The sequence below is a fragment of the Protomyctophum parallelum genome (assembly GCF_964188405.1).
Source record: "Protomyctophum parallelum genome assembly, chromosome: 4".
Taxonomy (NCBI): domain Eukaryota; kingdom Metazoa; phylum Chordata; class Actinopteri; order Myctophiformes; family Myctophidae; genus Protomyctophum; species Protomyctophum parallelum.
The window spans coordinates 17,581,441-17,652,265 of NC_139700.1; the positions used below are offsets into that span (position 1 = coordinate 17,581,441).

A 70,825-nucleotide genomic window follows, 5' to 3' on the forward strand; every position below is an offset into this window, starting at 1 on the left:
CTTGTTTTTCATCATTATTGACCATGGGCTATGGCCCATACCGTATGGCATACTATAGCACACAGTTTATCATCATTTTTGAGGATTTGAAAAACAAAATACAAAAAAAAAACATGGGTTATAGCCCATCGTTTTTTGAAAATTTGAAAAAAAAATTAACCTCTTTTCTCATCATTTTTGAACATGGGCTATAGCCCATACCGTACGGCATACTATAGCACGCCGTTTTTCATCATTTTTGAGGATTTGAAAAAAATGGAAAAAAAAAAAAACATGGGTTATAGCCCATCGTTTTTTGAATATTTGAATATTTTTTTATCCTCGTTTTTCATCATTTTTGACCATGGGCTATAGCCCATACCATACGGCATACTATAGCACGCAGTTTTTCATCATTTTTGAGGATTTGGAAAAAATGAATAAAAATGAAAAACATGGGTTATAGCCCATCGTTTTTTGAAAATTTGAAAAAAACATTAACCTCTTTTTTCATCATTTTTGAACATGGGTTATAGCCCATACCGCACGGCATACTATAGCACGCAGTTTTTCATCACTTTTGAGGATTTGGAAAAAATGAATAAAATAAAAAAACATGGGTTATAGCCCATCGTTTTTTGATTTTTTGAAAAAAAAATTAACCTTGTTTTTCATCATTATTGACCATGGGCTATGGCCCATACCGTGTGGCTTACTATAGCACACAGTTTATCATCATTTTTGAGGATTTGAAAAAATAAAAATAAAAAAAATAACATGGGTTATAGCCCATCGTTTTTTGAAAATTTGGAAAAAATATTACCTCTTTTTTCATCATTTTTGAACATGGGCTATAGCCCATACCGTACGGCATACTATAGTACACAGTTTATCATCATTTTTGAGGATTTGAAAAACAAAATACAAAAAAAAACATGGGTTATAGCCCATCGTTTTTTGAAAATTTGAAAAAAATATTAACCTCTTTTCTCATCATTTTTGAACATGGGCTATAGCCCATACCGTACGGCATACTATAGCACGCCGTTTTTCATCATTTTTGAGGATTTGAAAAAAATGAAAAAAAAAAAAAACATGGGTTATAGCCCATGTTTTTTTTTTTTTTTTTTTTCAAATCCTCAAAAATGATGAAAAACGGCGTGCTACAGTATGCCGTACGATATGGGCTATTAGACGAGCTTCTAATAGCTGGCCATCTAAATTCTAAAGGGATGGTTAAATATAAGTTCCCGATTGTACCTCACATGCCAGTGTGGCACACTAGATAAATCTGAGGTTTGTAATCCAAAGGTTACTGGTTCAAAACTCCATCAAAACTAATACTCAACCAATGCTGCAGTAATTTGAAATTTTCAAGGCTAGAATAAAAAAGAAAAACTCAAAAGCACCAGGAGACATGTGCTGAATGCCCAAAGGTGCCTTGGCGTAATGGTGTGGAGCGCTTGACCCGTTGCCTCTGCTACAGGCAGTTGGCAGGTTCAAGTCCCATGTCATAACATCAAGGTGCTGGAGGACCATCGGGAGACGGTGCTCTCTCCCCCTGTTTCCTGAAAAGTAACAGTAGGGGGTTATGTTTGAAAGAACCCTGTCCACCTAAGATTTTACAGATAAGAATTAGGTCAAACGTTTACAAATAAAATTGCAATGCATTTTGGCCCATCTGACAGAATTGTCTGTGTATTCGTTTTTCATCATTTTTGACCATGGGCTTTAGCCCATACCGTACGGCATACTATAGCACGCAGTTTTTCATCACTTTTGAGGATTTGAAAAAAATGAAAAAAATAAAAAACATGGGTTATAGCCCATCGTTTTTTGATTTTTTGAAAAAAAAATTAACCTTGTTTTTCATCATTATTGACCATGGGCTATGGCCCATACCGTGTGGCTTACTATAGCACACAGTTTTTCATCACTTTTGAGGATTTGAAAAAATAAAAATAAAAAAAATAACATGGGTTATAGCCCATCGTTTTTTGAAAATTTGGAAAAAATATGACCTCTTTTTTCATCATTTTTGAACATGGGCTATAGCCCATACCGTACGGCATACTATAGCACACAGTTTATCATCATTTTTGAGGATTTGAAAAACAAAATACAAAAAAAAACATGGGTTATAGCCCATCGTTTTTTGAAAATTTGAAAAAAATATTAACCTCTTTTCTCATCATTTTTGAACATGGGCTATAGCCCATACCGTACGGCATACTATAGCACGCCGTTTTTCATCATTTTTGAGGATTTGAAAAAAATGAAAAAAAAAAAAACATGGGTTATAGCCCATGTTTTTTTTGTTTTTTTTTTTCAAATCCTCAAAAATGATGAAAAACGGCGTGCTACAGTATGCCGTACGATATGGGCTATTAGACGAGCTTCTAATAGCTGGCCATCTAAATTCTAAAGGGATGGTTAAATATAAGTTCCCGATTGTACCTCACATGCCAGTGTGGCACACTAGATAAATCTGAGGTTTGTAATCCAAAGGTTACTGGTTCAAAACTCCATCAAAACTAATACTCAACCAATGCTGCAGTAATTTGAAATTTTCAAGGCTAGAATAAAAAAGAAAAACTCAAAAGCACCAGGAGACATGTGCTGAATGCCCAAAGGTGCCTTGGCGTAATGGTGTGGAGCGCTTGACCCGTTGCCTCTGCTACAGGCAGTTGGCAGGTTCAAGTCCCATGTCATAACATCAAGGTGCTGGAGGACCATCGGGAGACGGTGCTCTCTCCCCCTGTTTCCTGAAAAGTAACAGTAGGGGGTTATGTTTGAAAGAACCCTGTCCACCTAAGATTTTACAGATAAGAATTAGGTCAAACGTTTACAAATAAAATTGCAATGCATTTTGGCCCATCTGACAGAATTGTCTGTGTATTCGTTTTTCATCATTTTTGACCATGGGCTATAGCCCATACCATACGGCATACTATAGCACGCAGTTTTTCATCATTTTTGAGGATTTGAAAAAAATGAAAAAAATAAAAACATGGGTTATAGCCCATCGTTTTTTGAATATTTGAATATTTTTTAATCCTCGTTTTTCATCATTTTTGACCATGGGCTTTAGCCCATACCGTACGGCATACTATAGCACGCAGTTTTTCATCACTTTTGAGGATTTGGAAAAAATTAATAAAATAAAAAAACATGGGTTATAGCCCATCGTTTTTTGATTTTTTGAAAAAAAAAATTACCTTGTTTTTCATCATTATTGACCATGGGCTATGGCCCATACCGTATGGCATACTATAGCACACAGTTTATCATCATTTTTGAGGATTTGAAAAACAAAATACAAAAAAAAAACATGGGTTATAGCCCATCGTTTTTTGAAAATTTGAAAAAAAAAATAACCTCTTTTCTCATCATTTTTGAACATGGGCTATAGCCCATACCGTACGGCATACTATAGCACGCCGTTTTTCATCATTTTTGAGGATTTGAAAAAAATGGAAAAAAAAAAAAACATGGGTTATAGCCCATCGTTTTTTGAATATTTGAATATTTTTTTATCCTCGTTTTTCATCATTTTTGACCATGGGCTATAGCCCATACCATACGGCATACTATAGCACGCAGTTTTTCATCATTTTTGAGGATTTGAAAAAATAAAAATAAAAAAAATAACATGGGTTATAGCCCATCGTTTTTTGAAAATTTGGATATTTTTTTATCCTCGTTTTTCATCATTTTTGACCATGGGCTATAGCCCATACCATACGGCATACTATAGCACGCAGTTTTTCATCATTTTTGAGGATTAAAAAAAAAAAAAAAAAAAACATGGGTTATAGCCCATCGTTTTTTGAAAATTTGAAAAAAACATTAACCTCTTTTTTCATCATTTTTGAACATGGGTTATAGCCCATACCGCACGGCATACTATAGCACGCAGTTTTTCATCACTTTTGAGGATTTGGAAAAAATGAATAAAATAAAAAAACATGGGTTATAGCCCATCGTTTTTTGAATTTTTGAAAAAAAAATTAACCTTGTTTTTCATCATTATTGACCATGGGCTATGGCCCATACCGTATGGCATACTGTAGCACACATTTTATCATCATTTTTGAGGATTTGAAAAACAAAATACAAAAAAAAAACATGGGTTATAGCCCATCGTTTTTTGAAAAATTAAAACAAAAATTAACCTCTTTTTTCATCATTTTTGAACATGGGCTATAGCCCATACCGTACGGCATACTATAGCACGCCGTTTTTCATCATTTTTGAGGATTTGAAAAAAATGAAAAAAAAAAAAAACATGGGTTATAGCCCATCGTTTTTTGAATATTTGAATATTTTTTTATCCTCGTTTTTCATCATTTTTGACCATGGGCTATAGCCCATACCATACGGCATACTATAGCACGCAGTTTTTCATCATTTTTGAGGATTTGAAAAAATAAAAATAAAAAAAATAACATGGGTTATAGCCCATCGTTTTTTGAAAATTTGGATATTTTTTTATCCTCGTTTTTCATCATTTTTGACCATGGGCTATAGCCCATACCATACGGCATACTATAGCACGCAGTTTTTCATCATTTTTGAGGATTAAAAAAAAAAAAAAAAAAAACATGGGTTATAGCCCATCGTTTTTTGAAAATTTGAAAAAAACATTAACCTCTTTTTTCATCATTTTTGAACATGGGTTATAGCCCATACCGCACGGCATACTATAGCACGCAGTTTTTCATCACTTTTGAGGATTTGGAAAAAATGAATAAAATAAAAAAACATGGGTTATAGCCCATCGTTTTTTGAATTTTTGAAAAAAAAATTAACCTTGTTTTTCATCATTATTGACCATGGGCTATGGCCCATACCGTATGGCATACTATAGCACACATTTTATCATCATTTTTGAGGATTTGAAAAACAAAATACAAAAAAAAAACATGGGTTATAGCCCATCGTTTTTTGAAAAATTAAAAAAAAAATTAACCTCTTTTTTCATCATTTTTGAACATGGGCTATAGTCCATACCGTACGGCATACTATAGCACGCCGTTTTTCATCATTTTTGAGGATTTGAAAAAAATGAAAAAAAAAAAACATGGGTTATAGCCCATGTTTTTTTTTTTTTTTTTTTTAATCCTCAAAAATGATGAAAAACGGCGTGCTACAGTATGACGTACGATATGGACTATTAGACGAGCTTCTAATAGCTGGCCATCTAAATTCTAAACGGATGGTTAAATATAAGTTCCCGATTGTACCTCACATGCCAGTGTGGCACACTAGATAAATCTGAGGTTTGTAATCCAAAGGTTACTGGTTCAAAACTCCATCAAAACTAATACTCAACCAATGCTGCAGTAATTTGAAATTTTCAAGGCTAGAATAAAAAAGAAAAACTCAAAAGCACCAGGAGACATGTGCTGAATGCCCAAAGGTGCCTTGGCGTAATGGTGTGGAGCGCTTGACCCGTTGCCTCTGCTACAGGCAGTTGGCAGGTTCAAGTCCCATGTCATAACATCAAGGTGCTGGAGGACCATCGGGAGACGGTGCTCTCTCCCCCTGTTTCCTGAAAAGTAACAGTAGGGGGTTATGTTTGAAAGAACCCTGTCCACCTAAGATTTTACAGATAAGAATTAGGTCAAACGTTTACAAATAAAATTGCAATGCATTTTGGCCCATCTGACAGAATTGTCTGTGTATTCGTTTTTCATCATTTTTGACCATGGGCTATAGCCCATACCATACGGCATACTATAGCACGCAGTTTTTCATAATTTTTGAGGATTTGAAAAAAATGAAAAAAAAAAAAAACATGGGTTATAGCCCATCGTTTTTTGAATATTTGAATATTTTTTTATCCTCGTTTTTCATCATTTTTGACCATGGGCTATAGCCCATACCATACGGCATACTATAGCACGCAGTTTTTCATCATTTTTGAGGATTTGAAAAAAATGAAAAAAAAAAAAAACATGGGTTATAGCCCATCGTTTTTTGAATATTAGAATATTTTTTTATCCTCGTTTTTCATCATTTTTGACCATGGGCTATAGCCCATACCGTACGGCATACTATAGCACGCAGTTTTTCATCACTTTTGAGGATTTGGAAAAAATGAATAAAATAAAAAAACATGGGTTATAGCCCATCGTTTTTTGAATTTTTGAAAAAAAAAATAACCTTGTTTTTCATCATTATTGACCATGGGCTATGGCCCATACCGTATGGCATACTATAGCACACAGTTTATCATCATTTTTGAGGATTTGAAAAACAAAATACAAAAAAAAACATGGGTTATAGCCCATCGTTTTTTGAAAATTTGAAAAAAAAATTAACCTCTTTTCTCATCATTTTTGAACATGGGCTATAGCCCATACCGTACGGCATACTATAGCACGCCGTTTTTCATCATTTTTGAGGATTTGAAAAAAATGGAAAAAAAAAAAAACATGGGTTATAGCCCATCGTTTTTTGAATATTTGAATATTTTTTTATCCTCGTTTTTCATCATTTTTGACCATGGGCTATAGCCCATACCATACGGCATACTATAGCACGCAGTTTTTCATCATTTTTGAGGATTTAAAAAAAAAAAAAAAAAAACATGGGTTATAGCCCATCGTTTTTTGAAAATTTGAAAAAAACATTAACCTCTTTTTTCATCATTTTTGAACATGGGTTATAGCCCATACCGCACGGCATACTATAGCACACAGTTTATCATAATTTTTGAGGATTTGAAAAACAAAATACAAAAAAAAACATGGGTTATAGCCCATCGTTTTTTGAAAATTTGAAATAAAAATTTACCTCTTTTCTCATCATTTTTGAACATGGGCTATAGCCCATACCGTACGGCATACTATAGCACGCCGTTTTTCATCATTTTTGAGGATTTGGAAAAAAAAAAAAAAAAAAAAACATGGGTTATAGCCCATCGTTTTTTGAAAATTTGAAAAAAAAATTTACCTCTTTTCTCATCATTTTTGAACATGGGCTATAGCCCATACCGTACGGCATACTATAGCACGCCGTTTTTCATCATTTTTGAGGATTTGAAAAAAATGAAAAAAAAAAAAACATGGGTTATAGCCCATGTTTTTTTTTGTTTTTTTTTTCAAATCCTCAAAAATGATGAAAAACGGCATGCTACAGTATGCCGTACGATATGGGCTATTAGACGAGCTTCTAATAGCTGGCCATCTAAATTCTAAACGGATGGTTAAATATAAGTTCCCGATTGTACCTCACATGCCAGTGTGGCACACTAGATAAATCTGAGGTTTGTAATCCAAAGGTTACTGGTTCAAAACTCCATCAAAACTAATACTCAACCAATGCTGCAGTAATTTGAAATTTTCAAGGCTAGAATAAAAAAGAAAAACTCAAAAGCACCAGGAGACATGTGCTGAATGCCCAAAGGTGCCTTGGCGTAATGGTGTGGAGCGCTTGACCCGTTGCCTCTGCTACAGGCAGTTGGCAGGTTCAAGTCCCATGTCATAACATCAAGGTGCTGGAGGACCATCGGGAGACGGTGCTCTCTCCCCCTGTTTCCTGAAAAGTAACAGTAGGGGGTTATGTTTGAAAGAACCCTGTCCACCTAAGATTTTACAGATAAGAATTAGGTCAAACGTTTACAAATAAAATTGCAATGCATTTTGGCCCATCTGACAGAATTGTCTGTGTATTCGTTTTTCATCATTTTTGACCATGGGCTTTAGCCCATACCGTACGGCATACTATAGCACGCAGTTTTTCATCACTTTTGAGGATTTGGAAAAAATGAATAAAATAAAAAACATGGGTTATAGCCCATCGTTTTTTGATTTTTTGAAAAAAAAATTAACCTTGTTTTTCATCATTATTGACCATGGGCTATGGCCCATACCGTGTGGCTTACTATAGCACACAGTTTATCATCATTTTTGAGGATTTGAAAAAAAAAAAACAAAAAAAACATGGGTTATAGCCCATCGTTTTTTGAATATTTGAATATTTTTTTATCCTCGTTTTTCATCATTTTTGACCATGGGCTATAGCCCATACCATACGGCATACTATAGCACGCAGTTTATCATCATTTTTGAGGATTTGAAAAAATAAAAATAAAAAAAATAACATGGGTTATAGCCCATCGTTTTTTGAAAATTTGGAAAAAATATTACCTCTTTTTTCATCATTTTTGAACATGGGCTATAGCCCATACCGTACGGCATACTATAGCACACAGTTTATCATCATTTTTGAGGATTTGAAAAACAAAATACAAAAAAAAACATGGGTTATAGCCCATCGTTTTTTGAAAATTTGAAAAAAAAATTAACCTCTTTTCTCATCATTTTTGAACATGGGCTATAGCCCATACCGTACGGCATACTATAGCACGCTGTTTTTCATCATTTTTGAGGATTTGAAAAAAACGAAAAAAAAAAAAAACATGGGTTATAGCCCATCGTTTTTTGAAAATTTGAAAAAAAAATTAACCTCTTTTCTCATCATTTTTGAACATGGGCTATAGCCCATACCGTACGGCATACTATAGCACGCCGTTTTTCATCATTTTTGAGGATTTTAAAAAAATGGAAAAAAAAAAAACATGGGTTATAGCCCATGTTTTTTTTTTTTTTTTTTTTCAAATCCTCAAAAATGATGAAAAACGGCGTGCTACAGTATGCCGTACGATATGGGCTATTAGACGAGCTTCTAATAGCTGGCCATCTAAATTCTAAACGGATGGTTAAATATAAGTTCCCGATTGTACCTCACATGCCAGTGTGGCACACTAGATAAATCTGAGGTTTGTAATCCAAAGGTTACTGGTTCAAAATTCCATCAAAACTAATACTCAACCAATGCTGCAGTAATTTGAAATTTTCAAGGCTAGAATAAAAAAGAAAAACTCAATGCTGCAGTAATTTGAAATTTTCAAGGCTAGAATAAAAAAGAAAAACTCAAAAGCACCAGGAGACATGTGCTGAATGCCCAAAGGTGCCTTGGCGTAATGGTGTGGAGCGCTTGACCCGTTGCCTCTGCTACAGGCAGTTGGCAGGTTCAAGTCCCATGTCATAACATCAAGGTGCTGGAGGACCATCGGGAGACGGTGCTCTCTCCCCCTGTTTCCTGAAAAGTAACAGTAGGGGGTTATGTTTGAAAGAACCCTGTCCACCTAAGATTTTACAGATAAGAATTAGGTCAAACGTTTACAAATAAAATTGCAATGCATTTTGGCCCATCTGACAGAATTGTCTGTGTATTCGTTTTTCATCATTTTTGACCATGGGCTATAGCCCATACCATACGGCATACTATAGCACGCAGTTTTTCATCATTTTTGAGGATTTGAAAAAAATGAAAAAAAAAAAAAACATGGGTTATAGCCCATCGTTTTTTGAAAATTTGGAAAAAATATTACCTCTTTTTTCATCATTTTTGAACATGGGCTATAGCCCATACCGTACGGCATACTATAGCACGCCGTTTTTCATCATTTTTGAGGATTTGAAAAAAATGAAAAAAAAAAAAAACATGGGTTATAGCCCATCGTTTTTTGAATATTTGAATATTTTTTTATCCTCGTTTTTCATCATTTTTGACCATGGGCTATAGCCCATACCATACGGCATACTATAGCACGCAGTTTTTCATCATTTTTGAGGATTTGAAAAAAAAAAAAAAAAAAAAACATGGGTTATAGCCCATCGTTTTTTGAAAATTTGAAAAAAAAATTAACCTCTTTTCTCATCATTTTTGAACATGGGCTATAGCCCATACCGTACGGCATACTATAGCACGCCGTTTTTCATCATTTTTGAGGATTTGAAAAAAATGGAAAAAAAAAAAACATGGGTTATAGCCCATGTTTTTTTTTGTTTTTTTTTTCAAATGAAAAACGGCGTGCTACAGTATGCCGTACGATATGGGCTATTAGACGAGCTTCTAATAGCTGGCCATCTAAATTCTAAACGGATGGTTAAATATAAGTTCCCGATTGTACCTCACATGCCGGTGTGGCACACTAGATAAATCTGAGGTTTGTAATCCAAAGGTTACTGGTTCAAAACTCCATCAAAACTAATACTCAACCAATGCTGCAGTAATTTGAAATTTTCAAGGCTAGAATAAAAAAGAAAAACTCAATGCTGCAGTAATTTGAAATTTTCAAGGCTAGAATAAAAAAGAAAAACTCAAAAGCACCAGGAGACATGTGCTGAATGCCCAAAGGTGCCTTGGCGTAATGGTGTGGAGCGCTTGACCCGTTGCCTCTGCTACAGGCAGTTGGCAGGTTCAAGTCCCATGTCATAACATCAAGGTGCTGGAGGACCATCGGGAGACGGTGCTCTCTCCCCCTGTTTCCTGAAAAGTAACAGTAGGGGGTTATGTTTGAAAGAACCCTGTCCACCTAAGATTTTACAGATAAGAATTAGGTCAAACGTTTACAAATAAAATTGCAATGCATTTTGGCCCATCTGACAGAATTGTCTGTGTATTCGTTTTTCATCATTTTTGACCATGGGCTATAGCCCATACCATACGGCATACTATAGCACGCAGTTTTTCATCATTTTTGAGGATTTGAAAAAAATGAAAAAAAAAAAAAACATGGGTTATAGCCCATCGTTTTTTGAAAATTTGGAATAAATATTACCTCTTTTTTCATCATTTTTGAACATGGGCTATAGCCCATACCGTACGGCATACTATAGCACGCCGTTTTTCATCATTTTTGAGGATTTGAAAAAAATGAAAAAAAAACAAAACATGGGTTATAGCCCATCGTTTTTTGAATATTTGAATATTTTTTTATCCTCGTTTTTCATCATTTTTGACCATGGGCTATAGCCCATACCATACGGCATACTATAGCACGCAGTTTTTCATCATTTTTGAGGATTAAAAAAAAAAAAAAAAAAAAACATGGGTTATAGCCCATCGTTTTTTGAAAATTTGAAAAAAACATTAACCTCTTTTTTCATCATTTTTGAACATGGGTTATAGCCCATACCGCACGGCATACTATAGCACGCAGTTTTTCATCACTTTTGAGGATTTGGAAAAAATGAATAAAATAAAAAAACATGGGTTATAGCCCATCGTTTTTTGAATTTTTGAAAAAAAAATTAACCTTGTTTTTCATCATTATTGACCATGGGCTATGGCCCATACCGTATGGCATACTATAGCACACATTTTATCATCATTTTTGAGGATTTGAAAAACAAAATACAAAAAAAAAACATGGGTTATAGCCCATCGTTTTTTGAAAAATTAAAAAAAAAATTAACCTCTTTTTTCATCATTTTTGAACATGGGCTATAGCCCATACCGTACGGCATACTATAGCACGCCGTTTTTCATCATTTTTGAGGATTTGAAAAAAATGAAAAAAAAAAAACATGGGTTATAGCCCATGTTTTTTTTTTTGTTTTTTTTTAATCCTCAAAAATGATGAAAAACGGCGTGCTACAGTATGACGTACGATATGGACTATTAGACGAGCTTCTAATAGCTGGCCATCTAAATTCTAAACGGATGGTTAAATATAAGTTCCCGATTGTACCTCACATGCCAGTGTGGCACACTAGATAAATCTGAGGTTTGTAATCCAAAGGTTACTGGTTCAAAACTCCATCAAAACTAATACTCAACCAATACTGCAGTAATTTGAAATTTTCAAGGCTAGAATAAAAAAGAAAAACTCAAAAGCACCAGGAGACATGTGCTGAATGCCCAAAGGTGCCTTGGCGTAATGGTGTGGAGCGCTTGACCCGTTGCCTCTGCTACAGGCAGTTGGCAGGTTCAAGTCCCATGTCATAACATCAAGGTGCTGGAGGACCATCGGGAGACGGTGCTCTCTCCCCCTGTTTCCTGAAAAGTAACAGTAGGGGGTTATGTTTGAAAGAACCCTGTCCACCTAAGATTTTACAGATAAGAATTAGGTCAAACGTTTACAAATAAAATTGCAATGCATTCTGGCCCATCTGACAGAATTGTCTGTGTATTCGTTTTTCATCATTTTTGACCATGGGCTATAGCCCATACCATACGGCATACTATAGCACGCAGTTTTTCATCATTTTTGAGGATTTGAAAAAAATGAAAAAAAAAAAACATGGGTTATAGCCCATCGTTTTTTGAATATTTGAATATTTTTTTATCCTCGTTTTTCATCATTTTTGACCATGGGCTATAGCCCATACCATACGGCATACTATAGCACGCAGTTTTTCATCATTTTTGAGGATTTGAAAAAAATGAAAAAAAAAAAAAACATGGGTTATAGCCCATCGTTTTTTGAAAATTTGGAAAAAATATTACCTCTTTTTTCATCATTTTTGAACATGGGCTATAGCCCATACCGTACGGCATACTATAGCACGCCGTTTTTCATCATTTTTGAGGATTTGAAAAAAATGAAAAAAAAAAAAAACATGGGTTATAGCCCATCGTTTTTTGAATATTTGAATATTTTTTTATCCTCGTTTTTCATCATTTTTGACCATGGGCTATAGCCCATACCATACGGCATACTATAGCACGCAGTTTTTCATCATTTTTGAGGATTTGAAAAAAAAGAAAAAAAAAAAAACATGGGTTATAGCCCATCGTTTTTTGAAAATTTGAAAAAAAAATTAACCTCTTTTCTCATCATTTTTGAACATGGGCTATAGCCCATACCGTACGGCATACTATAGCACGCCGTTTTTCATCATTTTTGAGGATTTGAAAAAAATGGAAAAAAAAAAAACATGGGTTATAGCCCATGTTTTTTTTTGGTTTTTTTTTCAAATGAAAAACGGCGTGCTACAGTATGCCGTACGATATGGGCTATTAGACGAGCTTCTAATAGCTGGCCATCTAAATTCTAAACGGATGGTTAAATATAAGTTCCCGATTGTACCTCACATGCCGGTGTGGCACACTAGATAAATCTGAGGTTTGTAATCCAAAGGTTACTGGTTCAAAACTCCATCAAAACTAATACTCAACCAATGCTGCAGTAATTTGAAATTTTCAAGGCTAGAATAAAAAAGAAAAACTCAATGCTGCAGTAATTTGAAATTTTCAAGGCTAGAATAAAAAAGAAAAACTCAAAAGCACCAGGAGACATGTGCTGAATGCCCAAAGGTGCCTTGGCGTAATGGTGTGGAGCGCTTGACCCGTTGCCTCTGCTACAGGCAGTTGGCAGGTTCAAGTCCCATGTCATAACATCAAGGTGCTGGAGGACCATCGGGAGACGGTGCTCTCTCCCCCTGTTTCCTGAAAAGTAACAGTAGGGGGTTATGTTTGAAAGAACCCTGTCCACCTAAGATTTTACAGATAAGAATTAGGTCAAACGTTTACAAATAAAATTGCAATGCATTCTGGCCCATCTGACAGAATTGTCTGTGTATTCGTTTTTCATCATTTTTGACCATGGGCTATAGCCCATACCATACGGCATACTATAGCACGCAGTTTTTCATCATTTTTGAGGATTTGAAAAAAATGAAAAAAAAAAAAACATGGGTTATAGCCCATCGTTTTTTGAATATTTTTTTATCCTCGTTTTTCATCATTTTTGACCATGGGCTATAGCCCATACCATACGGCATACTATAGCACGCAGTTTTTCATCATTTTTGAGGATTTAAAAAAAAACAAAAAAAAAACATGGGTTATAGCCCATCGTTTTTTGAAAATTTGAAAAAAACATTAACCTCTTTTTTCATCATTTTTGAACATGGGTTATAGCCCATACCGCACGGCATACTATAGCACGCAGTTTTTCATCACTTTTGAGGATTTGGAAAAAATGAATAAAATAAAAAAACATGGGTTATAGCCCATCGTTTTTTGATTTTTTGAAAAAAAAATTAACCTTGTTTTTCATCATTATTGACCATGGGCTATGGCCCATACCGTGTGGCTTACTATAGCACACAGTTTATCATCATTTTTGAGGATTTGAAAAAATAAAAATAAAAAAAATAACATGGGTTATAGCCCATCGTTTTTTGAAAATTTGGAAAAAATATTACCTCTTTTTTCATCATTTTTGAACATGGGCTATAGCCCATACCGTACGGCATACTATAGCACACAGTTTATCATCATTTTTGAGGATTTGAAAAACAAAATACAAAAAAAAACATGGGTTATAGCCCATCGTTTTTTGAAAATTTGAAAAAAAAATTAACCTCTTTTCTCATCATTTTTGAACATGGGCTATAGCCCATACCGTACGGCATACTATAGCACGCCGTTTTTCATCATTTTTGAGGATTTGAAAAAAAAGAAAAAAAAAAAAACATGGGTTATAGCCCATCGTTTTTTGAAAATTTGAAAAAAAAATTAACCTCTTTTCTCATCATTTTTGAACATGGGCTATAGCCCATACCGTACGGCATACTATAGCACGCCGTTTTTCATCATTTTTGAGGATTTGAAAAAAATGAAAAAAAAAAAAAACATGGGTTATAGCCCATGTTTTCTTTTTTTTTTTTTTTTCAAATCCTCAAAAATGATGAAAAACGGCGTGCTACAGTATGCCGTACGATATGGGCTATTAGACGAGCTTCTAATAGCTGGCCATCTAAATTCTAAACGGATGGTTAAATATAAGTTCCCGATTGTACCTCACATGCCAGTGTGGCACACTAGATAAATCTGAGGTTTGTAATCCAAAGGTTACTGGTTCAAAACTCCATCAAAACTAATACTCAACCAATGCTGCAGTAATTTGAAATTTTCAAGGCTAGAATAAAAAAGAAAAACTCAAAAGCACCAGGAGACATGTGCTGAATGCCCAAAGGTGCCTTGGCGTAATGGTGTGGAGCGCTTGACCCGTTGCCTCTGCTACAGGCAGTTGGCAGGTTCAAGTCCCATGTCATAACATCAAGGTGCTGGAGGACCATCGGGAGACGGTGCTCTCTCCCCCTGTTTCCTGAAAAGTAACAGTAGGGGGTTATGTTTGAAAGAACCCTGTCCACCTAAGATTTTACAGATAAGAATTAGGTCAAACGTTTACAAATAAAATTGCAATGCATTTTGGCCCATCTGACAGAATTGTCTGTGTATTCGTTTTTCATCATTTTTGACCATGGGCTATAGCCCATACCATACGGCATACTATAGCACGCAGTTTTTCATCATTTTTGAGGATTTGAAAAAAATGAAAAAAATAAAAACATGGGTTATAGCCCATCGTTTTTTGAATATTTGAATATTTTTTTATCCTCGTTTTTCATCATTTTTGACCATGGGCTTTAGCCCATACCGTACGGCATACTATAGCACGCAGTTTTTCATCACTTTTGAGGATTTGGAAAAAATGAATAAAATAAAAAAACATGGGTTATAGCCCATCGTTTTTTGATTAAAAAAAAAAAAATTAACCTTGTTTTTCATCATTATTGACCATGGGCTATGGCCCATACCGTGTGGCTTACTATAGCACACAGTTTATCATCATTTTTGAGGATTTGAAAAAATTAAAATAAAAAAAATAACATGGGTTATAGCCCATCGTTTTTTGAAAATTTGGAAAAAATATTACCTCTTTTTTCATCATTTTTGAACATGGGCTATAGCCCATACCGTACGGCATACTATAGCACGCCGTTTTTCATCATTTTTGAGGATTTGAAAAAAAAGTAAAAAAAAAAAAACATGGGTTATAGCCCATGTTTTTTTTTTTTTTTTGTCCACCTAAGATTTTACAGATAAGAATTAGGTCAAATGTTTACAAATAAAATTGCAATGCATTTTGGCCCATCTGACAGAATTGTCTGTGTATTCGATAGGAAGTTGCAGATGGTATGGAACGCTCCCATCCTCAATATGATGTTACTGAACTTCTCATGTTTCCAAATGATTTCTGTGGCCTTGGCGTAGAGAGCTTGGTCAAAGACACAGACAATCTCGTTCAGTTCCAAGGTCTCCATGATGTTCAGAGTTTGGGTGAGGATTTCATTGACAGTCGACATATCAGTAGCTGGGGCATTGATTGTTGGTAGGTAGCCCACAGTGTCCTGGACGACTTGTATGTCAGTGCGGATGAGGATATTAAATCCAGTCCAACTGCTGATAGTTTGGTCGTCTGGGTTTGACATCCTGGTGAGCAGCCAGATCAAGTTTTTCACCCTGGCATCCTGGATTTGTTTCCCTGCGTCCGCATCTAGGCTGACTATGGCTGGAGGACCCACTCTCTGACCAGAGTTGTAAATGGGGAATGATGATGTTGTTGGAGAGATGCTCCGCTTCCTAGACTTTCCAATTGTATTCATTTTATCTCGTGGCATTGGTCCAATCATTCTGGGCTGTACGGCAATGCCATTTACTCTATGTGAAGTGCCCCCTCCACTGGTTGTCTCCTCCAAGCGGTCTATATTATCCCAGGCAAGGGTGGTGAAGACTCCTTTGCAGAGGTTGCTTGGCAATGCGACACTCATCTGGGATTGCTCCAGCTTTTGAAGACACAGTGCCGTGTCTATCTGCTCAACTTGTGTGTATGAAACACCGTGGCCCAGTCGATTCAGCACACGAATCAGTTCTGTATTCCCTGTGAGAGACTTGACCGCAAAGGGCAGCATGATGTGCTTTGGTGGTTTGGTCTTGCCACCAGTGACGGCATACACAAGATCACTGCCCAGGGAGTTGGTGAGTCGTTCAACTCTTTGAGATGGTATCTCAAAGAGTTGAACGACTCACCAACTCCCTGGCACTGTGTCTTCAAAAGCTGGAGCAATCCCAGATGAGTGTCGCATTGCCAAGCAACCTCTGCAAAGGAGTCTTCACCACCCTTGCCTGGGATAATATAGACCGCTTGGAGGAGACAACCAGTGGAGGGGGCACTTCACATAGAGTAAATGGCATTGCCGTACAGCCCAGAATGATTGGACCAATGCCACGAGATGAAATGAATACAATTGGAAAGTCTAGGAAGCGGAGCATCTCTCCAACATCATCATCATTCCCCATTTACAACTCTGGTCAGAGAGTGGGTCCTCCAGCCATAGTCAGCCTAGATGCGGACGCAGGGAAACAAATCCAGGATGCCAGGGTGAAAAACTTGATCTGGCTGCTCACCAGGATGTCAAACCCAGACGACCAAACTATCAGCAGTTGGACTGGATTTAACATCCTCATCCGCACTGACATACAAGTCGTCCAGGACACTGTGGGCTACCTACCAACAATCAATGCCCCAGCTACTGATATGTCGACTGTCAATGAAATCCTCACCCAAACTCTGAACATCATGGAGACCTTGGAACTGAACGAGATTGTCTGTGTCTTTGACCAAGCTCTCTACGCCAAGGCCACAGAAATCATTTGGAAACATGAGAAGTTCAGTAACATCATATTGAGGATGGGAGCGTTCCATACCATCTGCAACGTCCTATCGACCATTGGGAAGAGGTTTCAGGATGCTGGCCTCCGTGACCTGTGTGTGGAGTCTGGTGTCATTGCAGAAGGCTCCATCACAGCTGTGATGGAAGGGCGCAGGTACAACCGTGCTGTCAGGCTTCACAAAATTGTCTATGAGGCCATGATGAGGCTAGCATGGAAGGGGTTTCTGTCTGTTTGGGACGCTGGCTCATGTCATCACTTATCACATTTCTGACAGTATGTCAGGAGGTACAACCACATGTTACCACTCAAATCGAAGCTTAGAACGATGGGCAGCTTTCTATTGCCATTAGAAACATGTTGGGTCTCAGCATACACTTTTAAAATGGGTATATTTACTAGCTTTTTTCAAAATCATCATATTTGGGATGGAAATATTGCATTAAAATGCCATTTAAGCATATATAGAAGTTTTGAACAAGTACAATAACCATTCCAAACAATTTCCCATGTTTTAATTATGTAGAAAAGTGGTTTCATTAGTCTTGACACAAGTTAAGGTTCAAAAGTTATCCATATATTTGTTAGGACATTTTGATGGTGACAATACAGGGGTCCACATATTCAACGCATGATAACCACCACTAAGCTACGAGTTTGCAATGGTTATCATGCCAAACTATAAAGTAGAGATGTACAGCTAGTCAGAAAATCGAAAATAAAATTGCCCACCCTTTGGATGCATAACGCGCAATTTGGGAATTTTGGCTCATGGCCTATATGTCCAGTGCGGGCCCTACGAGTGCACATGGACAGGGTAGCTCCCTTCAGGAAGGGCAGCCAGATGTTTGTGGCCTGGGGTGCTAGCGTAAAGGGAAAACCGGTCACTAAGGTGCGGTTGTCCTGATGGATCGTGGAGGCCATACAGATGGCTTACTCCATGGCTGGAGTAGTGCCACCAGTGGGGTTAAGGGCACACTCCACCAGAGGTGTTTCGGCATCCTGGGCGCTCTACAAAGGTATCTCGATACAGGATGTCTGCACGACGGCAAGTTGGTCCTCGCCTTCGACTTTTGCTAGGTTCTATAACCTGGATGTAACAGAACCAACTGTGGCACATGCGGTTATGCAGGTTGCTTCCCGCTGAGGCATGTCCTTTAAGATATATATATATATATATATATATATATATATATATATATATATATATAAATAAAGGAAGTGAGTATATAATATAGATGTATATGTACATATATATGTGTATATGTAAATACATAAATGAATTAACAGTCGACCTAGCTCTATATATCTTGAAGCATGTATATTAGCGACTAGGATAAGACTGAGGCCAGAACTCATGAGACGGTTGGGACAGTCGGTGGTTAGGCCTCGGGGCACGTAAGATGACGTGGTTCATCGGCTCCTTAAGGTAGGAACAGGGGCCATGTGGACAGGGGGTCCATTTGGTCCGACCTCTTTATCAAGTCAAAGGGTCGGTGACCTTTTGACCTCAGAATGGTTGTCTCATAGGGGACGTGGCCGTCACGCCTGTGACGTCACAGTCCGGGGGGGACACATGAGGACGGGTGCGTACTTCAGTGATTTGAAGGGAGTTTATTAGGTCTCCCATAGTGAATTGATTCACGAGTAGACTTTAATATAACTGGAGGTTATGCAATAACCATGGTTATATAAAGGATATGAGTTAATCAATTCACCAAATTGCCCTTCTAGCTTGTTAACGGCAGAAGGAGAAAGTATTACCGAATGACGTCCAGACAGCAGCGCAGGCACTTATACCCTCGGGGGAGGGACTTGCACTGCGTCATGACGTAAAGCCCGTTCTAATACCATTAGAACGTGAGTGTATAAGATTTCTTCTGTCTTACGTCCAAGAATGGACATAACCCATAGTGAATTGATTCACTCATATCCTTTATATAACCATGGTTATTGCATAACCTCCAGTTTTTTTTGCCACTCACTTAGTAGGCGTTCCCGCATAACTACCGGGTATGTCATCACGCGCATAACCTCCATTTGCTCATGGTACTTCTGGTACCACAGCACCTCAAAAGGCCCTTTAAACTAGGCTCCACTTCCCAAAACAAACTGGTCAGGCTACTACTTGGCCTTAATTACCCACCTCACCCCTGCCCATTTTAACAGGTTGGAATGGCTTAGTGTCGACGATAGAGTACAGCATTTTGCAATGGGTCTGGTCCACAGATTAGATACACCAAGATACCCTTAAGAACGGAACACAGCTTCTGTGTTCGGTCTTCATTTGGTTCCGTTTACAAAAGAAAATTAATTAATTAAACTGACACAAACAGAATACGGGCGCAAACAGGTGCTGATTTCCAATGTTTACAGACATTCAGAATAACGATTAAAACAGGCCTGTGTTCTGTTGTTTCATTTTAGGTTTAAAAATAAAACTAACCATCTTCACTATCTTTGTTTCACTTTAACAGTGTATTTGCAGAGATGTAATATAATCAAAATGCTGTTGGTGAGATGGCTTCACTCATTGAAGGGTCTAAAAGTCCTGACTGCAAGCCCTCATTTGCTCACTCAAAAACTGAATTTTATTGTGGATCAACATTGTGCTAAACTTCACATCATAGGTATTAAAATAAAGAGCCAGTAGATTTGGAATGTGTATTACTAATAAAAACAATGTGATCAATTCTGTCCATTACCTCCAATAAAATCCACCATTTCATGGATTTCATTGCAAATTCCATGCAGTGTGACATTTTTCTGATAGTTATACTTATATCCAGATGGAAAGTGTTTTTCCAAGGATGGTGTTCCAACATATTAACACATAAGCTGTAAAGATGAGTCGCAGCCACAACAAAGATGTATATTGTGTGCATTATGAAACAATCACCCATGCCAGAAGGATGTTTGCAACATTTTGCACTTTAATATTTTCTCCAAAACAGACAACTAATTTCTTCCACATTTTTACACTATGTAAATAGGAAATAAAACACCTTTGATAGCATAAAGAAAAGATATATGTAGAAAAGTATTAAAAGTTTTTGGATGTTTCAATTAAATGAAAGTAGCTGCTTCTGTTACGTTCAATGTTATCTTGAAATGTTGATGAAAACTACTAGCAGACACGAAGAAAACATTGAGCCCTGTTGAGCGTGTTGGCCTAAGGACCACAGCAGTAGCTGGTGTGTTCTATAACTGCAAGACAGCTTAAAGAAAATAAATTGCCCTATTGTCATTATCCAAACTGAATTGTCATTAGTTTGTGACTTGGGCTGATACACAAAATGAAGTTGGAAAAAAGTAACATTTTACAAACAACCACATCCTCTTATGAACAACCTGCAAGTCAAAATGAAAACACCTGCAAGTAAAATAGGTGCAAAAAGGTTAACATTTTTCCCAACAGAAAATAAAAGGAAAAAAATCTTATTGACCATGAATTACCACATTTATTCATAAAGCTACTATTCTGGAAGACAACCACAGTTCTCTGTAAAGGATTGTAGAATACACTACATTTCAAATACAAAGCGCAGAAATGCATCATGGACATTTGGGTAATTCATGATCGAGACCAAGCCTACTCTAATGACTCACACAGTACTCCCAATAATTCTCATGACATTTATTCAAAGAAACAATACAGTTTTTTTTATTTTTGCTAGGTTAAAATAATAGTTTGTTGAACACATAAGAAGCAATTTGGGCAAGAATTCCCCAAAGATCTGAAACTGGGGGCGGGGGGGGCAAAGGATGTGTTTGAAAAATGTCTGACACTTTGTCATCTTCCCACTTGCACTAGTAGCTGTATATTCGTGTCTCCCCTGCAGTTAGTCTTGTGAAGACTGCTGCAGTGCCGAGACATATGCGAGCATTTACAAGCAGAGAGCTTGCTATCCAGAGCAACCAACACAGAACAATGCAATACCTGGAGGGGCACTGACATTTCGTTGCCAAATCCTCAATACCATGTGCAGAAAAACATCTCAAAAAACGCAAAAGCATAACAGCAACAGCATTATAAAATGATCCTAGAACCCTCAGAAATTTGAACTATCACTCCTTCGCTGTCTACTAAGGCTCATGCGAGTCCATCTATGTCACTCGTGTTAAAGCAATGTTCAGGTTCACTGCAAGGTTAAGAGATCTCTTCTAAGAGCAGCACGGCCATCATGAGCCCCACGCCATCCATAATTCTCAGCTAGAGTGATGCAAGTGCCTGACCCTGTTAGACAGTTATCCAGTCCCAAATTACCAGCACCCAGAGCGGTGCTGCCTGGTGCCAGTACATTCCATTACCTTCATCGTATTCCTCAAGGTGCGAGCAGAGCTTTGAGAGGGCTACCTCAAGCCACGTCGAGAGAGAGAGAGAAAAAAAAAGAAGAGTGAATGTCACTCAATTTGGCTCTTGTAAATAATTAGTAATGTTAAACATCTCTAAAATCAACTAATGGAGGGTACAGCAAAAATGTGGATTAGCATAGAGGGAGACAGAGCAGGTACACTCCACCTAACCTGTACATTTTACACTTTTAAACCACCTCTTGGATTTCTAAACCCGCTGTGCACTTTCAAAGTCCTCAATGACATTGCTTGGCAAGTACAATGAACCCGTTCTATCGTTCCCCGTTTAGAGTTAACCGGTAGGGTGTAACTTGTGCACCACTCTGGAGAGATTGGACGATGATGGAGGGGGTTGTGTTTTTTGCCATAATGCCAAAGACTTGACATAATACCACACTTGTATGTAAGTTGCGGTGGGTAGAGAGACTCAAACCGTACACAGCAAATATACACCTTCTGAATATTGGTAAAGAATAAATATTTTTAAATTTAAAAATTATGCAAACACGTGCCACTCTTGCTCTTGAACTTCCATGCATATGGAGTATTTACAAATTGAAAAATACAGACTTACTTTTTGTTCTTTTTTAACTTTTTTCCTTCAACCCCCTCCCCCTGAAATGTCTTTGCCCCGTTTGCGATCAGCTTGATCAACATTCAGCAACCCAGACAAAGGATCTCACCACATATAGCAGACATGGCCAGGACAATTAAAGCTGTGTTGAAAACATGTTCACACAAAAAAAAAGAAAATAAATCAAAACCTAAAAGATTCACAAGGATAAAAAGAAAAAAAAGAAAGAAAACTGAGGGGAAAAGGTGGTGTTACAATACAAGCCTAGTGGATGTATTCTGGTTTAGATGGATCTTCTGCTTTCTCAGACTTCACTCTGTTGCTAACAATACTGTAGTACACTTACTCTTTTATTATTATTCTATTTATATATAATTTACTTTGAAGATTTCATTAAACAAATCCAGGGAGGGAAAAAACAAAAGATGCAAAAAAGTGGTTGCCGGGGGAGAGGCGGCAGAGGCCCGTGCTGCCCAGTTAAATTGCATCAGCGCTCTAGGTTTTGTCGAGATACTCAGAGTCCGTTGCATGGGGGGGGACGTGTCCTCAATCCTCGATGTACTCCCACAGGTCCTTCTCATAGCCTTCGTGCACGTGCTGTAGCAGCACTCTTCGCCTGCTTTCGCAGTATCTACAGGCAAACGAAAGAGGGAAAGCCACAAAAGTAATAATATTAATAATACATCTGCTTTATAAAGCACTTTACATTTGAAAAAAAGTGCTACAAAGCAGAAATATTAAAAGGACAAAATGAAAGGACAGCTTAAGTTGGTCAATAAACCACAACCCATGGCTTTACTTGAAAGCTTTTTTGTGTTGAAGCTCTTTCACGCATCTTTAAAAAAAAATATATATATATATTCACCAAAACCAGAACCAAATTCCCACCACGGGATTCAGCCAATGGAAAATTAAATATCGGTATATATATATATATATATTTGTATTAAATCCACAAAACAATACACCAACATCTCCTTCAACTGAACTTGAGCCACTGGAACTGCTAAAAGTGGAAGTTAGATGCAAAACAGCTGAACAGTGATTGGACCATGTGGAGTGGTGCTAGTTCCTTCACCCACCTGTACTTATCTTGTACTTTCTGCTTGATGTCCTGCAGGGAGTCCTGAGAGATGTCCCTCTCTAGGTAGCCAGATAGCACCTCAGTGGCGTTTTCCAGATCTGCCTGGTTGTTCTGATGTCAAATGGAGACCAAAACCATATTATTAGTCAACTAGACTACTCAATGTTGTATGCTAGATCGAAAGGTGTGAGTGAAGCCTAAGTCCTCACTCACACCTTCGCATCTAGCATACAACATTGTTGGATGCTAGATGTAAACAAAGGGTAAGTGTCATGGCCGCCCCAATGCATTTCCAATGGAAGTCACATGGTTTGACAACATTTTTGTTGTACGGCTTTAGTCTGTGTTTCGACTGCCCCCCCATTGGAAATGCATTGCGAGCTTGCATCAGTAAACAAGTCTCATGCATCAGCTATACATCAATCTGTTGTGAAGGTGTGAGTCAGGCCTAAGGCTTCACTCACACCTGCACAACATATTGTTGTCCATTGGAAATGCATTGGGGGGGCCATGACACTTACCCTGTTTACATCTAGCATGCAACAATTGTACACAACAGTTGTATGCTATATGTGAAGGTGTGAGTGGAGCCTAAAAGTTTTCAAGGACATGCATCTAGGGTCACCAAATGTTTAATCAACCAGTGCAGGCACCTCAGAGTTCCTGCTGTCAAGGTGTCAAGGTAGTCAACGTGGGCCAACACTTTTCCACTCGTCTTTTCCGGGTATTCAGGCCTAAATTTATGTTAATGTTTGGAGCTGGGCAGAGCATCGGGCCGGCCCAATTTGGACCCAGTATGGTTGGGCTTTAAATTTCAGGCCCGTTGAGAACTCTACCCCAGACCCCGACCAAATGACGGGTAAAATTTTCCAAAACCAACTCCCACCACAGGACTCAGGCAATCAATTAATACCTTAAGGTTGCAAACACTATATTAATGGCAAGTATTTCCTACAGCTTTAAGTCCAAAAATCATCTGAACTAACCCTTTAAAGACTTTGGCAAGTCCAATTGTTCACCTTGTGTAGAAGTATTCAGCTTCAGTTAATCATATGCAAAAGTTGTGCCTTTTTATGACAGTCCGAACCGACAAGATAGCATTTCTCAGTACCTCAAATATAATGGACTGGTTGTTCTTCTTGAGGTAGAAGGCAAAGACGTAGGTGAACATGAGTGTTGACCGGCACTGGCACAGCACATCCACAGCCTTCTTCAGGAACTGCACCTCGATCCAGGACATGTTGTGCTGCTGCATCTCCTCCATTTTCTGCTTAACCTGAGCATAGAGCTTGTGCTCAAAGCGTAGGCTCTGCATGTGGTTCATGTAGCGGTTACAATAGAACAGGTACCTCTGCAATGCTGCCCTGGAGCGCTGCACATGACACCAAACACACCAAACTTGATTTAGTTACATTGCAGAAGCAACGCTGCCCTCCACACTGTCTGTATGTACTGGCAGCGAACACAAATTATGGCAAATGAAATCAGGGTAGATGTTGAACAAGGCATCCCATGGCATTCTGAATTTGAGTAAAGTTTCACCAAATGATTAGCAGACATCAGTCAACCAGTGAAAAGGGGGGACGGGTTAGGCAAACCTTATGCAAAAGACATGTCTTGGCGACATGTCAGGCTCCAATGTAGCCTGACAGCGCGACGCGGGTTCGAGTCTCGATCGCGACTGCCTTTGCTGCGTGTCACTCCCCCATTCCTCTCTCCCCGTTTCCTGTCTGACTTCATCATCAATAAAGGCATAAAAAGGCACAATATAAAATATTTAAAAAATAAAAAGACATGTCTTACAGACGTTACCTCTTGTGCATCTCTGGCCGCCTTGGCATCATCTTCATTGTAACGATTGCAGTTATACCTACAAGACATCAGAATTCACATAATATACCACTATTAAAGTATCATAGTATTAAAGGAGATAATCATTACTTAAATCACTACTGCACGCACAGAATTATAGGAGATCTACAAGCTCACAACACGTCGCAGGCGACGCGTAGAGAGCTTGTAGAGCGGCTATTTTGGGTGTGCAGCACCGCCGCAAATAAGTAGCCTATACACAATCAAACTAAAATGAGCACGAGATTCATTCATTTCGAGCACTACTGCAGTGCACACAAAACCCAAACGAGTGAAGTGAACCTGTCCATCATAGTATGTCATACTGTTCATTCAAATAATGCGTCTCTCTCTCTCTACCTGCTCTGCATGGGTTTTTCATATGGTGCCCTCCCCAGCTCTCTCTCTCGCTCAACACAACTGAATGGACTGGACTTGCTGGGTGTTGAAAAGCCGGTTGTTAGGCTACTTTTTGTTTTTGCAGGGCGGGCGGGCCATTGATTAATATATTGTTTTGCGGGGCAGGTGGTGCAGGCTGGCTCCCGTGGCGGGACGGGCGGGTTATGAAAAAAAGCCGGCCCGCGCATCACTACTAGATACTATATGGTTGCAGTTTCTTTTTTTAACAATATATTTATTGACATTCTTTTTCAATTATATAAAACATTACAGTTATAGCTCTCTTGTTAATAAAATGACCAGAAAAAACAAACATAACAGATACACAAATACAATACAATGACAAAAAATAAATAAAAAATACAATCATAACAAACAAATAAAACAGATATGGTCCCCATTTTCCTCCCCACATTACTGTGGATTATCTAATACAGGTCCTAATGGATTGCTGTCCATAACTGTCCCCATATTTCTTGAAAGTCATCAGATTTCCCTTTAATGGCTAAAGACCATATGGTTGCAGTTTTATAAAAAACCTCTATATTTGCTGCAGAGAAGATTCAGATTTTTGTTTCAAAGTAGTTCTGCTCATTAGATTGATGAAAATATAGTACAAACACATTATACTAGGGTGAACAAATGACTTCTGTGGTATGCATGTGGGTAAAGCTATGATCCAGATAGATGATGAACGAGGGTATGCACGTTAACAAGACGCACTGCTTAATTGAGGTGAAGTGATGCAGTGGCTTAGGCCCTCATTTATCAATTCAGTGTAAAATCTGCCACAGATTCGAGTGTAGGTTTCGTAGTACACCCACGTCGCCACGGCATTTATAAAGTGATCGCAAACAGCTGATCCTTCCTTAATTTCGTTCCGACGTTAATAAATGTGACGGCTGAAATCTATCTGGCACGCCCTATGAAATCAAGCCTCGCCCTCGTTTTTGCGACATGTACAACTGCAGTACGACCCTGGAAACCATGGTTACAGGGGGAAAAAAAGTTTCTCCCGTGCCTTGCTGCCCGCCTCACCCCCCTCTCTCATACACACAATTCAATTCAATGGGCTTTATTGGCATGACACACACACGCAACTTGCAAGCCCAACTAACTGGTGTGTTGTTAAATAAAGAATGAACACCTGCATGAATTAAATAAAGTTGTAGGCCTACCCTTTCTGTTTCCCTCTCACCTCGCTTGCCTTGCTGTCATGTCCACGCACGCACGCACCTACATGACACATCGACATCGCATCGGCATGAATGGAATACGTTTGTAGGCTGGCCTATATTAATTTTACCCATTCGTGCGCAGTGCACGGCGAAGGCGTGAGACTGCGCACTGCTGTGATAAGTCCTGTGGGTGAGTGATGCCTGCATGAGAGATAGGCTATCATGTCGTCAAGGCAGTCATAATCAACATTTATGTAGTGATTTGACCACAATGATGAACGAATCATAAACATATGGATGAAGGCTTGCCGCTTGCATGTGTGCTGGTATGTGTTGGCGACGCACGCCACGGTCCCGTCCTCCCGACCCCCGAAAATTATCTCGCTTTTATCTGAACTGTCAAAGCACTTATTTAAATGGTGAACGATAAGCCCCTTACGCCTATAGAGCGTCGCAGTCCCTCCCCCTTTCAGAACAACGAGTGGCCCAGGAAATGAATCGCAATGCATTTAGATTTTTGACCACAGGCATTTCTTAAATTATTAATTTAAAGACCTTTTAAGCGTCGTACGAAGCCAACTCTTGTTGTGACAAATCATGACAACACACACAATATTTTGGACCAAACAAAGAATTAGAAACGGCAGGTTACAGCACTTTTGTTGTTTTTCTTCTTTGTAATAATTTGTTTGGTCCAAAATATTGTGTGTGTTGTCATGATTTGTCACGACAAGAGTTGGCTTCGTACGACATTAAAAGGTCTTTAAATAAAGAAAATAAATGCCTATGGTCAAAATGCATTGCAATTCATTTCCTGGGCCACTCGTTGTTCTGAAAGGGGGAGGGACTGCGACGCTATATAGCCTGCTACAATTGCAAATAGGCAAGCTGTATGCTTGTCATTGTCATTTGGAAATAAAGGCGTGCAGTCCATTTATGCCTTTTTTTATAATATCACCGCATGCGCTCCCAAATCATTTGTGCGCTCGCATAACAAGGCCAGTAAAGCACTGTTTGAGTAAGCACAAACTAATACATTGTAAATATGTTATATTGTTTTTAATTGCGCGATTTTAATTACTTGTAAAAATAAAAAAAAAAGAGAGATTTCCAACTTCACATGTATACACATACCGTTTTATATTAACATTTTAGGAGTGAAAACATATGCTTAGATGCCTGTGACAGCATGTCAGCAGTTCAGACAATGCTGCTCCGCTTGTGTACGACAGAAAAACAGCCGAGGACAAAGCGTACGACAGCTCCCGACCAGACGTGACTTTTTGTCCTACTGACGGCCAAGCTACACCAGGCAATTTTGCGCGCGTGCATATGCGTTTACTGCGCACGTTTACTGGGCGCGTACAGTGCGTTTGGATAGGACCAATATATGCCAATGATACCAGCTACACCAGACGCACGGATACCGCGGGCCATCCTACGCGTGCTCTAAAAATAGGATCGGTTCTAATTTTTTTACGTGCGTATGCCCCCATGCGCGCGTATCTATCCTCCCGGAAGGTCCCGCACAAATCTGCCGCGCGCCACAGATCTGGTGTAGCCGGGGCATTTCGCACGCATACTTTGTGCGCGCAGTGCGCTTACGTCAAACGCACACATGCCCGGTGTAACTTGGCCGTCAAGTTCAATTTCAAGCTTTGGCGGAAATGGTAAATGCCAAAAATGTCGGTAATTTCGGCGTGCACCCATATTTTGGCGTACGCACGGTTGATAAATGAGGGCCTTAGTGTTTGAGGGACGCTACCCTCTTATGCTCAGCTTTGTGTGTACCACATTTGTGATGATTTCATTATCCAGCTCTGTGTGTTTGTGTACCACATAGTATTAATGATTTGATTGGCTGAGCACGGAATGTGATGTACGATGATAAGAGAGCCCCTCACTTCACACAAGTGTGATTATTTTTTGTTTTAGAACAACTTACCAGGCAGAGCCATGGGGTTCCCATGGACCCAAGCAGACCCAACAAAACTCAGCTTTGCAGTTCTGGTTCCGACAAACCATGTGATTGCAGCCACCATCTTTCTCGATGGTGACGTGGCATTTTGGACACTCCTGGTTGTGGGGCAAAGTGTGATTGAGTGAGTGAAAGTGAATGAAAGTAATAAATAAATGAAGCAATTATATTTTTCTTTCCCCCAATATTATGTTAAATTAACATTTAGAAAATAGTTTTGTGCATCGATTCACTATCGGCCATGTCCGCTTTGCAATGAATCCAAAAATCTATGTTTCCACCCCACTACCTGTATGTGTAGTAGCATCTGCTTTGTCACAAGATGGGGCACTTTCCTAACATTCTGTGCAGTGTCATTAGTACAGTATGTCCAAAATAAAACGTTCTACTGCATACACCACTCAAAAGTATGTTGAAAAATAGTATAATATATTTAGTATGTGATTTCGGACGCAACCAAGGTTTAATAAAGGCATGTGGATCTCAGACGTGGCAAGTCTGTGACGACCACAGCCATCTCCATATTTGGGCTTAATCTGACGTCCTCTGACTTCTACTCCACCTACTGCAACGACTTGTAGTTTGTAGCCTAAATCTTCTCCAGTTCATTACTTATTAAGAACTTGCAATGATGTGGTTTATGAATTAATAGTTTGTGGACTATGTAAATAGCTTTATGACTAACAAATTGCTAACCCAACCAACCTTGCAAATGGACATACCTTGGTATTTGCTGCAATCCAGTTTGAAGTTTCACTGTCATCGTCACATTTCTTGATCCATTTCCTCAGCCACTACAAAATAATGAGAACAAAAAATGACTTTGGCCTTCCCTTCAATAGTGTGACAACATTCAGGTATATCGCTTTCTCAGTTTTACACTGGGACTCAGAGGCATGCTTTGTTGCTGCCAGGACTGCCTCTAACAAGACTAGTCTCATGAGAGTCCTCCAGCTAAATGTGTGGGAGCCTGGCAGTCTGCTGTCTTGCTCTATGTTAAGTAAAAGAAAAAAATGATAGTAGTCTTTTCATGACATGTTTTGCCATATAAAAAGGGGCATTCCACAGCTCATTGACCATGGATGTCATTTAATTACATTAAATGACCTGCCATTTGATTACAACCACCTGTAAAATTTACAACCAAGGTCGTTAATATTAGCTTTATTAATGTCATGGATTTCCTTGTTGAATTTACTCAATGTCAAATTTTCTGACAAATATTCTTGAAATCAATTGTGCATACCTTGCACTTGACAGGATCGTGCCAGTTTTCCCCACAGTTGAAGCTGCAAAAAAGAAAAAGAAAAGAAACACTCATGTTCAATTTAGTAGTGTACAGCATTTCAACGCATCCCTGCTGGGAAATAATTCTCTTGCATGAATGCACAGTATTCATTGCCTGTGTGCAAAAGAGAAACAGCTTTGACTGATCGTTTTGGAAAGAGATTAAAAGCAAGTAATAAACCATGACCCAACCTGCCACAGTTCCTCACAATAAAGAGATTTACATTGTGCATGTTGATATGACTCCAGGTAATCTGTGATAAGATTTCTCCATGTTCTAGTTGCAGGGATTAGGAGAGCTATGACCTGCCAACAGGAAACAAGGATGCAAGGGGAGCGTACTGCAGCGCCAGGTGGGTACAAGCTCGTTTATGGCAAAGCCTTGGCATAGGGGATGCCAAGCCTGCCTAGCATAACTAAATAAGCCGGAGGGGTGTCTTACCAGAACTGACGGCCACACTTGCACCTCACAGGCTTGGCATCTGGATACTGGACTTTGACGACATGATGGCAGTCAGGTGCTGGACACCACTTTAACAGTCGATTACACTATGAAGAGGAAGCAGAAACACAACATGTGACATGGAGCACCATGAGAGTCATAAAGTTATAACTTAAGCTCATATTCTTGATGCCATCAACATATTTCAATCAACATACCTCTACAAAACTATTTGTGATTAAATGCTGGTACTTCAACTTCACTTTTGAATCTGTTATGAGGCGCCTGGAGGAGAAACCAAAACAAAATGTTAGTCAACACGAAGCCCAAACCAATGAGTTCATGGAATGAAGGCTATGCCGTGTACTCATAGGCAGACATGGAAGGTAACCCCTATAGTAGCTACAGGGGTCGCACAGTGTGCCTTTGATAGTGGGTAGTAAAGCTGAAGGTAGACACATGCTGATGACCCTCTATCCATGGACATAACCAGTGTGGGAAACGAACAGATCCAATTAGCCATAAGCTGAAAGTGTTTGTTTATGTTTGGTACGTGTTGCTACTATGCCAGCCATGTTGTATAGGTAACCAACCGTATGTACAATCCTCGGGTTTCTGGTGCTGGAAGATTATAGAAACGTCTCAGCAGGATGCCAAGACATTTATTTTTATATTATTGTTCTGTCCATCACTGCTGCTACAACTTCATCCTAGGGTAAACACTTGATTTTATACTTTTACTCAAGTAAAAACAAAATTATGCAGAACTTACTAAGCTTGCTATCAATATTTAGCCGGATAATGCACATTACCATAGTACAATTTATAAAATCAACGTGTCTCCTCCTGCGCTCTGCCTCAACCGCTCTTTACATGAGAAGATGGTAGAGGATTTGGGGTCAAAGCCCAGGTCAAAAGCAAGCACCCACTTGGCAAATTGGGGAAGATTTAAGACGATATAAAGAGTTAATCTAAAACTCTAGATGTAGTATAATGAATAAATTGTTGTGAGAAATAATTATTAGAAACTACTCTTCTGTAGTGAAGCTTCAACCTGGGTGTGTTGAGGAGGACATCTACTGGTTGACAACTGCAATGAATTTAGCAGATGGCAGCTAGAGTAATGAGAGCACTTGGAGTCAAAGTAGGCTATGCAAATTCGGTGATACAGGTAGTACCGGTGTTGACGAGATTTACTAATTGTTGGAAAATTTCTCACCATGCCGACCCTACTTCTTAGTTACACCATTAGTCAGACTCTCAAGCATAACTAAATGAACACACACAGTCTCACACGCGTGCGTGTGTGTGCATGTTAGGCTGCACAACAGTGACACTTGGCGCGCGCGTGTGTGTGTGCATGTTAGGCTGCACAACAGTGACACTTGGTGGTCAACAAATGCTATTTCCGTTCTTGGACGGACAGAGCCAGCCAGCGACACAATGCTGTCGGAGTGGCTAGCACCACTCAAAAATATAACGTCAAATGTTTAAAGTAGCCTTAAAAACATTCCGCTCTGTTGTGTCAATGAGTAAACAATTTACACGCTAACGCTATTATAAACTAGAGCTACTGGCGGCTCAGAGGGGAATGCACGTTTGATGGCAAGGAGCGCTTCTTTTGTTTCACTTGACGTACCGTTTTGGTCGCACCACAGAAATTATTTAGGTGCTCCCAATTATATTTTTAGGTCACACAGATTCAATTCCAGGCACATTGGCAACCAAAACGGTTGAAATTTTGAGCTCTGCACTATAAATAGCTGCAGGGGGAAAGTTTTAGTTTCCTGCCTGGACCCAACTATACACTGATATACAAATAAAGAGTAAATTGATGTAAGCCTAGCCAAAGACCATAGTTACATACCCAGTATTTTATGTAAAGATTGATGTGGAATCTTACCATGATGCCACATGAATGTTTGGTCCAGTGGTGGCACCTGGTTTTGTGTTTGGTTTATAATGTAGCATAACCTAATACCAGCACATTAACCTTACTAGCTACGGGAGACCAGGATGTAGGTTAAAGCAATTACAGCCTTAACGCTAGGTCAAGAGATTAGCTTGCAATGCATTCAATATGGGGCAAATTCCAATTAATATAGGCCCCACAACATGTGGTGTGAAAATACAAAAAACATAGCACTTTCATTTGTATGCACAAGCTCAGCATGTCACAGTAAGACTGTGTCTTAATGTGTTAAAGTGGGCTGTTCCAACAACAAATCAGGACTGACCCAGTTCAAGAGTAAACTGTCAGAAATACGAATGAAAATACGAATAATTCAGCATGTCAAAACAAGCCAAAACAAGGTACTCACATGACTGTGTTGTCATCAACCAATATGTCACAACTATGGGCAGGACAAGAAATGGTCTGAAACAGAAGCATACAAGGCCATAAATTAACTCACGTAATAACCGTATGTTGTCTATAATAAAAAATAAAAAATAAAGTCTTAACACAAAAAATGCTGGAAACGTATCCATACGCTTTATTAATATCGAACGCCGTACGCGCGAAGCGTATGTATACGTTTTATACGTTTTTTTATTGCTTACTGTACATCAACGTCCTATGCTCCAGGACACCGAAGAAAATAACAGCTTTCGTCTCCAGGAAGCTCCAATATGTGATCCGGGAGTAAAAAGCCCCTCCCTCCTGAAAAGAGGTCTGTCTGTGGCGAAGACGCTCCCTCCTCCAATGCCTCCATTACACGTATGGGTCTGCACGGCAACGGCATAGACCAACGCAGATGTCAGGGCATCTAAAATGGAGTTACCCATACTCTAGTGTCTGTGAATACACTCGATTCCCCCTCCCCTCCTGTTTCTACATGGTTTCTCCCGAGGAAGCTTTGTGGGGGGAGTCTCTTGATCGCTTTGGCAGTTTGAGTTCCCCCCCCCAGGCCCCACTGCGCCTTGCGATCGCCTTGCACCGCCGACACAGCCCTCTCTAATTCTTTCCAACGACAACTCACCGGTCTGCCGCCTCATTCTCGGAAATATAAACCCGTATATAAACCAATAATAATCTCCAACGGTCGATCGCCATTTCACGGACAGGTATACGCGAAACGAATGACGTATTCTCGAAGGACCGCCATAGGAGAAGCAGTATACATCTGACCAACTGTCTTTTTTTCGCCGTCGCGTCAGCCATGTTTGGACAAAGAAGCAGTATACTAGGCTAGCAGATATCACACCGTGGAACCCCCCCCACACTGCGAGTTGCGATCGATCGTTTTGCAGTTTGCAATGCTACTCTCATTCTCGGAAAAAAGATTCTCGGCAGTTGATCACCATAATCGCCATAGCGCCTTCGCCAGCCAATTGCAGTGATAAGGCGTCTGGGACGTAATCGACCCGTTTGTAATGGATAACTAATACAATCCTAAGCTGCGGAAGCCATCGTGTTGTCTGTCATTTTGTCGAAATCACAGCCAGCCTGGCTACGCTTATCGCTCCTGTGGTTCATGTCCAGACATGTCGTGGAACCCCCCCCCCCCACTGCGAGTTGAGTCGCTCCTGTGGTTCATGTCCAGACATGTCAACCTCTCAAGTCACTGTTATGCTATCAAACGATCTGTTGATTTTGTTTACTGAGACAATGATCACATATGTGCATAGAATCATCATCATCATGACGTTATCATGACAGGCAGATATAAACATAAATAAAGTATCAACTACACACTGAATGAAAGCCCTAAATGTCTAATTTTAGGAGGAAAACAAATAAAATACACATATCCCATATACTGTTTGTCAATACTAGACTATTGAATCCATTTCATTTATAAAATTCTCTTTTTCAGAGAGAACTTTAGCCCATTCTGACCTGAGATCAGATTCATACGAGGTTTCCACTGGACACACACTGGTCTGATTAGAGAAAGCATGGACCTATAGAACTATTATTCACAAAATAAGGCATATAGCGACATGTACATACTATATACCGTATGAAACAGAAGACTCTCTGCTTTCATAAGAAAAAAACTAATACTGTAATAATAATAAAAATCACACCCATGTGAAGTGAGCAGTGCAATGTTGTGAAGTGAGCAGTGCAACATTGCACTGCTCACTTCACAGGGGTGTGATTTTCATTATTATTACAGTAGAAGTATTTTTCTTATGAAAGCAGAGAGTCTTCTGTTTCATACGGTATATAGTATGTATAGGCCTTATTTTGTGAATATTTAGTTGTCAGTTCCTTGTCTTGTCTAAAATACTCTGAGGATTTCAGAAAATGCATGGACCTGAAGAACCATTATTCACAAAATAAGGCCTATAGCGACATGTACATACTATATACCGTATGAAACAGAAGACTCTCTGCTTTCATAAGAAAAATACTTCTACTGTAATAATAATAAAAATCACACCCATGTGAAGTGAGCAGTGCAATGTTGTGCAACATTGCACTGCTCACTTCACAGGGGTGTGATTTTTATTATTATTACAGTAGAAGTATTTTTCTTATGAAAGCAGAGAGTCTTCTGTTTCATACGGTATATAGTATGTACATTTCGCTATAGGCCTTATTTTGTGAATAATAGTTCTTCTGGTCCATGCATTTTCTGAAATCCTCTCTGGTGGGCGCAAGCTGCATTCAATAGCCAATTACTGACAAACTATACATGGGACCATGTGTATTTGTTTTCCTCCTAAAAGTAGACATTCAGGGCTTTCATTCAGTGTGTAGTATGTATATGATATTATTTGTGTTCATTTTTATATCTGTCTGTCAATGTCTGTCAACTTCAACCTTCCATATCTCTGCTGTTTTTTCAAGCGAGCAGCGTGCCTTCAAAAGCAGGTTTTAGAAAAAGGTCAATATCTCCAGAATGGAAGATGGTAGAATCATATTTTTTTTTTTAAATTGAAGTGGACATGTTTGGCCTACTTTTTATTTATGCGATGTGATTCTAGCTATAAGAGGCCCCTCGCTGTGGGCCCCTAAAAAGTTCAAAAGTCCAATGTTAATCGCTTAGCACCAGCAAGCCTGAGCAAATAGAAAACTCTAGCATACAATGTGTTAATAAATACCTGTCCCATTCCTTCTTCTATGATTTTGGTGGTCAGGTAATCTCCCCAGCACTGCATACAGAACTTGTGACCACACTCCAGGCCTGTGAAGTACTGTGAAGAGCACAAATATTCTGAGCATTGAAGTGGTAAAAGTCAGCAAATAAAGGGCGCTAATCTGACGCCAAAACAACATTGAATATGTAAAATACACGACAGATTCCAATTCTCTGTTCTCACAGTCCAATTATAGCAATCCCGTTTTTTTTTCAGGATTTAAATGGAAGCATTGAGTGGATTTGTTGATATTTTCTTTTTACATTTATGCAGAGAAAAAACAACCAGCTAATAATTCACAGAATCAACTACTCAATCAACATATCTGATCCACAGAGACAGCAAATTGCTAATCACCCAAATGTGTACCATTCGAAAACACAAGACCCATGCCATGACAGCACACGTCCCAAACTCTTCTCCCTTCTGGCTCCAAAACTGTGGAATGCACTTCCCATTGCAGTCAGAACTGCAGCATCACTCCCAATCTTCCGCCGTAGCCTGAAAACCCACCTTTTCAGACTCCATCATGGCCCATAGCACTTACCCTAACCCCTTAGATAGCATTTCTGTTGACTTAGATAGCATTTGACACAGACTTATAGCATGTTATGTAGACAGCACTATAATTGTATTGTATATAGTCATAGCATGCCATAGTACATATGTATAGCATAGTAGTAAATATGTATAGTTTATATGTATAGTGTATGTATAGTTTCATTATATAGATATTCCACTGTTACTTTCTTAGCTTACGCATGTTTCATGATAAATGCTTTTATGTGATGTATTCCCATGCTTTTGTTCTTGCTTAAATGTAAGTCGCTCTGGATTAAGAGCGTCTGCTAAATGCCTAAATTGTAAATTGTTATGACAGCAGGTTGACAACAAGCAATCTCACCAGGTAGTAGACAGTATACAAACATTTTACCACATGGCACCCATAATATTATTATTTTTAAATGGCAAAGGGAGTGGATACTCATTCACAAATTTGCCTGCATTCCATGTATAACTTCCATAAATGTTTTTCTTAAATTGGTTGGTTGCATACAGACGTGTGGCTTCTCTACAGGAGCATATACTTCACAGTACGTTTCCATGAGTAAACATCCCATTCATTCATTTCCCCATAGATAGAGAATTGTATTATCAGCTACAATGTTGTAACAATCTAATGGAGACTTTGCAGTAAATTATGGTATATAGCTGCAGTGTTTTTTTTGGTTGCATCAATTTGGAAGTTAGATGGAAGTATAATCTGTCCTGGGTCCCTTTCCTTCAAATAGGTAGATCTTGCGTTTCACCACGGCCAAGGTCGGGGAACCTGAGCTTAAAATGGTTAATCAACTTGGGCACGTTTGGGATTCTCTGTACATAGTCTTTACAAAAAGAGACGCAGACATACACATAGATTCCTGGATCTATAGATAAATATGAACACCCCAAACTAGTGCCTGTCATATATTTATTAAATTAGTTCACTGGTGAGGTGACCACACACCTGAGCTGATAAGTGATAAGCGTAATTAAACAAGCTGAAATGTTTAATGTGCAACCCAACAAAACAGGAAACCATTGTATAACTATTTCTTCAGGTCAAGCTGTAAAGAACAGCGGAAAATGTTTGTAATGCTCAAAGACATTACAAATGCAGGTCATACCCCAGTTTTTTTGCCTCCTTTGCGGCCAATCAATTTATTATTAATTAATTAAAACTATCCAAAAAAACACTATTAATCATTACAAGCCAGCCACGACCTGGGCTCTCCACCATGTGTCAATTATAACTCTAGTCTACAATCCAACCATCAGCAAACTGAATAGGTATGAAGCCGCAATTAAGTGACAATGAAATAACTAAGGCCCTAGAAACCTGCCCTAGATTTGATATATTTATGTATGACTGAGATTTTGTTCACTTGTAATATGCTTCTAAATACCTTTCTGGTGTTTATATCTTTATTCCATTTCTATAAGAGCGAAATTTTCCTTTCAGAGTTTCACCTTGTATTATAGCTGCTGTCTAATATAGAACCAGTCATCTGATGGAACTCACAGTGTTGGGGTAGTTTAGATAGCAGATCTGACATGGCAAGTCCTGTGCAGATGATCTTGTGTTGATCGGAGGACGGGTCCGAGATTTCTTACTGGGGTTGATGACATGACACTCAGAGAAAAGCTTGTCCAGGTTTCCATCAAAGTACCTGTACAAATTGAGATTAAAAACATTAATACCAGTCAGAGTTACAATCAAGACTTGAGACTTACTGGGCAAATAAATATACATGTTGTTTAAAATGTTGTGTGCATACTGTGTGTGTGTGTGTGTGTGTGTGTGTGTGTGTGTGTGTGTGTGTGCGTGTGTGTGTATGTTATATAGAATGAATTGAAGAAGTACATGCCTCTCCATCAGCTTCTCTTTATCCCAGTTGAAGTGACTAAGAAGAATGCGTGTAATTGTCGCAGGGTTCTGGAAGAAAGGGAAATGGTTGTCCATACATCAGCCCATACTTTACAGACATGCGTTTCATCAGATAAATGAAACAAATAAATGAAAAAACAAAACTAAATTCTCACTTTGATCATTTTACTTTGTGTACAACATGAAAGCACGGCAGAAAAATACAAAGTCTAGTTAGAGGGCGGAAACACTGATTACTCGCATTGCAATTGATGCGGTTGTCACACAGTAACTAAAACTAAACTAACGATAACCCACCAGAAGAAAACGGGCTTTTTGTAATGTAATCATTTTCACCGGGTTGGATCTCAAAACTCTTGGGAGTGACAGAGAGGAGGCTGTGCTCGTTTTGGTTGGCATGATAACTTACTCCATACGCACTACAGCTAACCAACTGGGAATGATGCCTTGATCGACACACAAGGTCATTGGCTGCTCTGTGCGGGCACATGCTCACCTAGCAGCTTGCCTGGGCACACTTTACGAGCCTCAAGCCTAAGGCCTCGCTTTGTCGGCACACCTGCCTTAGTTGTCGTCAAGTGACTTCAAAAGTTATGCATTTGTTGTGAAACTAACATTATGCAAGACACTGAGTGAACCTAAATGAGCTTGCGCTTCAGAGCTTAACCCGGTAGAAATTAAATGCATGCATTTCATCCAGTCGATGTGGTTCTTCAGTTTACCTTACACAATGGGATGAGAATTACTTTAATAAAATCATTGAGCTGTAGGTAAGTATAATTATGGGACTTATTTTTTTTCTCTCCAAAAAGTACGATGGGACTTTTGATTGATCTCATTGTCGACACTCGGCAGCAGTGTGGGTTGTCGCCAATGGCAGTAATAATTATTAGCACCAAACATCGGAAGTCAGCTGGGGCAAATGGCAAAAACAGACATTGCCCCCAACATCCAAGATTGCTTTCAGAGTTGTAGTGGAGGATATTAAGTCAATATATCATGTGAATCGTTCACTTTATGGTACAAGCACCAAAATTGGCACACGAGTGCTTCGGAACCTACTCTCTCAGAAAAGTACGTTGTCCACTTGAAAAAACAAAATGGACACCATTTTTCAAGATGGCCGCCAAATGAAAAAGGCCTTTTGTGGCGGTTCTGGACAACCGTGGGTCCGACCGACTCGAGACCGGGCACTGCACTCCCTGTGGGTGTGTGGAACGTGTGTGGGGCGAAGTCGGTGGGGCGATCGGTGGGGCGATCGGTTCTCGAGTTACGTGGATTACAGACGTACACGCACACATAATTTGTGCAATTAGCAGATCATTGGAACGGTTGTTCGCTTGGTGATACAAGCGTGACATTTGCCGTGAACATTCCTTTGGTCAACTCTTTAACTTTTTAAACCGAGCCATCCAAAAATCCAATATGGCGGTGATATTTCAAGATGGCCACCAAAATTAGACTGGTTTTGCATTTCAGCATATATTTGGCTATACCTTTGTGATGTACTGTACCATACTACTGTACTGTATAATACTGTACGGCACTGTAGGGCATCATACTGTACTGTACCGTACCGTACCGTACCGTACCGCACCGTACTGCATGGTACCATACTGTACCGTACTGTACTGTACTGTACCATACTGTACTGCACTGTACCATACTGTACCTTAATGTATGTATCCTACTGTACCATACTGTACCGTACTGTACCGTACTGTACCGTACTGTACCATACTGCATGGTACCATACTGTACCGTACTGTACCTTACTGTATGGTATCATACTGTACCATACTGTACTGTACCGTACCGTACCGTACTGTACCGTACTGCATGGTACCATACTGTACCGTACTGTACCGTACCGTACGGCATCATACTGTACTGTACCATACTTTATGGTATCATACTGTACCATGCCGTACCGCACGTTACCATACTGTACTGTAACATACTGTAGTGTACTGTACAGTACCGTGTGTGTGTGTGTGTGTGTGTGTGTGTGTGTGTGTGTGTGTGTGTGCGCACGTGCAGGGAAAATGGGAGGGGTCGGTTAATGTGGAAATTGTAATGTAATTTGTGTCACAGTGAAATGTTGTGCAATAACAGTATGTCATACATAAGCAATATTTGTACAGTAAATATGACATGGATGCAATGTAGTGCAGATGGATTTCTGTGGCATGCATAATTTTTTGTGCATAGAGAGATGTGTGCTAACGGAGTGATTTGGTAGGAGAAGTCGGACGGATAAACGGACATATTGCTTTGCATCCCCTATAGTAGTAGGATCTAGGATGAGCATCAAAACTATATATTTTAAATACTTTTCATTAGCACATGCTTGAATTTTACATTCCATAGGGCTGGACCACACATGGACCCCATTTGGTTTTGTTTTCTGCATCTTCCTCTGTGACCTGCCACCTTCATGTCATCTCTCACAGCATCCTTAAACCTCGTCTTTGGCCATCCTCTTACCTGGCAGCTACATCTTCAGCATCCTTCTCCCAATGTACCCTCATCCCTCCTTTTCAAATGTCTAAACCATCTCAACCTCACCTCTCTTGCTTTATCCCCAAACCTTCTAACCTGGGCTGATCCTCTAATTTAGTAATTTCTGATAATGTCCTTCCTTTTCACTCCTAATGAGAACCATAGCATCCTTAATTCTGCCACCTCCAGCTGTGCCTCCTTTTCATCAGTGCCACCGTTTCCATCCGTACGGCATGGCTGGTCTCACTACCATCGTATACATCTTCCCTCTCACTGGTAGCCTTCTGTCACAAATAACTCCTGACACATACTATGTCCAATATTCTCAATACATTGGCTTCTCTTGCTAGAACATTTCCATCTCTATACTCACCTTAACCTGTTACACTACTGTACTGTCTGGTCAATTGGTACAAATAATTTTCTCCCTCCCTCACCATCTCTCTTTGCACTTACTGTACATCTCATATAGCCCTGACCACTTCTTAGCCCACACCACCTGACATCACATCTCTCTCTTCTTACCCATCATCTAAAAAAAACCCCAATGGGCATTGCCCATTGACATATATTCAAGTCTGTGTGTGTGTCTGTACATCTGTAATCCACATAACCCGAGAACCGTTCGCCCCACCGACTTCAAATTCGACACACACGTTCCACACACCCACAGGGAGTGCAGTGCCCGGTCTCGAGTCGGTCGGACCCACGGTTGTCCAGAACCGCCACAAAAGGCCCTTTTCATTTGGCGGCCATCTTGAAAAATGATGGCCATTTAGTTTGTAATACTAAATAACGTAATAATAACGTACTTTTCGGAGAGAGTAGGTTCTGAAGCACTTGTGTACCAAATTTGGTACTTGTACCATAAAGTGAACGATCGTGTCATTAATATCCTCCACTATTGCGCAAGAATGAACAGCTGGCACTACTATGACACACACGAAACAGCTATTGTTCACACTACATTGCTGTTACAATACCTAGTAGAGGCCAGGCCATCTTTCACACACAGCTGCAGTGAAGTTAGCTTCTGCATTGGACTAGTACCTCATTACCCTCCCCCCCCCCCCCCCCTGCAACAGTGCAGCACTATCTCTGTTTCTGGCACAACAGCGCCCCTACAGGTACCCATAGTCCTATACTGGTGCTCATTAACCAACACACAGGTAGGTGAACCAACACATAGGTAGGTGAACACTGTGACATTGCGGTTCCTTGGAGTGGTTGCACCACTCAAAAATTACCTTCCGTAACATAATGAATCCAGATTATGGAGTAATGGAGTATACTGCAGGTTTCACTGATGGTGATTTCAAACACACAAATGTCACTTCCAACAGTTTTGTTTGTATCATATTATTGGCAAAGAGCCTAGATGATACATAGTCGCCATGTTCTTTGACCTTACCCAAATTTCATACTCCAACTACGGTAGTGAGGAGGCTGTATTAGTCAAATCGATCAAAACTGACCCCAATATTACAACACAAGTTGCCAGTAGGTTTACCATAAGTAAAGCAAGCAGTTATGCACACTATAGACCAATTCCGTAGCGGGTCTCATGGTCTCAACTTACGTATTTCCTGTAGGCGGAGACGACACATCTGCGTTTTCCCCGCACCAAGCTTCTACTACATTGAATGTAAAAGTGACTGATGTTAGTCTGCCTCAAACGTTACTCTTTTACCTGATTTTTACTAACACTAACATTACAAAGATGCCCAGAACATCGGGATGAACCTGTGTAGTTTATGGCTGCTCCAACAGTAGTGGCAACATTACACAAAAAAAACGGAATGTCACTTTTCCAATTTCCATTCACTGTAGTAGAAGCTTGGTGCGGGAAAACCACAGATGTGTCGTCTCCGCCTACAGGAAATAAGTAGGTTGCGACCATGAGACCCGCTACGGAATCGGTCTATAGTAGGAGTCTGACACTGAAATAATGCTTGTGCCACCTAGACGGCAGCGCTCTGTGGATTTGTGTTTGTAAAATTGAAATATAGTTTGCTTCCGAGCATAGTCATGGACGCCCCGCCTGCCACTGATTGGCCTACCGACACTGCCTGTCTTGACTGTACTCCGAGGTGGATATAGCTATGCTGGATAGTCTGATGCGAGGTTACTCTCCGTGGGTGGTGGGAAATAATTCAAGTACGGTATGATACAAGAGAACTGTCTGTAACTTGTACGTTTTATTTTTGTAGAAGAGGTAAACTAATATAATTATTGTTTATACCGTGATGGAATAATTGATTGAACACACGTGTACGTTGTACTTATACTATGATTTGAGTGTGTTCTAAATAAAGTGTTAGTGTTGATTATCGTGTATTAATCTAATTATAGTAAACTAATACTATATTATACTAAAAAGGATAAAGGTGATGGGAAAAGAGACGTTTTTACAGTACAATGTTTCACGTTTACTTACACATACAAATAAATTACACAATCAACACAAACTTTATTTAGAACACCCAAATCAAATCATATTACGGCGTACATGTTCAATCAATTATTCCATCAAAGCAAACGGCATAAACAATATTAGCTTGCCTCTTCTACAAAAATAAAACTTACAAGTTAGTTACAAGGCTGCCTTCTCGCATTCTGTCGAGTGTGCCAAGCTGGCATTCTCTTGTATTATTATTTTTTTTTTTTTTATTATTATTATTTCCCACCACAGAGTTACCTCGCATCTCGGAGGACAGTCAAGACGGGCAGTGTCGGTAGGCCCAGACCATGCCTATGCTTGGACGCAAACTAGATTCACGCTTTTTATCCATCCTAGTGGCTGCTCACTGCACAGTGAGCAGCCATTGTAAAGCGCTCTGGGAGCAGTTAGGGGTTAAGTGTCTTGCTTAGTTTGACACATTGCTGAGAGCTGGAATCAAACCTGGGACCTTTGCCTTACGAGGTGGGCTCTCTAACCATTCAGCGATGGCATATGTGTGTAGGATGGGGCGGGTAGCCTGGAAACCAGACGAATCTTCCACAGGAAAAAAAATCCCTGGAGAGATTGGTCTGGCACTCCTCTCAGTTTGAATGACATTTGAACTTACCCCAGAGTTGTGGGTGACCAATCAGAGCCCACTATTCAAAGTGAGACTGTTTTGCTGTGACGTTGGAACCTGTAAAGGCTCATACATAGTCTGGATTTTTGGTGGTGAGGTGACCACCGGTGGTCAGCTCACCACCGGAGCTGAAATAACGTTGAGCGGTGGCGAGTAAAAACAGAGAGAAGGGCTGGGGCGGCTCGTGACGTGATGTCATGTTGTATTTCGGTGGTCAACTCACCACCAAAAATCCAGACTATGAATGAGCCTTAAGAGTATCCGGAGAACTCACCAGTTTTATACCAACTCGCTGCAGTGAAAATTCTGCCCATTTAAATCGGTGGCTGATTGATCAGCTTACTAGTTCTAGTAAACCGTTTACTCTCCAAGTTTACCTTACAAGTTAAGGTTACTCTAGTTTACCTTACACCGATCAGAAACTGTAATTGTGGGTGCAGCGCAGATGCAGACTTGTAAAAAAACAGTGCATGGGGCACCCGCTGGCCTAGTGGTCTGAGGCGTCTGCCACATATAGTCTGGCCTGACAGCCCGTCATGTGTCCGAGTCCCGTTCATAACAACATTTGCTGCATGTCTCTCCCCTTCTCTCTCTCTCCCTCTTTCCTGTCATTCTTCACTGTAACTATCAATAAAAGGTATAAAAAGGGGGGAAAGTGCATTTTTATTACCTGATACATTAGGCCACTGGTGCACATATTAGTTTAAAAAAACATTAAGATTTTAGTGAAGTTTTTAGTGAAGTATCATTTATTTATTTTACTTAAAACTGTTTTCCAACTTGTTTAAAAGATTTCATGACTCAAAAGTAACTAAAGCCACTTAGTTCAAAAACTTCAAATGTAAGCTACAGTATCCAAGCCAACTGTACTGTACTGTCTTAATCTATGCAACTGGTGACATATCGTATGGAAAACAGTAAGCCATTTGTCTTTCATTGCCTGACAATATTTTGCATATTCAACCTAGTTCTAAAACAGGCCCACAGGACAGAACAAAGATATAGGAGTACCTCTCCATTCAGCACTGAATTGATACCATGTCATTTCCAAACAGCTGACCACTCACCACCAGTACAAATTCCTAGTATTAGCCTTTATTTAAAATAATCCCATCTCAACGTTCTTTCAGAATACAAAATGTTAACAATTTTTTTGCCCATTGAACATAATGTACAATGTCAACTCATTTGTCCTACTGATGAATGTATTTGTGGAATTAATTGGGCTGCAAAGATCCTTTCCATAAATATTATGGGATCAGTGAAGATTGATCTCCCTCTATTCCTGCATTAAACATAATTGACTGCTAACATTAACTCCAAGCACAGGCTGAGAAAACCCCTGATTGTGTTCAACTGCTAAAAGCACAGGCAGAATAATAAAATGTTTATACAACAGTAGGTTCATGTCTGTCCACCTCGCCAGCATCTTTTATTTAAACAAGTAAACTCGGCTGTGCATCTTTTCTGTAACACTTATTCCATGATATTGCATAAAGAAACCTGAAAACGAAGCAGGCCTGAAATTGCTATTTTTAGAAGAAGCACTATGGCAATTGTATTTATCTTAATCTTACATTTTGGATAGAATGTGGTAGTGTTGTGATTCTTCGCCTCCTATGTCACCTAACTGAAGTGCGACGATGACACAAACAATCAAGTTGATAGTGAGGGTATCGTTCAAATGTAACAGTTAATGAGTTTCTTGTCAGGGCCTAAAATGGGGTCAGTTCAAGACGAGTTCACTGGGAGCCATGTAAGGGTATTTGAAGTGAGTGGAGGGTGGGGTGTATACTGTGTAGACGATTCCATTTTAATGTTTAAATTGGTTAACAAGTCAAATGTCTCTGATGGGCCTCAAGTAAACAAACTTGTAAGCCACTTGTTAGCCAACACGCTAGCTGAACTTGCTAACTAGCTCAATGACCAAGCCTCACTCTCGCAGCATGAAACTAATCGCAAATTAATGTTACAATGAAAACACACCCGCTGAATGCATGACAAAACGCAATACTACGTGACAATATGGTTGACAAGTAGTCAACTGCGTTAACGTCACTTCACTCCGCTGTCCGTCTTTATCTTCTAGGTTAGCAAACTGGCTAATCCTGCAAGCTAGCAGCATTCACGTTCGCGTATCGCGTAGGAAACATCAGCTAGCTGCCAACTTCTGTGCCTGCTGGCTGGGCTCTGGCTATTTCCTGAAACACAATCCTTCTGAGAGCTGTTCCACGTCTCAACTCTCAACTATCTCTAAAACCTAATAAAAAAAAAGTGTACATCCATGGAAGACGTACAGTGGAAGTACTAAATCACAATGCAAGAAACCTGTCCCAAATATATCTGTGGGTTATATTTCATTGGCACTCCCATTTTAGAAACTGTAAACGAGCATGTAAGGTAATTTTGGTAGTCAAATCCTCAAGTGTTCAATTGTAACTCCATTTATAACTCCCGGGAGTGTACAAATGGACCGTCCTGGGTCTGTACGCTCTCGGGAGTTATATGTATGTACAGGATATAAGTTAGCTAACAAGCTAGGCTAACAGGCCTGTTGGTTGAGACCACGGTGTTTCCTGCAGCTCGCATACCAACAATGCCTACCTGGATGACCTCGTTGACCTCCCGAATACACTCCACCATATGCTGGAGGATCTGCTCGGCGGTCAGCACCTCGAAGCGGTAGTCCTCCTCCTCCTGGCCCGGGCCGTGGCCGCTGCCGCCCGTGTCACCGCACGAGTCGTCACGCTCCCCTCCGGCGACCACGGGGTCGACGAGCTCCACCTCGCCGAGCTCCAGGGTATCGTCCTCGGGTTCCTCCTCGGCGCTGTCTTCGCTGCATTCCTCCTCCTCGTCGTCGAATTCATAGTTATAACCCTCGTCCGAGTCCATTCCTAGTCCTACTACCAGAGGGTCGATGAGGAACCCGCGACCAGCGACGACGACGCCTCGACGGCCGTGGGAGAGTCGTTTGAGACGGGAGGGGGGATAGGGGATTATTTGACAACACAATACAAGTGTGTATCAGTTTGATCCGCACCTATTTTTTCCTTCAACTGCAGCGAAAAATAACAACAAACCGTCGCCGCTGCTAAGCCAACAAAGAGACACGGCGTCACGGACTGACGTCACGGCGACCTGGCGTCACATGGTAATATGTTGCGTTCACACAGGCAGACGCAAAGATGCAAAGACGAATGGGAGTATAATTTGGAGCAGCTACATGCAACATTTCATTACGTCTTTGCATCGTCATGTAGCTGGTTTCCATTGATAATGAATTTTAGACTGCATCTTTTACATCTGCCCGTGTGAACGCACCAGTCACCATTATATATTAGACTGGGCTGGGGTCGATTCACTTTGCAGGTTGTTGATCCGGTCGGTCCCCCACTACTGGCTTCTACGGCGAGCGGATACTGTGTGTGTGTGTGTGTGTGTGTGTGCGTGTGTGTGTGTGTGTGTGTGTGTGTGTGTGTGTGTGTGTGTGTGTGTGCGTGTGCGTGCGTGCAAATTACCGGATACGGAAGGCGGGCTCTAGACCGGATCACACTGGGTAATGATCACGCCTCGGAGTCGGAATGAAAACCAGGCTTTCCACGGGATGGGTACTGCGGGAAGCCTGGTGCGTGCCCCGAGTTACGTTTGAATAAAAAATCACACCTGTGTGAACTGAGTGTTGCAACTCCGTGTGGGGGTCCCCGGAACTTACAGACGTCAAGAACGCGCGGCGAGCTGCCGAAACTATCGAGAAATGACAGCGTTCTGTGTGGGGGAATTAGCAAACAACACTCTCCCTCCCTCTATCTCCCTCTCCCCCTGCATTTCTTTATAGAGTTTTCTACACACACATGTGCGCGCGCACACACACACACAAACACAGTAGCCTTGAGCTGAGTCATATAGGATCAGAGCTTTTGGAGTTGGGGAAGTTGACAACTAATCTAGCATGACATAGTACAGTTTATACTTTACTTATTATTGCCATACATAGGTCTACATACAGTAAGTAGCCTATCGCGGCTATATACTATAGCCTACTTAAAGGACCACTTCACCACTTTTCAACCTATCTTCATATAATAGGTCCTCACTAATAATCATGAAAAAATGGCACGATTTTTTTCTACTCAGTCTGTGTCTCATAGGACGGCTGTTGGCAGTTTAGAACCGTCTTCCAGTGACATCATCATTAGGCAGATTTTTTTTAAAACAAGATTTCTTTACAAAAATATTTAGATTTTCATTATCGTGAGAACGATGGCTTCCATTTTCGCATTGCAACTTTTCAGGACTAGAAACCCTGCAGTTTTTATTAGCTTGTATTCCCCATCGATGATGTCACTGGAAGACGGTTTCTGAACTGCCCACAGCTCTCGAGACACAGACCGAGTAGAAAAAAATTGCCCAATTTTTGGTGCAATTAGACATGAAAGGTTTAATATTATGCCAATATATGGCAAGTAATGCAGAATATAGCCTATGCTGCATTATATTATGCCATATTCAGGATAAAAAGGAAATATATGTCTCTATATAGCTTATGCAATTAATATTTCCATGTGAGGGGGTGCATCAGCTAGGTCGGGAGGTAACAGGGGGTGCATGGCCAAAAAGGTTTGGGAACCGCTGGCCTACTAGAATACAATGAATAGGCATTGTACTTGCTCTCTCAAAGACATGCAACATACATAAAAGGCACACGCACACACACACAGGCCTGCCCTACATACATACATACTGAGCTTTTTAGTCATGTGACTATAACTGTTGTACAGCACCTGTCCTGACTCAGTAGTCAACAACACACGTGAATGCCCTTTCAGAGTGGTTGCTTTGAGTACCAAACAAGGACCTTGGAAATAGATGTAATGTCGAATGTCCGTGTGAGGCCTTATTCCAATCCAGAAGTTAGTTTCTTCTTGTTTATAATTATCTTACAGTTAGGTCTGCACACAGTGACAGGAGTATGGCCTTTACCTCAGTCTTTAACCATCTCAATGGAGCGATATTCAGTGAATCCAAAGGATTTTAACTTTGGAAGGAACTCATCCACGCAAATATGTTCTGTCCTGGACGCTGCATTCAAGAGATACTTCTCTCTCATTTTTCCAGATTACATTTCAGGTACGTGAAATACTGTTGGCTTCAAGGAAATCTCAAGTGAGTGAAACTCAAATTCACTCAATATTCACTCAAATAGCGGACAGGATGAAATTTCAAATAGGCTATGTAAGATTTCCCCCTTAAAGGTGCACACAAAGTGATTTTACGTTGTTAAAATAAGTTTTGAATAGTCCTATACTGTGATAGGTATCCTGATACACAGTTGTCAGTATCCTCATTAGTACCTAAACTGAAAATGCTTTAAAAGGTCGAGAAAGTCAAACGCTATAAAATAGAAGCTGATATAGGCACTCTCTCCTGAGTCCTGATTGGATGGAATTGACAACCTATAATGAAAATGTATTCTCTGGAGAGTGAACCCTGAGACCACCCCTGTTACTGTTAGCGAATAAACACTGTTCAGTGAAGTGATCAAGGGCTCCCACTGTTTCTTGTATGGAAAAAGAATATTACAAGATGTATAGCCAGATGACTTATTACGTTATCATTTACTGCTCTAAACAAACATTAAAAGTCCATAGACTTGGCTGCCACATGACGTAATTTTCGACGTAAAATCTCAAAAATATGATCCACCTAAAAATATCACTTACACAACACAATTTATAGAGACATGGTTTTGTTAGGTCCATTCTGTTTGCTTTTAAAGTAGATCAATGGGCTTTGTAGAGGCAGCAACTTTGTGTGTCATTCAAAGCAGTGGTCATTCATCTGCAACTGCTCTGAAAACATTAGAAAACTGTTTTAAAAGTAAAATAAATAAAGAATACTGTAGCAGTTAACTACAGTGTTATAATGTTCATTTTTGTGACCAGTAGAAAATGATGGCCTGTCATCACATGATGCCAAACCATTTTCATTGGTGGTTAGCTTGGACCATGATGACTGTGAGGGCTACCCAAATGAAAACTCTTCAGAAAGATGTAAGTAGGCTAGTGAGTAGTGACCCACCTATTCTAACTAAAGAAGTCTTAAGAAGGACAACATGTCCCTCAAGTGGCTCAAGTTGCTCTTCTACACATTGTAGGCTCACAGCAGTAGACCGTAATGTGCTTGTTTTTGTCTTCCAGACACACTAATTGTATCTGCAGGTAAAGCGTTCCTGAATGCAGAGACTGTTTGGGGTGCGCTGAGAGGTAGTTATGATTTCCCCCCCCCCCCCCCCCAAAAAAAGTGTTAAAATTATGTTTTTATATGGCCACACCCACCAGTTCATTCTAGAAAGTAGGCATATACAGGCCTGGTTTTCAATAAAAGTCCCCAATAAAAATAATTACACATATATAGCTTAGACTAGCAGGTACAGTATGTAGGCCTACTTGTGGTTAGACCTATGGGTCCACATTAGCAGGAGTTATGCACATGAGATACTTTAAAGGGATAGCCTTTATATAGAGTTTATGCTGATTTATTTGTATCCGTTAGCGGTAAGAGACTACAAGATACACTGCTGGTCATCAAATTATTTGCTTATATACAACAAAAACACAAAAATCTCCATGAAATCAAGGCTCCATGGGGTGGGTAATCGATAGGGATTTTCTTTTATTAGTGTAAAACCAACAAATTAATCAGTGAAATGCGACCAAGCATTCACTTTATCAATTAGAACCCTATAACCATCATTTCATCAGCATTTCATTTTTTTCTCAATACATTTTCATTGATTTTTAGATTAAACAAAATATATAATAATTTCAAAGCATACAAAATTGAACTTAAAATATTTTGGGGCTGAACTATCAAGTGTAAAACCAACAAATGAATCAGTGAAATGCAACCAAGCATTCACTTTATGTCAATTAGAACCCTATAACCATCATTTCATCAGCATTTCATTCTTTTCTCAATAAATTTTTATTGATTTTTAGATCAAACAAAACATATATAATCATTTCAAAGCATACAAAATTGAACTTAAAACATACACACACTCACATGCACAGACACACACACACACACACACACACACTCGCACACACACACACACACACACTCGCGCACACACACACACACACACACACGCACTCACACACACACTATGCATGCACGCACACACACACACTCATCAGCATTTCATGATATGCCAACTCAATGTCATTTAATTAACTGCAGGTTTGGAAACTTTCAGTCAGCTGGTGTATCAAGATTACGTTGGCGCAGTAAGTATTTATTCAAGTGACCATCATTTTTCAAGTAATCACCAGTAATAAATTAGTCTTCAAACTGAACAAACCAAATGGCATCTTGATACCAGTACTTTGTTGAATGCAGAAATTGTATTGGTACACATTATAATCCTCAGTGTTCATTTATACAATCCAATCCACTTTATTTATAGAGAACATTTAAAACAACAGTGTAACTCAGATAGTGTAGTCATATGGTTACATACACTCAGGATGTTACTTTGTATATCTCTGCTGTCGGGCAGAAACCACCTAACTCCAAAATGTAAAAATTTCAGGAAATTTAAAAACATCCAACTTAAGTATGGAGTTGGGTTTTGGCCGAAGCGCTTTTTAATACTTCTCGGTTCAAGATTTGTTTTAACCAACACACAGACGGGTGTTCAATAGCACTAATGTATGGGGGGGGGATCTAAAACCTGAAAATTTTAGTTCGCTGGTTTCTGCCAGACAGCGACACACTTTACCCATCCAGGCAATATAACTCCTATAACTCTCCATAAGGACTGGACAAATGTAAATTTCTATCCTGCTCTTTTCTTTTTTTTAATTGTTCCAGTTTTTTGTTAACAAGACTGAGATTGAGGACTTTCCCCGTTTCCAGTTCAGAGGGCTTTTGTTGGACACTTCCCGCCATTACTTGCCACTAAACACCATCCTAAAGACCCTGGTAATAATAACTTAATAACACACATGTAAAACTCGAGGTGCTTCAAGCGTTGCAAAGTGTCAGAAATGTTCTGGTAAATTCCCAGAAATGTTTGATGAGAAATTTGCCATTTTCAATTATAACACCTCATCATGAATCCTGAAACGTATTTTTGGAGAAGTCCTTTGGCATGCTTAATATATCTCTATTTCATTGAAATTCATGTTGAATTACAGCCATGCAGTGTGCACTCAATGTATTCTTACATCACATGTACAGATCATTTGTCAACATCCCATCTTGGGAATTCAGTAGAATGCACAGTGCATGCCATGCACAATCACACTGACAGTACAGATGAGTCTCTGCATTACTATTGTACTATTATTTAGCTCCAAATAAATAATGGGACATGATTGAAAATGGGAGGGGTTAATGTCCCATATGCTACATGAATATTTTATATATATATATATATATTTGGGGTCTCAGTTTTCTGATAACTGCTATATTTCCACTTTATTCAGTTCCCTTATTCCATGTACGGTTTTACTCCTTTACATATCCGCCAACTTTTGAATCCCAGTACATTTATACTAAATCATTTCAATTATACAATTTTTCTTGTCAGGATGCAATGGCCTACAGCAAATTGAATGTGTTTCACTGGCACATAGTTGATGACCCTTCCTTCCCATACCAGAGCAGCACCTTTCCAGGCCTCAGTGATAAGGTAAGATGAGAGGACCGCCACAGCAGAGAGAGAATCAGTATTGTGTAACACATTACTACTACTATTCATGAAGCAAGACTGATGTCTTTTATTTATTTTTTATCATGACCTTATGTTTGTCATAAAATACTGTGAGATCGCCTCCACCCTTAAACAAAGACCGTTGGCTCTGGTTCAGGGGGCTTTCCACCCGATGACTCATGTCTACACTCAGGCTGATGTGAGAAGGGTGATTTCACATGCCAGGCTACGAGGGATCCGAGTGCTCCCTGAGTTTGACTCACCCGGTCACACCCAGTCATGGGGAAAAGGTAATATTTAAATCTGCTATGAGGATATATGTTAATATGCTAATAAATAACATTGTGTCTTTGGATCGCCTCCATCTGAAATTCCCTTTGAGTGCATATGCTATATGCTGTAGCAGTGTTCCTACTTCCTGGTTTAGTTACAACACCACTGTAAATCACCACAGATTAAATCCTGACTGAGTTCACCTATCTGTCGTCCAGAAGATTCTTACCTATCTCAGTATATTTTGTACTTGTCATTACTGATAGCCACATTACTGATAATTGTCTTATAAATTACTGTAAACCACATTCATGGACATGGTTTTAAAAGAGTACACCAGAAATATATTAAAAGTTGCGGTTTGGACCGTTACATGGCCCTCACACTTATGTTGCACCCCCGATCTGACCGATAAGCCCATATATGGAGATCTCTGTATCTGTCAGTCTTTGTCCCATTCCCATATAAGGGCATGCCCCTTTTTGTGTCTAAATGTGGAGCTGAGCTGACTGATGTTGTTTATCTGATGCCATGGCGACTAATTGAGGTTAGACAACACACTCCAGCTGCATTGGGAACTCCTTATATGGTTATGGCTGAGTTGTATAAGTGATGACATGGTCATCCTCCCATTACTTAGCCAATTTTAATATAGGACAAGTTAACAAAGTTATTTCTTTGAGGGGCTCCTCCTATGTCCAGCTTTGAGTGTTTGTGTAACTGTAAACACAAACATTGTCCTAACACAAACATTGAATGCCACTGACAATGAATGGCCAGATATGAGTGTTTGTGTAAACACAAACATTGCGTAAACACAAACATTAAAGACAAAGGTGAGGACGCAAATTCTAATTGGCTGGAATGAGATGATGTATGATGATAAGAATGACTGATGATAAGAGTCACTTCACACAGGTGTGATTTTAGAAATCTGACGCAGTCCAGGTGGTGCACGCACATCAAAAATAATCGTTACGGATGCTGTATAAAAATGACAAATAAACTTTGAAGAAAAATATTTGCAAACCGACTTCTAAGCTCTCATATAACTTTGAACTATAACTAAATAAGAGATAGTTCACAACATTTCTATCTACACATGGTCTTCGTCGTCAGTGAAATAACAGTTTTTATTTTTTATTTCCCCCATCCTTTCATTCTAGGGCAGCCTGACCTGTTAACCCCCTGCTTCAAAGGGGGTATTCCCTCAGGGATATTTGGCCCCATCAACCCAGCTTTGGACTCTAGTTACAAGTTCATGACCCGCCTTTTTAAGGAAGTGACCTCTGTGTTCCCTGACTCCTATATTCACTTAGGAGGAGACGAGGTCAACTTCACCTGCTGGTAGGACAGAATTGAACAGCAATGTACAGACAATACAATGATGTTATTTTTTTTCTGTTTTTTTGTGGCTTTCGCCTTTATTTTTATATATATAATAATGAATTGCATTTTTATAGTGCTTTTCCAAGTGCTCAAAGCGCTTTACAATGGTTCATTCATTCATACATTGGGAGGTGAAGCAGCGAACAGTCGATGCCAGCGTCCTCACTTCCCATATTTAGGGACAGACAGTAGGCTGACAGGAAAATGGGGGAGATAGATAGGGTGGTGACATGCAGTAAAGGCCGTCGGGATCGGTAGTCTAACCCGCGGCACACTACCAGACTTGGACTACTTACTGGCCAAGGTGCCTGGACTGCTGAGCCACGGCCCAGGCTGATGTTCTTTTTTAACAACCTTACAGTACATAATGTTCTTTTTTAACGACCTTACAGTACATGATGTTCCTTAAGGACCAGGGCCTTATGTTTTGGATCACTATCATTTTGCTCCCCATAGGAAATCCAACCCCTATGTCCAGGGTTTCATGCAGAAGATGGGGTTTGGAAGTGATTACAAAAAGCTGGAATCATACTACATGGAGAAGTAAGTACCGGTAGTCAAAATAGGAAAAGCACCATAATACAATTTTCAATTTAGCAGACTTATCCAGAGCACTCCCTTTGCATGTACCATACGTATGGTACATGCAAAGAGAGTGCATGCAAAGAGTGTATAGTGCTTCAGGAAAGAATGTAGTTAAACCACCAACCTAGCATCAGTATAAACAATATACTCCAAATCTAAATAATTAAATCTGTAGATTGAAACTATATGATACCAGTAAATTTATCTAGCATCTGTGTAAATAACATCCTCTCTAAAGTACATTCATAAAGTTAGGATAAGTGATATATTTTGTTTAAATCCATCCATCACGTCCAATTCCACTTGTTTAATCTGTATCCTGTGTGAGTTCTCTATCCTGAATCCTGGATACAATATTGTTATCCCGACCTGAAAATAAATGTTCTGTTTAATAAAGAGCTGGGGAGACATGGAGAGTTGGAGACTCATGTTACTGAACAAACACACTATAGCAATGAGTACTAACAGATTATAGAGCTATTTAACATAAACCTTTATGAGACCCAAGTCATTATCTATATTTTCAGCATGGTGAACATAACGTTAGCTCTCAACAAGACACCCATTGTGTGGCAAGACGTCTTTGACTTCCATGAACCGGTAAGTACTGTTCATACTAGCAAATGATCAGCTAGTTGTGTTGTACACATAAAAGTTTGAGAGAGATTAAATGTATTGTCAATGTACATTACAGCGAAAGTTATTTTTGCATCTCACCAGAGTGCAAACATGCCAGTAAAAAAGTGATACATTAAAGGTGGAGTGCCACGATTTTTTCCCACCCTAAAACATGATCATCAGGTATCAATCTAATAATTTATCGGACTGTCAGTCAGTCAGTCAGAGTACTTCCTTAGCATAGAGCAAGACAGCTGCTCGCTTTCCGCGCCATCTCACAACGCCACGACGCACGGACCGCCTCACGGAACCTAGTGCCTTACAGCCCTGTCCTCCAACCTCAAACTGCCCTGCATTACACACGCCAAACATTCTAACATTCATCTTAATTAAATGAATTTGCGTAAAAAAAAAATCTCCCCACAAATCACGTGTCACCAGTGTCACCAGTGAAATGCATGAAATGACACAGATTAATACTGGGACACACTTTACCGCGCAACAGACAGACCTACATGGGTAAACAATTCCCACCCTATCACATTACCCACACTGAACATCATTTGCTGTTCATATATTCAGAACGGGTAAGGACTAGTTATTATAATATAAGGAGGAAGAACTTTTTCCAAAAAGTGTACAGTGTTTGTTAAAATCATGCTTTTATATGGACACGCCCACCAGTTCATTAAGTATGCCTGGTTTGGCTGGTGGGTGGTGATGGGTGGTGATCCACCTGAACTGAAGCTGCACCCACAGCTGTAGTTGTATGATAAAGGGGGAGGGGTTAGGGGAGGGGCTGATAGTGTGATGTCACTATATTACTGTTTATTTCATTGGCCTGACTGTTAAGGGTTCAGCCTCCAGGAAGAAACCCTAAATACAAAGTTAATACACCATTGCACATAAAAACAACTCCAGGGTGTATAATGAAGTACTGTCACCTCATAGACACATGAAAAACTGGAAAAATAAAAAAATTGTGGCACTCCATCTTTAAGTGCAGGTCAGTAAGTAAATCGGCAAATAAGACGACAAACCCTATCTTTTCTTGAATATATCACAGTAGACCAGGGTTCCCCAATAGGCAGGCCATTTGCGGCCCGCGGAGCGCCCCCTTGTGGCCCCTGGAATAATTTGGGGGTGGTCCCAGTTATAAATGTCATTAAATTAAATGGGGGTCAGTAGCCTATGCATGTCAAACTGGGCATCCTTTTCAAATGGGGTCTTGCCCCTCAACCTCGCGCATGCAGACTCGGCCCCCAGCCTGGTGGTACCCTAGTCAAAATATGGCCCTTGAGGAAAATTAATTGGGGAACCCTGCTGTAGACCCTCTCAGTGACTCACATCACCTTCAGATGTCACACATGCACGCACGCACGCAACAAATTTATATCTGACAGACTAGAGGATTATGTTGCAGCACAGGTGCCTATCAGTGGTGGTGGTTTGGAAAGATGGGTGTTACCTCTGTAAGGTGCGCAGGGTGACTAAAGCAGGGCATAGAGTGATCCTGGCCTCTCCATGGTATTTGGACCTGCCTGGTCCCACACACAACTGGGCCCGTTATTACACTGTGTGGCCCCTCGCCTTTAAAGGTCAGAGCACAATCTGTGTGGAGTGGACAGTTGTGGTGGTGTGCTATGTACTATGTTTTGTTTGGTTTTGTGTTGTGTTGTTTACCATTGATGTTTCTTTTGTGATTTGCCCCTGAATATTGACTGGCAAAATGTCTTTGTATATATGCTTTTTGTAGTTTCATACCACCAGGGGGCAATACAGTCTAAACGACTGTAAACTATTTGCATACTGTCCCCTAATGTAGGGGATAATGTACTTAAAGAGTACATTATCATTATGTGTGTATAAATTAAAAAGGTACTGTGCTAAAATGAAGAGCATCCAGTGGAATACAGCCATGTCAAAATTGCTAAGTTACTGGCAGTTAAATAAACATTTACATTAAAGGTATATTCAGTGATTTCACTCAAAAAACCTTAGGTTTCGTTTTTGGCCTGGGACCCAGCCTTTCGTCCAATCAGGATAGAGAGTCAAAAACGAAACCTAAGGTTTTTTGACCCCCAGGGGTTAACTGGGGACAGGGAGGAACTCCTTATATAGTCAGCACACTCTATAGTAGAGAGGATTATCACAACAAAACAAAAAAATAAGTGATATTTGAATTAAGTGAAATCACTGAATATACCTTTAAGTAAGGCCACTGTCAACTATATATTAAAATTAACCAACACACAGATGTAGACAGATAACTATAGATTTGAGCTTCTATACTTGCAATACTGCTGTATCTTTCCCACTTGTGACTCTGGCTGAGATGGTGCATAATGATGATGGCAAACTGGTACTCCATTTTCCCTATAGTTCCCTTTGGTTTCGCAGGCATTAAAGCATTGGATGCTTGGCATCATGAACAAAATCATGATACCGTACCATGACCATGAGGCTACACCAGATTGTGATTTAAACCAAATATAAGCAGAGAAAACAATACCAGTAGTCAGACACACTGATCAATGGCAGCAAGTATGAATGACCACACAGAAGGGCCAGACAATGTCTTGTTTGTCACCCTGGTCAGATCGTCAAGGATGTTGCACATCTGGAAAGGCCTTCATGCTGAGTACAAAGGCAGAGCTGAGCAGGATTACCAAAATTGACCACATGGTCCGGCTGGTGGCCTCTATTATATCAACCGCATCACTATATGGTCAAGACTGGCGTAACTACTAGATACTAAACTGTGCTGCCACATAACTTCTCTGGTGGATGCAAGGCCTGGTAATAACAATGAAGTAAAAGGTTACAAATTGTAGTCTAGTAAGCTACTGGTAATGATAATTTCCCTCTAGGCAAACCCAGACCTAATCAAGATACATGTTTTAAAACCATGAACTAAAGACTGCTAAATTGAGCGGGAGCCTCGTTAAAATATATAATGGATGGATTTGACCACGTTACTATTGTCTGAGTGATGATTTGCTGTGCTTTGGTATATATGTGAATGCTGTGAATCTCTCTGCCTTGGAAAACCATGAATACAGTACAATAATACTCAAACGACACTGTGTCATACTGTAGCCTGTATCCTCATTCATTAACGGATCTGTAATCCAGGTATCAAAGCCATTTGAAACCCCATTGAGTTAACAACACATTACTAATTGCAGGTATTGCTTTCCCTTCACAGGAACAGAGGAACAGAAGAAGCTAGTTATTGGGGGGGAGGTTTGCATGTGGGGAGAATATGTTGACGCCGCCAACCTCTCTCCACGGCTTTGGTGAGACTCAGTGAGAGTGAGAATTGTTTTAATCACTGCATCACTCAGTGTACCATAACGGAATTGTTATTAATCCAGCTAACACCCTGATTGAGTGAGAAACATTATCACTGCATCACTCAACGTACCATATCTGTTAAAGGACAACTTTCTTTCAACCAAGGTTCATGTTTTAGGTTGTGATTAGAGAAAGTAAAAGGTGAGTGTATTTTTTTTTCATTAGCTGCTTTTTTTTTTAGTTTTAGGGATTTTAGCTGTTTTTGACAGGGGGGTGGGGGCATTCGAGCATGGGGCTAAATATGTATTTTTTTTACAAAATGTTATAGCGATTTATTTTTATTATTATTTACTATAGTCCTACTAGACCCCAAGAATTATATCTGGCCACAAAAGATCACAGGATCTATACTGAATGTGAAGGTAGTCTACTGGGGGGAAGCCACACAGTCAATATGTCATAGGCTCAATATGTCAGTTTGTCACATTCAGTAGATCCTGTGATCTTTTGTGGCCAGATGTAATTTATTGGGGTCTAGTAGGACTATAGTAAAGAATATAAAAATAAATTGCTATAAAAAAAATGTAGAGAAATACATATTTAGCCCCATGCTCGAATGCCCCTGTCCCCCTGTCAAAAACAGCTAAAATCCCTAAAACGAAAGAAAGCAGCAAATGAAAAAAAGAATTACACTCAACTTTTACTTTGTCTAATTTCAACCTAAAACATGAACCTTGGTTGAAAAAAACTAAAATTGTCCTTTAAGGGTACTTCCATGGCCTAGCTGGCTGCAGGCACAACAAGTTTTCATCAAACATGCAGTCCTGGTGTTTCTGACATTATTAGTCATTTACACATAGATAGACACACACACTGGTGTGTGCTCAGCCTTCAGCCTGGCAGAGATAAGTTAATACAGCTAACTCCCTGATTGAGTGAGAAACATTAAATCACTACAAATACTCAACATACCCCAACTGTTACCCTATCTATCTCCTTGTGTCCTCCCCAGGCCAAGGGCAAGTGCAGCAGCAGAGAGATTGTGGAGTGATGAGAAGCAAACCTATAGCGTGGAGAAGGCTTTACCTCGGCTGCAGGACTTCCGGTGCAAGCTGCTGAGGTAGTTGGGTTCTCCATGTATTAGTAGAATTGTCCTTTTATACAGTTACTGACAAAAATGTGTATATTTACCATGGTCTGTTCAGTTTGTTTATGCAGTCATTTGAAACAATTTTCCTGTTTTCCTGTTCCATTTCTCTTCCTCTCTGAGGCGTGGCGTCCAGGCAGAGCCTCTCTTTGTTGGTCATTGCAGGCAGGAGTACCATGCTATATGAAGACTGTGGACAGATGGAATCTGTTTTTCTTTTTCAGATTAAATACATTTCATTCAAGAATATGGCTGCTACCTTAAAGTATCTGGATTGAGTTGCTGTTGGAAACCTCATGATTTCAGTTTGGGTTAGGTAATGAGACTGAGATAGTCTGATATATAAGGAGTATGTAATGAATAATCTACCTGTAGCTGGCCTGTTCTGACATTACAACACTTCATATTTGGGCATGCCTGACACCGAACTCCATATATAGGAATAAAGGGACACAGAGAGACAGATACAGAAATCTCCATATATGGGCATAAAAGGGACACAGACAGATGGAATGGGTACTCCGAGACGGGTACAACGGGTATTGCACAGCGGGGCGGGGCATGGATCTCCAACTTCCATCGTTATCGACTCTGTGCTCTACAGCCGAGCATGGTCTAGTTTAATTAAATGTAGTAGTTTAGTATCGGTGGTGGTATAGTATTTAGAGTGGTACTGATAATGATATTTAGCATTAATATAGAGAGGATATACTCCTTGGTCAGCATTGTTGACACAGACCCAGCAACAGCTCCCCACATTGTTCATAATTTAGGCAAGAAAGCCTTAGTTAGATTATTTATTGGTTTTGTCAATCAGGGAAGGGGGAGCAGCTTCATACCCCTCCATTCTATTAAGTTTGACCGGCATCTAGCCTTCTTTTGTTTCAGCATTCATCAAGTTTTTGTTTTTCTCCACAATGATTACCTTTAGTTATTATTTGGTTAATAAAACCTTAAAACTTTCCATTTGTGGTGTCCTATAATTTATGTTGGGGTCTCCACTCTTGAGCCACTTAAGTGTTATTCTGTTGTAGCCTATCATTTGGAGACCGTAACAAGCATTAACATGGAATTTGAGATAAGTCTCCCTAATGTTTAATTTACTTGTTGAGTTGAGCTGCCATGTCTTTGATATGCACTGAGACAATTGATTTTTCTCATTGTGTGGATTATGTTAATGGTAGCAGATGGCAGGGTGGGGCAATCCCTGGTGTCCATTGTGCTGACAATTCAATCCTGCTTCCAGTCATCATTTGACAGGGGCATGGGATGCTTTACACTACAGCACTGAACCAAACCAAAGACTGCTTAGCCATGCAATCTTTGGTTGCCCATACTCGTACCCAGTAAATACTGGTGCTTTGTCAGGAAAAACAAAGGGAGTGTGTTTTTACGTTGACCACCTCAGTGCAATACAACAGAAGTCCTGGCCTTGACCATTATACCTGAGAATCATGAAAAGATCCAGATAGATTACTTCTTGAAGGTTCTTAGATACAATTTTGGTTTATAACACTACAATAGAATCTAATCTGAGTGGACCTGGTGAGATGTAGGAGGGGCCCGGACAGGAGTCAACCCACAGAGCCTAGTCCTTCCATGCGCCAGAAGCGTGCCTCCCTGGTAGAGTAGTTCTGGAGTATTTCCAACGGATTGTGTGGCCCTGTCTTTCCCTAATGGGACTGATCGAGGGTAGCTACTGGGACATAAATCGAGACTTGATCACCCCGGCTGGGTCGCCTGAGTGAGGGGTATGATGTTCGAGAGACCCGAAACCCAGATGACCTTGGGAAACATCACTGAGGATACGTCCCAGGTGTCCCAGGTTTTTTTTTGTTATAAGATCTCTGCTAGAAAATCAGTAGTGTCATCAACCATGGTGAATTACATCTCAATCTGGCCATTAGTTTTCAAGATATCCATAATAACCTGTCTGACCAAAGTCACAGATTTTATGATAATGTGCCCAATTGTTTTATACCTTGTGTGTAAGTGGACATTCTACCATTAGCCTAAGGGTGGCACAAGAGAAAAGGTCATAGGGTTACTAAAATCAGTAGAGAGAATGATTGTCCTCAGCATGGGGGTGTATCCTAGGAACAAAATTAATGGAAGGTACATGAGGTCATGTGACTGGACAGTGGACACCAGGGCTCATAGACATAAAGGTAGACGCCTCTTCCGGCTCTGGGGCGGATGCTCTCAAGAGAGGGCAAGCTTCTGTGTTGGTGCCAAGGAACATAATGAAAGGAAGGGACGTGAGTCACGTGACTGGAGGCCGCCATGACGCTCATGTCTCTGTCCTCTATGGGCGCACTTCCGCCCTCTGTGTGAGACAGTTCGCTCCAAGGAACTGCAGCGACCAATGAGGCATCTATTATTTTAATTATCTATGGTGCATCCACACAGTAGATTCACGAAGATGCCAGTTGTCGCTTAGAGCAGGAGTCTCTCCAGGTTTTAGAACGGCTGGTGGATGGAAATGAAAACAGAAACGCTTTGCAGACGGCGGTGCAAGTTACAGCGTGGGTGGAGCTTCATTTCCATTCACCAGCTGTCTAAAAACCAGGAAGAGATTCCTGCCACTCGCGGGATCTGGCATCTTCGTGACTCTTCTGTGTGGATGCAGTCTCTGGGCGCATCCTGACAGTGGATTTACGAAGATGCCAAATGCCGCGAGCGGCAGGCATCTCTTCCTGGTTTTTAGACAGCTGGTGGATGGAAAATGAAGCTCGTGCGCAGCTTCCAGTTTTCTGGCGGTGGTGGGTGGAGCTTCATTTCCATCCACCAGCTGTTTAAAAACCAGGAAGAGACGCCTGCCGCTCGCAGCATTTGGCATCTTTCTGTGTGGATGAAGTCTCTGCCGGAGCTGCGCCCTGATGACGCTCATGGGTGGCAAATCTCACACCGGTTGTTAGATGAAATACATGGCAGTGGATGGAGCCGGCTGGACCAGCTCATGAACAAATACTATTTATAAACGATTGCAACCTTTCACTTTGTCATATAATCAGTTAAGGAAAATAAGTAAAAGAAGACATATGACAGGTTGTCTTCTAATAACTTGCTTTTCGACGTGCACAGTACATCATTTTATTGAGGCATCTAAACAGCGGCAGGTGTCGTTTCTGTCTCGGAGATATCGCAAGATGTGGTTGCCAGACAGAGAATGATGGACAGTCTTGCGATACTTGTGCTCTTTAGATACCTCTACAAAATTGCACAGTGTACCCATCGAAAAGCAACACAGCAGACAATAATGTATAACTTTTCTCTATCTATGCCAAGGACAGGGATGCTATACACTTTGCTGTATTGTATTATTTGATCCATTCCATTTGTACACTCTCATTTGCAGACCCAAAGGTCGATTTGGACATCTGGTAGTCCCCAGACCAAACGTTGAAAGACAGTGCAATAGATTGCAGACCTAGTATTCTTTTGTCAATGATTGCATGGTAAAGGATTATGCCAGTTATGCCACAAAACATGGCATCAAATTCATGCCCTTGCATCTTGAGACACCTGTTACTAATACACAAAGAGGCCACCTACCACTTATAAAAAGTTAATCTCACTCTTTGACAATAGCTGACATTCAAGGAGATTATACATAAAGCTGCTTAGTCTGATGCATAGATTTGTGAACTCGAATTCAAGGGCATCCACTCAAGGGCAGTAACAAAGTATGCCATGTGCAGTGAGAGTTCCATTTGCAAGTCTTGCATCCCAAATTCCCAATGTGCAGTGCACTGGATATTGATTCCTAATCAACTTTATGCTGTATAGAAAATAATACATTCAAATACTCTTTAGACAATTCAATGGAAAAAACACAATCTTTCATTCACGGTTGCTCATCTTCATCCATGTCCACTGCAGTAGGCTTAGGCTAATACATTGTCCAGTCACCTGTGGTGCTGCTGTCACTGAAATTATTTATCCTTAAAGCAGTAGTAGCCCACAGTCTCTATCTTCGCACTACCTTCATGGCAGTTGGCCATTTAATTTGTGACTGGATCCATTACAGTAAAGTGTAAACGATCGGAGAACAGTTGAGCTCCATCCCAGTGCTCAGGAGAGGAGGAGTCTGACAGTCATCCGCTCTTGGGCCCAACCCCACCGACTACAGATTCCGCTGAGGGCAGCAACACCTCACTGCAGGACCTGCAGTTGGGGTGTCAGAGATCTAGATCGAGACAGGGACGGTCACGCAGAGCTTAACTCATATTTCATCCTCACTGTGACACAAATCCTAGTTAATACCCGTTACCGGGTCACATATCCGACTTCCGGCATAATGATATACACTATATGGTTGTGTGCGCCATCATTGCCTACATTACAAGTTTAAAATCTCAAATGTGCTGATATTCTGGAACAACATTCTGGCACACAAAAGATCCAGAAATGTGTCCTGCACCATGTCATTTTATTGTTTGCAGTTTAAGTTTTGGTGTGGGGATGGAGATGATCAGCTTTCCCCAGACATGCAGGTGAGGTAATCCAGTCCATGTAGCTCCTATTTCTCAGGCCTGCAGGCTCTAACTTATGTAACCCACTTGCTGCGGTAGTGGTTCTCAACCTTTTCTGGATCAGGGCCCCACTTGAAAATCGACCCACTCATCTGACTACTGAGCTGTTAAGTGGACAGACAGCTGGGAATGGGTTGCTTGCATTTTCAGAGCATGTATATTTTAACAATCAATCAATCGATTGTGGCCGGCTTGGATCAATGGGAGTAACATATAATTGTATAATTTATAATTGATCAGTATCACAACGAAAACTCACTTTTCAAGTTTAAAATAACCAATACCATGTTTGGTTTTTTTTTTACATGTTTTTAAATCTTAATGTTTTGCCAATCATTTGGGGTCCCACTTGCAATATCCCCCCGTCCACCACTGGACCACAGTGTCATTCAGCATTACTTAGATTAGATGTAATAATGTAAGGTTAAGCATTTTTATTGTGTGATTTACAGTTTGTGTAATTACGACAGATTCTGTCAGCACCACTGCCCATAACATGTTGTGCTGGGTTTCCCGAACGCATTTAGTGTAAGACTTGTAGTGCCGCACATGCTCAGATGCCCTCTGAACATAGACATTTCGTGCATAGATGTGCCAAGCAATGGTAGGCCTCAGGTCTACCATTCTGAAATTCAATTTAATAATATTTGGACTGCAGGACAGCTGACAGTAGGCCTACCATTGCCTGGCCCATCTATGCACGGAATGTCTATGTTCACAGGCTTCTGTGTGTGGCCTAGAGGGCATCTGAGCATGTGCAGCACTACAAGTCTTACACTAAATGTGTTCGGGGAAACCCAGCCGTTGTTAGTGGGAATAAACAAAGAACGACCTGGGAGGAATGTTCTAAGAAGAACCAAACCGAGTTCCTTTTTCTACACAGGAACTCGGTGTGTGTGTGTGTGTGTGTGTGTGTGTGTGTGTGTGTGTGTGTGTGTGTGTGTGTGTGTGTGTGCACGTGTACATGTGCACGCGTCTCTGTGTGTGACTGATCCAATGAGAAAATGAGTTCTGAGGTCAAATAGCTCTATCAAACAAGCCCTTCAAAATCTTTAATCCTTTTATACACTCATTTAGGCTAACAGAGAGGGCTCTGTTTTGGATACAAACCCTAAAAATCAAGAGTGCCGTAATAAGGATTTTAGACATAAAAGAAGAAAATTAAATTAAAAAGGCAAATTAAAAACTGAGCAGGAAAAAAATAATACTAGTGCTGTTCAGTATTTATGCCACCTGACCAGCCATTGGTTGTAGTATAAAAGAACAATATGGACGTGTTTTTATCCACTGGCTTGGAAAAGAAAACAGCAAATGACTGACCTTTAATTAGCAGTATATTGTGCATGGGTCACTAATTGGGCAGCCTGGGCTTTCAGAGAGCAGCCAGTGCAGCCACCATATGGTAGAAGAATAGACTTGAAGTCTACTCACGACACCGTCATGCAACTAAGTATGAATCAGGCTTAAGGGTCAACTCTTTGGTGCTCTTTCAACCTTAGCACTAATTGTTTTTCTTCTCATCATCCCCTTCCATGATCCCTCTCAAGGAGGGAGACCATGTTTGGTGGTGGCATAAGCTTCTTTGTTGATTTGGGATAGTAGCGTTCTCCCAATGCCACATGGAAAGAGATGGCACTGCTAATTTGACAGGACCAAAGCAATACAATGCTGAAACAGTCTATAAGGTCATTTCCATTTGCTTTTGTCAACATCTCAGTAGAGCAAATTTAAATAGGAAATAATGATGTAAAAGGTAAAAAGACAACTAAGATAACATTACTGTTTTACTGGCAACTAGATGCTCAAGCAAGTGCATCAGATACAAATCTAGATTAGTATGACTTACACTGACTCATACGGAAAACAAGAATGGATTAGTTGGTGGAGGCAGAAAACCTGTCTGAGCTCTGAGGGAGATAAGATATAAGAGTGGAAAATGAGATGAAAGCAGGGAAAATAAAATTAATTAAGTCTTACATGATGTTGCAAACATTCAGCCACAGCATGACACATCATGGGAAAAAAAGTAAAAAAAAAACATAATACAGCACAACTCAAAGCAATTTGATTCAAAGTGCGGGCTTTAAAAAACCAAAACACACAGACTGGATATTTCCTTGTTCTTTTTCATTGTTCACACTTGTTGAGTGTGGTTCTGCCCCTGAGTGGTGTGACTGATTGATCCACCCTTATGGACAGTAAAGATTAAGGGGATGACAAATCAGTATTTGCTTACACAGCGCCTGGTACTAATCTTCTTGTCTTCCTTCAGAGAGCCCCCAGATGACACAGGCTCACACGATCAGTCTGGCACATAGAAAAGGAAGAGGTGGCAGACCCATTTCTGTACAAACAACGGAGGCCACTGACCCGGGACAGCAGCACAGGACCAAACTCTTGATGCACTCCAGGAGTTACTCCCCGAGTATCTCTGTGCAAGGTGTGGACAGCATTGGTGGACAGTACTAGAATCTTCTTGTTTTGGCAGAACATCTATTTCTGTCATTCTCAACTTAAATTCTCAGGAAAGACTGCATAGAGGACAGAATTGTATTAGAGTATTTCATAGAATACATTCACATCTCACAATGGAGGACCACATGGCCAAAATCAACATGTTACCTTCTTCCAACTCGAAGGACTCACGACAACACAACACAGATGCTGCTCAAGCAGGTGAGCCAGAAACAAAAATGTGTTGCAGTTTCACTTCTGAAACGAACTATGATCCGAGTTACTCAATCTTGCTCTCTTCGGCTAAAGCTCTAGCTCCGGGGAAATCACCACCTCAAGGCCTGTTGTGTAAAGTTTGCTCTGACACAAGCAGTGGGAAACACTATGGCATCTATGCCTGTAATGGATGCAGTGGCTTCTTTAAACGCAGCGTGAGACGCAGACTAATCTACAGGTGAGGATGGGGATACACATGCCTACAAAAAAAACAACAGTTATGCTGAAATTATTCTCTGTCACAATGGTGTCGCTCACCAGATATAGCTGATCTAAAAGCTCACAATGTGTCACATTCCTGGCAAATCATAATACAGGTAGATATTGGTTAATTAGAACATGGCTCTGGTCAAAACTCACAGGTGTCAGGCTGGAACTGGTATGTGCCCAGTTGACAAGGCTCATCGCAACCAGTGTCAAGCATGTCGACTGAAGAGGTGCCTCCAAGCTGGCATGAACAAAGATGGTGAGTAGAAAATGAGCCTACAGTGGAAAATAGACTCCCCACCCCAGTAATATATGTTTCAAAATGAGCAAAAATACATTTAGGAGAAAAGACATTTGGAATGTTCAAAAGAAAGAAAGAAATGTATTCTGAAAACATACTACTTTTCATGTTTTGAAACATTCAGTATCAGTGTAATAAGGGTATGATTCTTTTATGGATGTCCATGTGTCAAAGTGTATTCCTATTTGTTCACAGCTGTGCAGAATGAGCGTCAGCCTCGGAGCACAGCACAGGTCAGCCTGGACTCCATTAATATGGACGCAGAAAAGGAGCACCTGGCTACGACAAGGGAGCCCACATACTCCATCATCAGTAGACCACTGGTCAACACCTCCATCACACCTCCTGCCCCCACAAAGCCCAGCGACGGCCCACAAAACAACCACCGCCTCATGGTCAGCCTACTTACTGCTGAGACTTGTGCCAAACTGGAGCCTGAGGATGGTGAGACCATGCAGGGATATGTGAAGATGGAGCATGGGTTATTATAAGGATGTCAGGCAGAAACCTTGTATCTATCTTTTTATGCTTTTTAAATACATTTATGGCCTGTTTTATACATCGTTGACGGCGTATGACAGTTTTGTGCAAAAGTCGCGAAAATAACCGATCTACAAGCTGACAACACGTTGCAATGTGACAATTTTAGAAAATTTGGAAAACACTTCAGTGTTAACACATTCAGGTAGAAAGTCGGGTTAAGTCTGTCTGTAGGTTTTATAAACATTAACCGATAAAACATTAACAAGCGCTTGTGACTACACACACACAAGGCTTGTGCCCGGCAGGGATAAAATGTGTCTAGGGATCGCTGTATGATTTCCCTGACTCTCTTTCTCTGTGCTTTGCAGTGGAAGAGAATATTGACGTGACAACGAATGAGCCAGAGAGAGATAGGCCACCCTCTGAATGTCGCTCGTCTTCCTTGTACAACTCCTGCTGCCCAGAGAGTGTGTATGAGACATCAGCTCGTCTCCTCTTCATGTCTGTCAAATGGGCAAAGAACCTGCCTGTTTTCTCTCACTTGCCATTCAGAGACCAGGTAAGGTTTGTTTTTATTTTATTTACTTTGTTGTAAATTGTAATTTACACTCAAATGTAATCCTGCACCACTTCCAGTGGTGGACAGTACCGGTAACTAACTATTTCCAATTTCCAATACTTTTACTTCTACTCCACTACATCTCCAAGGCACATTTTGTACTTTTACTCCACTACATTTATTTGAGAACTTTAGTTACTATTACAAAACAGTAACCACTTCAGCCCTATTGCAGCTTGTAGATCTGCTATTTTCAAAAGCTTTTTATACATTTGAAAAATTGAAATGGGACATTCTACACGAATGATTACTTCTACTTTTGGTACTTTAAGTACATTTTGAAGCCAATACTTTTGTACTTTTACTAAAGTACATTTTAAATTCCTGACTTTTACTTGTAACAGAGTGTTTCTACGTTGTATTGATACTTTTACTTAAGTAAAAAAAGTACTTTTTCCACCACTGTAATTTACACTCAGATGTATTCCTGCGTCATTTCCAGGTGATCCTGCTGGAGGAAGCTTGGAGTGAGATGTTTCTGCTGTGTGCCATCCAGTGGTCCTTACCCTTGGACAGCTGCCCCCTCCTGTCTCTGCCAGAACTGTCCCCCACGCAGAGTTCCAAAGGCAGCCTCCCCTCCAATGACCTGCGTATCCTAGAGGAGGTCTTTAATCGCTTCAAGACCCTGGCTGTTGATCCCACTGAGTTTGCCTGTCTCAAAGCCATTGTACTCTTCAAGCCAGGTGAGCCAGCATATTGCTTTGCTATTTTCTATTTCTCTTTTCAGGTATTACTTTAGGTGTTTATTCATTGGCGTGGGTGGTCATTGTAACTAACATCAGTTGTGTGACTTCATTGCAGAGATTCGAGGTCTGAAAGACCCAGAACAGGTGGAAAATCTGCAGGACCAGTCGCAGGTGCTGTTGGGTCAGCACATCAATTCTGTATACCCAGCCCAAGCTGCCAGGTACACCCAATAATAACAAAAAGGGCTTTAACCCCATTAAGACTTGGAACACATCCTTGTCGCCTTAGCTTTTAAAAACTTTAACTATTATTTAAAACTTTAGCCGTTGAAAATAGCAGATCCACAAGCTCATAGCGCGCCACTGAGTGCCGTGCTATGAGCTTGTAGATATTCTATTTTTGAAAAATTGTGAAAACGTGTGCAAATCTTTGAATCTATATTCTTTCACCGCAATCATTATATACTTATATATTGGCTTCTGGTGGGTCCCTGCAACAACATATTTTCAGATGGGGGGGTCTGTGGCCAAATATAGATAATTCTGGGGGTCCTTGACATGAAAAACTGTGAGAACCACTGATATAGAAACATATAGGTTTTTCAGAAAACTATCATGATTTAGAAGACATTTGTAGAATCAGGTCTTAATGGGTTAATGACACCTACAGTATGTGCTGTGTGTGTGTGTGTGTGTGTGTGTGTGTGTGTGTGTGTGTGTGTGTGTGTGTGTGTGTGTGTGTGTGTGTGTGTGTGTGTGTGTGTGTGTGTGTGTGTGTGTGTGTCTCTGGGCACACTTTAGCGGACAGCCGCAGACAGAAGAAGCTGTGTGGCAGTCAGCCACGGAGGTGGAGCTTCTTTTCCATCCACCAGCTATCTAAAAACTCGGAAATGACGTAAAACACAGCTTCTTCTGTCCGCGGCTGTCCGCTAAAGTGTGCCCAGAGGGTCTGTGTGTGTGTGTGTGTCATTTATTATGAAAACAGACTCATAATTTTGTTGTTGTTCAGGTGTGGAAGACTTTTGCTCTTGCTGCCATCCCTCCATTTGGTCAGCTCAAAAAGGATAGAGCAACTGTTCTTTCACAGGACCATTGGAAACACACCCATGGAGAAGCTGCTTTGTGACATGTTCAAAAACTAAATGAGCCCCATGCAAAAATGCAGTGGTTTTATGAAGCCAGCTCTCAAAATACATCTTGTTCCAGGAATTTTATTTCATGCTGTTTTTCTTAAAGTCATAATTAAATAATGATGATAATGATGAGCCACCGCCCACCACCATAAGTCACAGACCACACACTGCAATACAATCAATAATTTGGTTTCCTTGTTTTCAATGTTACAAATAATTTACTTTTGCTATATTGAAGGAACTATTTATTTATAGATGCTGGAAAGTAGGAAATATTATGTGTTGTGTAATTTTGAAATTTGAATATGTATTTTTAGTAAATAAAAATAAACTAATACCTTTATTTGGTGTCAGTTATTGTTCTTGTGCAATGTGCACTGTGTTCATCCCTGATCATCGATTTGTTCTCAAGAGGAAGATTTCCTCCTAATCAGCTTATTTTATGAAGCTACATCACAAGTAGAGGACAGTCAGGGCACAGGTTAATCTTACTAGAGAATCTCTGCAGTGCTTTTTTAGAAGCAGAGGGTGGCGGTAATGCACCAATGTAAC

General features: G+C 40.2%; 3 protein-coding genes across 4 annotated transcripts; 2 read left to right on the forward strand and 1 right to left on the reverse strand.

Annotated features, from left to right (window-relative positions):
• Window positions 1-20,168: 20,168 nt before the first annotated feature.
• Window positions 20,169-46,729, reverse strand: LOC310857661 (E3 ubiquitin-protein ligase arih1). Of its 2 annotated transcripts, none has more exons than XM_083763434.1 (14): window positions 46,156-46,729; window positions 37,950-38,017; window positions 37,604-37,751; window positions 35,506-35,598; window positions 32,772-32,827; window positions 30,669-30,735; window positions 30,451-30,557; window positions 29,968-30,010; window positions 29,444-29,515; window positions 28,689-28,819; window positions 25,128-25,185; window positions 24,427-24,687; window positions 23,314-23,426; window positions 20,169-22,862 (listed from the first exon to the last, which is right to left on the reverse strand). In XM_083763434.1, exons 1-14 carry the CDS (start codon window positions 46,441-46,443, stop codon window positions 22,778-22,780), a joined length of 1,590 nt encoding a protein of 529 aa, XP_083619560.1. In that variant the 5' UTR covers window positions 46,444-46,729; the 3' UTR covers window positions 20,169-22,777. The 2 variants fall into 2 exon arrangements, with proteins under 2 accessions (XP_083619560.1, XP_083619559.1); XM_083763433.1 differs by having other exon boundaries at window positions 25,119-25,185.
• Window positions 46,730-48,422: 1,693 nt separating this feature from the next.
• hexa (hexosaminidase A (alpha polypeptide)) lies at window positions 48,423-59,780 on the forward strand (the record flags this gene model as incomplete). The annotated part of the gene is made up of 14 exons (XM_083762701.1): window positions 48,423-48,678; window positions 49,497-49,601; window positions 49,749-49,814; window positions 50,794-50,840; window positions 51,427-51,537; window positions 52,148-52,249; window positions 52,428-52,560; window positions 53,710-53,890; window positions 54,389-54,475; window positions 55,045-55,117; window positions 56,559-56,733; window positions 58,344-58,434; window positions 59,445-59,552; window positions 59,703-59,780. The coding sequence occupies 14 exons, from the start codon at window positions 48,423-48,425 to the stop codon at window positions 59,764-59,766; spliced, it is 1,599 nt and encodes a 532-aa protein (XP_083618827.1). The 3' UTR covers window positions 59,767-59,780.
• A 6,922-nt stretch (window positions 59,781-66,702) lies between these two features.
• On the forward strand, window positions 66,703-70,282 carry LOC310857089 (photoreceptor-specific nuclear receptor-like; the record flags this gene model as incomplete). The annotated part of the gene is made up of 8 exons (XM_083762702.1): window positions 66,703-66,790; window positions 66,878-67,022; window positions 67,207-67,310; window positions 67,548-67,796; window positions 68,204-68,394; window positions 68,897-69,137; window positions 69,256-69,361; window positions 70,150-70,282. The coding sequence occupies 8 exons, from the start codon at window positions 66,703-66,705 to the stop codon at window positions 70,280-70,282; spliced, it is 1,257 nt and encodes a 418-aa protein (XP_083618828.1).
• Between the last annotated feature and the right edge of the window lie 543 nt (window positions 70,283-70,825).

Coding starts and splice junctions, on each gene's coding strand:
- LOC310857661 (XM_083763433.1), bottom strand. CDS start 46,443: ATGGACTCGGACGAGGGTTATAACTATGAATTCGACGACGAGGAGGAG. Junction 37,752..37,949: donor AAAGAGAAGCTGATGGAGAG/GCATGTACTTCT, acceptor CAATTTGTACAG/GTACTTTGATGGAAACCTGG. Junction 30,011..30,450: donor AAGTGTGGCCGTCAGTTCTG/GTAAGACACCCC, acceptor TCTTTTTTGCAG/CTTCAACTGTGGGGAAAACT.